The 72089-nt window shown below is 39.8% G+C and overlaps 3 protein-coding genes across 3 annotated transcripts; 2 read left to right on the top strand and 1 right to left on the bottom strand.

Annotated features, from left to right (window-relative positions):
• Positions 1-37270: 37270 nt before the first annotated feature.
• nme9 (NME/NM23 family member 9) lies at positions 37271-45543 on the top strand. The gene is made up of 16 exons (XM_061054294.1): positions 37271-37444; positions 37566-37623; positions 37942-38045; positions 38152-38223; positions 38727-38843; positions 39349-39436; positions 39613-39695; positions 39769-39861; positions 40358-40512; positions 40850-41046; positions 41403-41547; positions 41630-41737; positions 42155-42306; positions 42414-42558; positions 43678-43940; positions 45406-45543. Exons 1-16 carry the CDS (start codon positions 37412-37414, stop codon positions 45474-45476), a joined length of 1884 nt encoding a protein of 627 aa, XP_060910277.1. The 5' UTR covers positions 37271-37411; the 3' UTR covers positions 45477-45543.
• smarcal1 (SWI/SNF related, matrix associated, actin dependent regulator of chromatin, subfamily a-like 1) lies at positions 45259-57047 on the bottom strand. The gene is made up of 17 exons (XM_061054293.1): positions 56173-57047; positions 55728-56079; positions 54351-54401; positions 53957-54217; positions 53823-53873; positions 53535-53718; positions 53147-53297; positions 51789-51950; positions 51602-51667; positions 50803-50943; positions 49898-50116; positions 49070-49140; positions 48752-48854; positions 48204-48386; positions 46999-47099; positions 46705-46801; positions 45259-46585 (listed from the first exon to the last, which is right to left on the bottom strand). Exons 1-17 carry the CDS (start codon positions 56617-56619, stop codon positions 46391-46393), a joined length of 2835 nt encoding a protein of 944 aa, XP_060910276.1. The 5' UTR covers positions 56620-57047; the 3' UTR covers positions 45259-46390.
• Positions 57048-61104: 4057 nt separating this feature from the next.
• Positions 61105-71691, top strand: marchf4b (membrane associated ring-CH-type finger 4b). The gene is made up of 5 exons (XM_061054285.1): positions 61105-61452; positions 61821-62542; positions 68318-68473; positions 69344-69536; positions 71088-71691. The coding sequence occupies exons 2-5, from the start codon at positions 62051-62053 to the stop codon at positions 71510-71512; spliced, it is 1266 nt and encodes a 421-aa protein (XP_060910268.1). The 5' UTR covers positions 61105-61452; positions 61821-62050; the 3' UTR covers positions 71513-71691.
• Positions 71692-72089: the final 398 nt, after the last annotated feature.

Genomic DNA, 72089 nt, shown 5'->3' with positions numbered 1-72089 from the left:
GAAAGTATTCCCTTTTGTTCCTTAAAGCTACTTGATGATTCATCCTTTCACTACTTATGTGAAAAGCCTCTGAGTGCTTTTTGGGGACGGCAGAACGACTCACATGGTACATTAATGTGATTAGTTGGCTTTGTTGCTGTGGATTAGTCTGCATTAGGTGATGATTCAGTATCTGGAAAGACAGGATGGATGATCACATTTACACATTACATTTGCAACACCTGCAAGTAAGCAAGGGGCTTTCCATTTAAACACCCATCGACACAAACTCTGAATCTATCTTAATCACATCAAAGAGTGAGAGAATGTCTGGGATGCCCATGCTCTCCTCACGTTCAACTTTAAAACCGGGGAAGTCAATATGGCCGCCTTCTCGAGTGCCTGCTTTTCAGTTTGATAAATCTTTTCTGCCCCAGCTTGCTCCTTTTGATTTTATGAAGTATGAAACAGGGAAAATTAACTACTTCTGTAACAAGTGGGGAGACATACTCTCTTGGGTTTGTGGAAAAACAAAAGTAATGTGAATGCTTGTTTTGATTCTAACATGTCAAAAATCCTGTTTTGAAGCTGTACATAAGAAGAAGCGATTTATTTTGAAAGGAATGCATCAAACACATTTTGTTCGACATCAAAGGGCCATGATCTTCTGTGTCTACTTCAGATTTTGCACATTTTTATTCAAATATCAAACAGGATGAAAAGAGAATAATTTCTGTGCGGACACAAGGCCACTGTGGAGGGACTGTGTTCGCAATTTAAAAGGTTGGTAAAGCTAAAACCACTCGAGGGATTCATCAAAAAGGTGGCCTGAGTTTCCTGTGGGGACCAGCAATCATTTGAACTCTGATGACACGCATACCGCTGCCTTCAATCCAGTCAACTGGAGGTCCTGAACCCATACGCAAGCAAAGAAACTACATTCAGGAAATTACAGATTTAAAGAAATAGAAGCGATATAAAATGCTGTAATAGCTCTCTATCAGTCGAGGGCTGATTAGTATGACAGTCTACATTCCCATGAACAATGTCACTCTCTAGTCCTCTACCATCATGGTTTAGACAGATGTGGATCTCATCTGTGAGAGTATTTCATGAGGCTGCCACTCACAAATTGCATTGTCCTCCTCTGTTTAATACTTTCTAAAGGGTTGTCCAAAATAGAGGAAGATAACTAGGACAGCACTGGCCCAGATTGCTCCTAGCAGAAATGACTGAAAAATATGGGACGTAAGCTTTCAAACCTGAATGCCCACTGCCCGTCATATATGGTTTCAGGGGAATTATTGCATTATGAGATTTTAGCCATCATTGTGCCCCGGGACGAGCTTTGTAGATCCATTAATTCGTGGAGATCTTAAAGGGAAATGTCCTCAAGAACACATCGTACTTAAACTCAAGCATGAAAGGGGAAAATGAAAGTTAACAAAATTGCACGAACTCCTGTAAAGAGTTGTGATGTGAAAAAATCTGGCTGCGCACACGCTGTAAATGGTCATTCTCAAGGTGATTGGCACTATTATTATACTTCAATCATAGCTGTTTAAAGCTATTCTTGGACTCTTTATGGTTTTTTTTGTCTGTTACTTTACAGTTTACCTCCAAACTAGGGCACACACAAGATTTCCCTGCTGGCTTTACTTTTTACACTGTTTAAGGTATGTTTAATAAATGTAAGTGAAGGGGGAAAATAACTAAATAAATGAATGCTTGCTTCATTAACTAAAAGATAGAAGATAATAAATGACAAGCATTTCTGTTTTTACTGATACCAGCAGCCTGTTAGCTTAGCTTTGTAAAAAAAAATCCTGAATAAGGCTATAGTTAGGGTGAGTCAGATTAAGATAATCTGTTTTATATTAGCCTACCTCTTAAACCAACTATGTACATGTTCACATCAGAATAGTAGCTTCAGGCGCCCCGGTAGCCTAGAGGTTAGTGTTTGCGCCCCATGAATGGAGGCCTGAGTCCTGCAGCAGGCGGGCAGCCCAGGCTCAAATCCACCCTTTGGCTCCTTTCCAGCACGTCCCACTTGTCTAAAAGGGGTATAGGCGTAACAAGGTGTGTCAGTGCAGTTGCACTGTGGCGCCCACCAAACCAAATTCCTACATATTGTTGCTTTAAGATCATTGATTAACATATAATTGCAACCCACTTGTTTAATCCTGACAAACAAAAGGAAATTAAGTAAGTTACAATGATCTTTTTACTGTATATGCTGCGTGATGTCATGCTAAGCTAAGCTAATACAAACAACTACTTGCTGTAGCTTCTTATTCAGCATTCAGACACAAAAGGTTATTAATGAGGTCACCAGTATATTTGAATCATGACTCTTTGGGGCCACTCTTGTGCTTTTTGATATTTTTCTGTGGATGGCTAAAGTTACAGTATGCCCCCACACCAACTTCTGAATTGCATCTAAATAGAGGATATCACACCTCCGCCACACAGTGAGAGTGTTTGGTGTAGGTGTGATAAAAGTTTCTTATGTTCTAGCCTTGAATCGTGCGCTTAGTAACACAACATGAAAAAACAACACTGTGATCTGCCTGCTTTCAACATAGATTATGTGAATGTCTCATCTGAAAGCAAAAATAACCGTCCCCAACATTGACTTCAGTTAAACTTGATGCTGAAAAACCAAAAAAAGATAAGGCTAATCTTCAAACAGCGAGACATGCTCAACCAAAAACCAGGTGCACAACACCAACAGCTGAGCTGAAGGAGAAAGACACACTGGATTGTGTCTGCAAAGTGTTCTGGCTGAGCCATGTGTCTCAGAGTGGAGGACGAGGAAGAAGAGCTTCAAACAGACATGTCTGATTAAGCTCTGAGTTAATGGACCTGCTAGCCTGACCAGATGAGGACCAGCAGATGGTTTTCACACTGTAGAGTTGTATATGTGCGGTGATGCAATGTGCCACGCTGCAGCCCCTCAAAAACCATCTCAACTGGCAACACGGCGTGGCCCCCTGCCCCGGCCCCATTCTCACCGCCTTCACTAACACTATTAGCATGTAAATGACAGCTGAGCCCCTTGGCTTCCCTGTGGGTGCTGATAGGCCAAACCAGACCTCCAGCTTCTCGGTGCGTTAATGTCATTTTCCTTATTGTTGTGAGATTATGTGGGGGTTGGAAGCTGGATGTGGAGGGGTCAGAGTTGGCTTGATACTTGGTATGAATATTAAAGGCTGTTGTGTTGTGGATAAAGGCTAAAGAGGAGCCGATAAAGAGGAGCTCCCTGAAGGACAATAATTCTGAGATGTATGGTCCAGAACTTCACACAGGGGCGATACAGTGACATTTAGGAACCAACAGAGATACAATAATTTAATGTTACAAGGTCAACAACAGTTAAAATAGAGATGTGAGTTCCCACATGAATTCCTTTTGTTCAATCAATCTTTATATGTATAGCGCCAATTCATGACAAATGTTATCTCAAGACACTAAAAGGAGCAGGTTTAAGACCTTACTCTGTATCTCATTATTTACAAAGACCTGACATAAATCCAACATGAGCACAGCACTGAGCAACATTTAGCAAAGTTACACTAGCAGTGACAAACTGCTTTTTAGAGGCAGAAACCTCGAGCGACACCAGACTCATGTTGAACAGTCATCTGCAGAAACTGTGTTGGGCTGGGATAGAGGAAGATATGGAAAGACAGAGACAGATAGAGAAAACCAAAGTACAGTCACTATAGCAACAACAATGAATGAAATAGATTTCTCTACAATTCCAGTAATAATGGTGTTACAACAATTCACTGCTTTGGTATAGCAATTTTGCTTTCAGATATAATCAGTGAAAAGATCCCAAATCTCGACTAGTTCATCCTTGCTTTACATAAACATAGGTTTATGATTTAAAGATGTGTTATTTCAGTATAGCATTATGTTGTTTTGCATGCAGCTATTGTTGATTATTTTTCCACTTTTGACATTGAAAGTATGTATTTTTTTCCTCACTCCATTACCTGGTTCTGTTGATGTTCACTTCTGATTGTTGTACAGCACATTGAGTATTGTGTGTACAATTATAAAGAATTGAATTAACTGCTGACTTTTAGGCTGCCATGTTTTGCCAAAGGCGACAATGCTTACAAAATAATAGGCAGGGAACCACTGAGGCGTATGCAAAGACAAAAACAGGCACACAGAACAAACTCAATATGCACCTTCAAACCCGCACCTTCCCATTCCCTTACATAAAAAATATGTCGAGCTGGAGAGTAGTTATGTTGCATTTGCTTAGCTTTTTTTTGTAAAAGCTGAAATCTGCATTGAAATATGTTTTACCTCATTTCAAGTCATCTTCCTTTGATCAACCTCTTTCACTCTCCTGTGCTGACATCTGCAGCGGTCCAGTTGATGCACCCTGACTGCGTTGACCTCACCCGGTTTTCACCCAAGTTTCCTGTGTGCGCAATGCTCGCTGTCTTTAATCTTCAGGCTCTGAAGAGTCAGAGATAAACAAACCTTGATTTGATGTAAGATACTTGTTGACATCCTGATCAAAGTGTTGCAGTCTTAAAAGTTAAATCTCACCTGAGAGAACCTTCAGTTCAGTGTACTTTTATTTGTGTGCTGTCTGCAACCTTCAAGGTAGTGTCTGAAGTTCTGCAAAGTAGCACTGTGCACACAAAACACTGACACACACAGGCACACAGATTTATAAGATGTCTGTTCTTTGCAGTTAACTATTCAGAACTGTGAAGGGAAACAGAAGGTCAGTGGGTTTAGATAGCCTGTAGATACAGCACCATAGCTTTACTCATTGAGTGCCTCTATCCTTTTTCTGCTTTGAGCTTTCTGTGGCTGCACTAAATTATTTAACAGACAGCAGTCATCTGTGAGGAAACCCAACAGACTCTCCTCGTGTCCCAGGAGCCCAGAGAGAGGCAGACGGGTAGCTGGGGCAGCGCTGACGGAAATAACATGGCAGAGAAAATTTGGCTGCGGTGGCCTTATAGCACATTGCTGCTGTGTGGTTCAGAGATTCTCGCTGAAAGTGAAGCTGGTGATTGCAGCGAGAGAAGGAATCAAGGTTTCCACGCAGATGTGCTGATGCCAAGCATGGGAAAAAAATAAACTCCTCTCTTGAATGGTGCAGGATCATGTTGGAGAGGACGGAAGTGTGTCCAAAGAGCATTTCAGATTGGTGGGTCCACACAAAAGAGGCTCAGTACTTGGCTGCCTCTTGGCTCACCGCCAGCACTTCTACTTTCCCAACACAGAGACGCCTCTCCTCTGTTTAATGTGACAGTCCGCCTTTTCCTCATCCTCAGGCATGACCAATCAACCCTGAGAAGGCTGATGGATGATCTCTGAGTCCTCTCACTCCAGCTCAAAGCAACTGGACGTGTTTTGTTATACACCTCTCACAAAGAAAATCATGTGTGCAGAACTGTACAGTTTGTTTTTCTGCACTTAAAGGAAATACTGCAGCACATATATTTGCACTTTAAATTCAGGAAGCTTTTGATTTGACTTTCTTTAGCCCTCAGCCGAAACCCTCCAAGGTGGAAAAACTACACGGGGCTCTGTATGTATCAGAAAGACTGACTCAGTATGTCAAAGTTGAAAAAAGTTTAACCTTCAGAAGTGCGTCTGTAAAGGCAGGCAAACTAGCAAATCGCTTGATTTAATGTGTTCTAATTAGATGTAAATTCAAGATGACGGGACACAAAGTTTTACTCACCATCACACCTCTATGTGCACACACACGCAGACACACACACACACACACACACACACACAGTGTTGGCAGTGTGTCATTTCAAACGCCAAGCCAGGAGACGTCTGGTGAGCGTCTGGGGCCTGCTGTCATCTTTCTCACTCCAGATAATCATCACTTATCATTTGGATCCATTCTGTCAAACCACCCGTCTGTATTTCCACCACGCTCACCGTCTCAGGCTGCATGAATACACGATGCAACGGTTGCTGTGGAGCATTAATGTAAAGCAGCAGATATTGACTCTGAATTGCCGCTGGCTGAACGAGAGACACACTAGATGAAGACTAAACTGTTTCAGTTGGCGCCTCACGCTCCTCCAGAATGCAAAGAGGGATTTCTTATCCCTTTCTGCTTCCTCACATGGCCCATAACACATCTGCTTGGGGAACCTGTTAGACACAGAAAAGAAAAAACAACTCTCCCATTTCTATGTCTTTCTAATCAGTCTGTTTTAATTAAAACAACAGGAAGTTGCAGGCGGATTAATTTCTTAAATTAAGGCTTGAAGATTCGCTCCAAGTGATGTGTGTTTTTTTTTTCTCATCATATTTCCCAAGGCTGGCAGTGAGGCTATTTTTTCTTCTGAGATGCCAGGCTCATTTTGTTCTGTGGATGACATCATGCGTTACCGCTGCTCGTTGTAGAGAACAGACTCATGGGACCATTGTTAGAGGCTGTCTCATTTTCTCGCTGAAATCAAGTGAAACCAGGATTGGGAAGCCAGACAGAAGTGTGAAATGTTTAAAATCTGAAAGATTTCACACACAGGAAAAAGGAACACACAACATCTTATTTATACTGTATAAGATTTTTTTTTAAATTTGGCTTTAAGGGTTCAATTTCAGGTGATGTATTAGGAAGTTAGAAGCTAAATCATGAATCAAAACTATATAAAAGCTTGATCTAATATCAAGCTAATAAGCTGAATTCCTTTATGATCAAAAGACGTGGCGGCAGTCTCAGAGAGGAACGCTTCAGCCCCACAGCAGGACCTCTGTTGTTATGTCAACAGTGCATGGTGAAATTTGATGCAAGCTTTTTCCCCCACTTTATTCCCACACTCCATTACCCAATTTAATTTCCCTTTGTCTTAAGCTGGATGTCTCTTTGATTTATGCTCCATTGTTTTACATCATGGATCATTACAGATGTTGTAATAAACCCTCTAGCATCTATGTGGCTTTCATTTATTTTCTCAGCAGGGGCTTGTGAAAATAGGTGTTTTAATGTTGTGCAGCTGACTTTTTAAAGCACCGACAGAAGCTGGAGTAAAACAAAAATACTACTGTTTAAGAAAAGGATTAGACTCCAGCTTGTTGTTTCTGCTTACCACAAAGGTGCACTTCAAAGGAAAAAGTTCTATAGTTAAAGGAAAGTTCTTCAAAAATACAATAGTTTAGTCTTTGTAATATTGACTGTGAAAAAATACTTTGATTTGACTTAAATTAAAGCAAAACCCGATCAACAGTATGTTCTTTTTCAGTTGTAGTATTTTTTTCTCTATCTGGTAAAAGCAGTCATATGATCAGGCAGCTTGTTAAAGAGCCACCAGTTCAGCCAGATATCTAAAGCACTGTATTTGAAAGGAAAATGAAAGGGAACAAAATGCCCATAAGGTCGGGTTTATTCCCTCCTCGCATGGGGAAAATGATGTCGTTGCATAGAAGGTCAAGGTTGAAAAGTCTTTCCTGACAATCGTTTTAGACAAATCATTGGTTTCTAAATGTAATGTTTATCAGAAATGGTCGTATTTGGGGTTTGTTTAAGATCCAATGTTTATGTGACAATATTTCTTCACCTGCCTGATTTCTTGAGTGATGAAATATGGTATTCAATTTGCAGGTATGATGTAAATATAAAATGGAAACAATGGCCAAAACCAGGAAACAAGATAGCTGTTATATGATTATTATTCTTTAAATAACTTTGTATCAGTGTTTATTTTATGGCTACCAAAGGAATAGTATATTAGTAGCCATCAAGGTATATTTTTTTAAGAACTTCAAACGCGCTGTTTAAAATTCTGTCACCATGCTGCAATAAATTGAACCTAAAATCCTTGAAAAAGCAATACTGCCAAATGTTTGATGGACCCATATCTCTGTTTTAAGGATGCAGAGCACTCTAACGGCTACACTTGCATGCAGGAGTCTTACTAATTCCTCTCTTGGTGAGTTTCAAATTGGCATGTCATCATAGCTTAGATGTCAGCACAGGAGTTCCTCTCTCTTGCTGTAGGGGATCCAGGTGCAAAAGGCGACACACAAAAGGCAAATGAAACTGTCCTTGGGCTGGGGAATGACACTTTTTCTTTTTGCTGAGGCTCTGCAACCTGCCTCTTTGAAAGTTGCAGGTGACTAATCTTCCCTTGTCAAGCAGACAGGTTGACTTTTTTTTTTTTTCTCTTAACTGACACTTTGAAGGTCTCAGCTCATTCCCTTGACTCTTTTCCTGCAGAGTTCAGAAGTTGCTGATTCATCCTGTCCCCTGTAGAGAAAATAACTACAGTATGATACTTGCACTTTAAAAGCATGGTTCTGCCTGGAGGAACAGCGTCTCTGAGTCATGGCTTAGTCAAAGTCTTTGAAGGATATCATTAGCTGCTGCTGTAAATGCCAGGTAAGAAATGATGGAGTGAAAAAAGGCGGGAGCTGGTTGCATAATGTTATGATACCGCATCATGTTAAAACAGTATGCAGCACTTTATGTTGATGCAAAAGAATCAAACTCTTGTAGCTTGGCAAGAATTCCACTTTGCCTTTTTGCATTTTTGATGTTCAGCAAGATGCGCAAAAGTCTTGCACTCAAGTGTATCCCACTAACCTCTTCACCCCGCTCCTTTCTGTAATTATATCACCAAACAGTACAAACACAAGGCTGACACTTTGGGGTGAAAGTGGAAGGTGTGCATACAAGAACAGAAACATGTAGATGAACTGGCGTCAGAACTAAAGGCAGAGGGGAACAGCAGGTCCCCACACGGCCCAGCCCCCTCAGCTGGCTTTGTTCCTGCATCTCCTTTGCAACAATTCAAAAGCAGCTTGCACAAATTAGACCCATGGGAAGGGGGGACAGACCAGCGTGCAGCAAACTACTGTCACTCAGAGAGCCTGCTGCTGAGGAGAGAGAGAAGGGGGGGACACTCGATACGCCCAAGATGAATTGGCCATGTGGGACCAGATGTTCCTCTATGGAGTCACTTCATCTCACTAATAAACTATCTTTGCATTGAACTGTAGGACCAGCTATGTATACCTAAAACTTATAAAACGTATTTTCTTTAATATTTTTTCATTTCAAGTCTTTATGGTCTGATTTTTTGGGCAACAGAGGACACATTTTTAAGCATAGAGTCAAAGGGTTGTTTTTCTGCTCGTTGCAGGCCTTTACGGAAAGTACAATTGTTACTTTCAGTGTCATAATTTGCACACACACCTGGCACACATAAGAGATATGTTAAAAAAAAAAAATAAAAAAAAAAAAATGACACAAAAAAAATTCAAAGAGGGAGCACCGGATAGCCTAGCGGTTATTTTGTGCGTCACATGTACAGAGGGTATTATCCTTGTTGCAGCGGCTGTGGGTTCGAATCCGACCTTGGCCCTTTGCTGCATGTCATCCCCCCCTCTCTCCCCCCAACATTTCCTGTCTCTCTTCAGCTGGCCTATCCAATAAAATCAAAAAGATCCAATAAATAACTTTTTAAAAAATCAAAGAGAGAAACCCTTGGGAGGAAGTTTGGCAGCCTCTTAACTTGTGTGTGGACTGCAGGTGTTGTGTTCGTGACCATGATGGAGTAAGGAGTTCCACAAATCACTGCAGGCTTGCAGGAAAAGCTGGCAGGTGTTTTTCTAGGGAGAGATGCACTGGCAAGCATGAGGTGTCATATGTGGAGGGGATTGGAGAAAACAGAACAAACCCTCATTCTGTCAAAGACGGCCTTGTGATATTTATCATGGTTAGATCTAGTAAACTCATGCAAACCAAAATCTTCTTATAAAGCGACACAGAGCACTGACTGTGCATTCAGTGTGTCTGTGTGTGTGTGTGTGTGTGTGTGTGTGTGTGTGTGTGTGTGTGTGTGTGTGTGTGTGTCCGTGTGTGTGTGTGTGTGTGTGTGTGTGTGTGTACCTCTGTATAAAACCGTGCAGTGGAGCACTTTCACATGTCACTGCTTAAATTGGATTTCAACACTAATTAGTTACACATTCTATTTTATCCAATAAAAGGAATTACGTGGGTAATAATGGCCAACATAATGGACCTGAAAGTACATGAATCGTCAACATAAAATAAAGTCCTTTAAAAGGGTTTTGTGGGTGACATTTTTACTGCAAAATTAAGTGCAAATGAAAACCGTTCCACAGCAGATCAAGATAATAGTAATACGACTCTAACAGTGCAATTGAAAAGCACAGTGAACCAATTAAACATTTAATTAACACACATAATTCCTATTTAAACAATTAAAGCTTGATCTGTAGCTCTTTGGAATTCAGAAAGTAAAGAAGGAAACATTATTTTCACTGCCACTTTAAATCTGTGCATCTTGCAATTACCTGAGTTTGGAATATTACGGTCTTGTTCTCAATTCTATGTTTCCTGCTCCACGCTTATTCTTATGTTTATCATCCACCCAAATTAGACATGGTTTTCTGGAATAATTTGGTGAGTTTCTATCAAAAATCATAACTGATTTTGACAGCAATATCATTTTCTGATGATTTCAACATTCATGTTGAAACATCTCATTTTAAACATGTCACTGGGTCCGCCCACATCAAAGGTCATACACTTGACCTTTTCTGAGGGTCTTGAAATCACTATAACAGATATTGTAGATGTTGCAATTTCTGATAGCATTTACTACCTGTCCTGTCATCCTGTGATGCCAAGGTGGATAATTTAACACTTTGTCTAAAATCATGCTCCCCAAAACAACAGGAAAAATACATGGATCACCTAAAGCACCTTGGATAAATTGTGAAAAAAGTAAAGATGGCGAAGAGAATCTGCCTGAGAGCTGAATGGAAATGGAGAAAGAATAAGCTAAAAATCAACTGAGATCTATAAAAGTTAACTTTACTGCTTCAGCAAAGAAATCTAATGTGCAAGACAATCTCAGTTGGTAAACGATAATAAGAATACTTAATTTATCTTTTATTGAAATGACAAACTGCTTAATCTAATATTACTCATGAACCGCTGATGTCAAATGTGAAGAATTTTCAGTTTTCTATCAGGAAGAAGTTTCCCATCTTAGAAATGATATATTCATTTTTAATGATATATCAATTTCTCACACAAACACATCTGGTCCTTTCTCACCTTTACCACACCTTACTCCCATGAGCTCGAAGCCCACTTTCTCCTCAACTAACTCAAAAAATCTGGACCAATCTGTTTAAAGCTGTCTCTCATTGCCTCATCAATAACATTGTAAACATTGTCATTACCTCTCTACAGACCGGCATTTTCTATTCTTCTTTGAAGTGTGCCGTAATTAAACCCTTGCTTCTGTATCTTATACATGACTGGAAACCATTTTTAATTACTTTATTCCTATGTTTTTAACCGCAGTGTAGAGCTCATTGAGCTTACCTTTGTGCTTTATAAATAAAATTGCCATTGTCAAGGATGGCATGCAGTTTGTAATGGCAGCCAATTACTGAGGCTTTTCATCCAGGGTTCAGCATCAAACAGACAGAGTGTCAGCTTTTGTTGCCAGGGGCAGACAGGCAGGCCAGCTTGGGGAGAGGCTGCTGCACACGAGCACTTTCTCCTCTCCGAACGCCCATTCTTATGTGATAAATGGCCTTCAAAGTGATTCGTGAAACTCTGCAACAATAACAAGCTCTTACAGGTGAAAGAGTTGGAGGCACTGTAGGAAAGAAAGACATGTTATTTTTCAATGTTTCAAACTAGATCCATGTACGTCAGAGCAAAAAGTAAGCATGAGCAGACACAAGTGTTTTTTATTCAAGAGGTCCTTACTTAACCTAACCTGTTTGTCAGTCTGCTGTGTCACCCCGTTGCCACCCGAGGGATGTTCCTAAGCACCGGTGCTGGCCCCCTCCTGGGATCTGACAGATATAACAGTTCAGCATGAGAGGAATGAAGAATCCCTCATCTCACACATATACAATGCATGCGTACACAGAGCACAGACGAGAAGGCAGCGAGGGACAAGCGTTCCTGCCTGGGAGGGGGTATATTTAGAGTCTTGCGTAATGTGCTTTTAACACAACACAGAGTGGATGAATTTTTAATGCCAGGCAAGAGAGAGGGTGGGGAGAGAAAAAATGAATAAAGTTAAGTATTTAATCTGTGCTGTTGCTCAGGGGGGAGAGACAGAAATCTGAGAGCAGCCCATAACATCAGACATGGCACAACAGGATAGCCACAGATTCAGAAGCTATATGGATGAATGAGTCTGCACGAGAGGGGATAGAAAGCAGGAGAGGGAGCGCGAGCCAGGGAGGCGGGGAGAGGAATATTGCAAGATACGTAAGGCAAGAGGAGTGAGGAGGAGACAGTTTGCATGAATGAGCGAGCAGGAATAACAACGAGCCATGTCAGCGCTGTGCTGGATAACCTCAGGGAGACATAGAAGTGCACAATACCACAGCTTCTCTGGCAAAGGTTTTCATGTAAACTGTAAATGTTTACAGTGTCAAGACATTTTTAGACATGTCCACCACACAGGTTAGGAAGATATTTCTGTTGATAACTGAAAGTGAGAGAAATCTGTAGTTAATACAAAGGCTTTTCCCTCAGCTATGGACCTCTTATGTCAAATTCATCAGGGGGTTTCCATTGAATGAAACCTGAAGATTAAAAATAAATCTTTATCGTAATTAAACAAAAGAGAATGCGAAACGACTGCAGAGACTGGTGGTGGTCACTGTTTCCAATATAACAAAGATGCAATAGAAGACTAAAGGTGACATTTCCGTGACCTATGCCATAAACTAAAGGGCAGCGATAAGGTGGTGTAGAGTGTAGTCCACAGTGGGAACATGAGAGATAATGCTTTCATGGATGTTATCACTAATTTGCCAAAAGGAATAATGAATTACTGAATAACTGTACATGGTGAAGACAAGCAGTTAGCTAAACATGAACTCCCTTTTATATTATATAGAAAGTGCTTTAGAAATAAATGTCAACATAAATGTTGTTACATTGTAAACCAAAATGAGTAAATTATATCGGTCCAGCCACGCCTGGAGATACAGAATCCTTTGAGTGTGGAACAAAATTATCAACTGTCCTGCATATTTTCTCAGATAGTTTGTTTCGTTGTGGAGCGACTGTGGATCAATGGTAGAGTCGGTTGTCTCTCAACCAGAAGGGTTCGATCCCTAGCTCCTACAGTCACATGACGAAGTGTCCATGGGCAAGATACAGAACCCCAGCGTCAGCGGCGTGTCAATGTGTATGAATGGGATTAGTTAAAGAGCCCATATTATGCCCTTTTTGGGGTTCATATATTTAATCTATGTACCTACTAAAGTATGTTCACAATAGATAAAGTTATAAAAAAGTGTCTGTTTTCATGTACTGCTGCTCCATGCACCGGCTCGCTTCTGACTCTCTCTCTAAGGCTCTGAAATGCCCACGTTCAGAGTCCCCACGTGTGCCAAGTCTGATCTGATTGGTCGGCCTGTCGGCTCTGCCGTAATTGGTCAGTTGCTCAGCCACTCTGGCTCCGAGGGCCGGGGAGCATAAACATTAGCACCTTAACACTACTGTGCTACCATAGGCTACGGCATATCGTGGGTGTGCTACAGAAGTTAACGGGCGTGCAACATGAGCTGCTGGGCTTGCCACATCGAGCTAATGGGCTTAGATCAGTGATCTCACACTGACAAGACGTCACACTGGCAAAACATTTTCGAGGGGGGCTAGAACCGAGCGTTACATGCAGCTAATGCTGCAGCTAACAGGAGGACGTAGGAGAAGCTGCGTTTCCGCGGACTTTACATTTTTGCACATAGATGTGCCTAAACATGCACAGGACACTTGGAAAACACACTAAAGAGCATATAAAACCAGAAAAAGCATAATATGACCCCTTTAATACTGATGGACACTTTACATGGCAGCCTGTGCCATCAGTGTGTGAATATGGTGTGAACTGGTGTAAAAAGCACTTTGAGTAGTCAGAAGACTAGAAAAGCATTATGCAAGCTAACGTCAATTTACCAAGTCCATTCATTTGGCTATTTTGAAGCTGAGGTAGGTATGTTGGAGAAAGTACCAAGGCCAGGCTACGTTTGTAAATATCCAACTTTAAAAAGAAACCAAAGCCAATCCCCTCAAATCATGATTAATCATGATTATGTGTGCACTGCCTCCTCATTTCTTCTGAAGGATGGAGTATTGAGCGAAGGAGTGAAGTGCACCATTGTCAAAGATAATGTTGCAACGATGAATGGTTTAAGTGATCAATGCCTTTAAAATAAATACATGCGAAATACCACATCTCTTAGTGGCTCAATTTAAAACCAACTTTCTAAATAAGAAGTTTACATTTCAACAAATTATTATTTGTGCCGCAGAGAAGGCAGCACAAATAATAATCCATAAATAGAGCTTTCAATCACACATTGGGCTGCCAGCAGAAGCGTGGGCGACACTACATCAGGGTGAAGGAACTGACATATAGTATTTCAGTCTGTTAAAACGACGACCAAAATAGACCACAGTGTCATGTGTAAATTAACAACACGCCTGAAGCTGGCTTAAAAAGAAAAGAAAAATAACAGAAGAAAAACAGGAAGAAAATGAAGCGTTCTTGTTATATCTTGAGATGCGTTTAAAACCAGCTGGCTGAGCAAATCCCACCGGGAGCTTCATCACCCACTGTATGATTCACAACATGGTTTTTCTCACAGCATTACATCTTTCTTCAGCAGGATAACACCTAAGAGAGAACAAGATGACAGAAGACATGGCACAAAAGCTCTTTTGGAATTTCCCCATGTTTGTCATAGTCACTGCCACTAAAATGTATGTGAATAGGTTCTGTAGTTACTCCACAGTCTTTAGGGCTGATGGGGACTGTAAATAACAGATGGGTGATAACTTCCTATCTATCTTCACATATGGCTTTACTGTATAGGAGAATCTTTAGGAGCAAAGGATTGAGAAGTGATCAGGATCACTGATCAGCAGATGTATAAGCTCAAGGCTGCTAATCCTGCCTGTATGCTCAAATCTCCCAAAAGAGGAACTATAATGACATAACAGGTCAGATTACATCACTTGTGGGTGACAAGGCAATAACCTCTCCGTAGGCAGTGGCAATGAAATAAAGGAGGTCAAATGAAGAGCCAAAAATTCAATAGCAGATATTCAGTTTGATTGTGAAAGCACTGTATTTGCCTTCCTTTCACCTCTTATTTAATCCAGTTTGGCATATTTTCTCTCTCAAAAGCATTGTTTATCTGAATCTCCAAAGCTTACTAATCATCCCTTTTTCCAGCTCCTTTTTACGTCATGGGCTTCATCTTTTGAACATAGGGTCGGCATTTAATTGAATGTTTGTTGTCCTGATTACAGATTCCTTCAACACTCTGTGTAATAATACACTGAAAAGAAATCACTGCCCACCAAAGGTAAGTTAATAAAGTGTTATCAAATTTTTATTTTTTAAATTCTTACTGCAGTTTTTGCAAGCAAGCCAACAGTAATAACCTCAATAACTCACTGCCACATGTCTTATCACTAACTGTGGATCACTGCATGCAGATAAAGCTAATTCACTCTCTGGGGATGATGAATCCTTTTCAAAATATTTAAGTCTGTTACAGTATGTTAGCCCATAAGCCAGTAAGCTAGCTAGCTAGCTAGCTTGTCAAGCTAACATTATTGAATGAAACACGACAAACACATGAAAACAATTCCACACATACACTGCTCAGTGCAGTGAAGAACCCAACAGGTCCCCATTGTGAGGCGAGGAGCTAACGTTAGCTTGTGAGCAGCAGGGATGTTCAGTTCTGTTTCTTGACAGCTGACACACCATATTGCACATACACATGACCTTCATTTGACAGTTATTTATGCAGTATTTATTTTATTTAATATTTAATTTATGCAAGACCAGAAGAGAATTAAGACCTCCAGACTTTTAAAACTAAAGTCAAAACATTTAAAGTCTTTATGACAATATTGATTTTAAGACTTTTTAAAGCGACACCACTGGTACCGTATATGTACTGTATATGGATCACCTGTTCTACCACCAAAGTGTCTCCCTATTGTGTCTGTTGTCACAACTTAAAGAAATACTTGCAAAACAGGGATGTAAAAAAAAATCACATATTTGTTTGGTTTATAAATCAAAGGATCATTTCCGATGTGTCTAAATTCCCATACGCCAAGTTGTTCCGGTAGACTGTTATTATCCTTATTGCTTCATCAATTAAAAATGATTAATATTTCCATAATCTTTTCATATAAGTTACCATGAAAAAGATAAACAGCCAATTTGCGAATATTTTGATTTACTTAACATATTCAATATGGAGTGGTTAATTGAAGAAAAATGTTCAGTCATGGGATCAGAACATAGTTGGCATGTTTTTTCTTAATAAACAATAAAAAAATATAAAATATTGATTCATTACAATAAAGTACAACGATAAAGTTTTGTTTATTGAAAAAAAAGAAGCAACTTCCACCATTTCTCTTGTGCTTTCTATTCAGCTGCACAGTGTCAGCGCTATGCTGGAGCATCAAACATGTTTGTGTACACACTCAGGGGGCATCTCTTCATGCTGACTTTGCTGATAGCAGAAATAAATTCAGAGGCCCATCAGTCAGAGATGTAGGAGTGATCTTTCTTCCTCCACAGTTTCACACTGAGGCTATAAACTGATCTCTGTCAGAGGGGGAACAAAGCAGCCTTCCTAGACAGTACATCTGCAGCTGCAGCATACAGGAGCAGCATTATTGCCCCAGTGGGTCTTTCTATTTGGATATTTTATTGTCTGTACTCCAAACTGAAGCACCAGATGTGCTGGTATGATTTCCTGTTGGGGTTGTGAAGCCTCATAAGACAGAAAACAATGTAGAAGAGGTTGTCTAGGTATATTTCTGTGAACTTGATGTGTGAAAAATCACAACTTTCAATCTGCTATCAACATAGAAATAAGTTGTCTAATACTGTACAGCTCATTGAGTCCTATATTTTTCTGTCACATGGTCAAATTGACCTACAGCATTGATTAGAGGAAAATCAAAGTCACCCTCACACACACTGGCAGCCCCTTAACTTTGTCCCTTTTCCTCTCTCACAGACGAGTCGTGACTGATGGAGCCCAGAGGTGTGAGAGCTTCCATCCAGGGCTCATCTGGCCCATGATGAGCCTGGGGTGGTGATTGTCACCAGCAGAGCAGACCTCCTGCCCCTGGCTGTGGATTCTGTTGAGCTGAGGCCGGCTAATGAGGTCGTTATCAGATCAGTGTCTTCAGTCTGACACAAGCTTAGCCGCCAGCAAAACAGATTCGACCTTTTCCCACCTGCTCGCAAGATGAACGACTAGGAGCTTCACACAATCTAGTCACAGGAGGAAGGAGGCTGTGGATATTGTATATTATTCCAAAGATATGAATAACTTCAGGTATGAATAAGAAAAGCAATATGATTTATATAACACTATTCAATTTCAGAAGTCTGTGGGTTGTGTTAATTTTTTCATTTTAGTTGACTAACGGCTGGATTGTTAATCAAGATTACTAAATCAAAAGATAATTATGCTGTTGTTTGTATTATATTGACATTTTTGATGTTGTAAGCATATTTAGTATTTTCTAGAGGTTCAACGGCTCACAGTTGATCCTTGAGCCGTTCAAATTTTCATTTGTAATGCTGTTAAAATACACAGTTTGAGTCATGGCGGGCTGAAGTGTAGAAAAGTTACATTATAAATATTTTTTAAATGTCGAAATTTGATTGATTTGATCCATGACAAAAATGTGTGAAGTGATCAGACTTCTCACCATTACATGTGAAATTGAACCGTTCACACACACAATCATACACTGATGGCAGAAGGTTGCCATTCAAGGTGCCAACCTGCCCATCAGAATAAGAATAAGACATTCACATTGATGACTGTGCCTGTGGGAACAATTTGGGTTGACAGCATGTGCTTGTGGTTAGTGTATGCAGATGTTATACAGTTGTGTTTTAAGCTAATCTGCATAACACAATCATTCTCTCATAGACAATGGCATTAGAGTAGTTGATAGATATTTGGATTTGTAATTATATGCGTCCTGTTTGAGAGTTAGAGGAGATCATCCCTCTATAATATGTCAGTATATAGTCATCGAGCAGCCAATAAACTCAGTCCAACATTTATAAATATCCTCCAAGCATCACCACTAAAGGTCACTATAAGTTGTACAAAGAACATTAATTGAGGGTATTTCACAGATTTGTATGACTCATGTTCATGTCCCTCGGGCATTCAGTTTATCACACTCACCATTTTGGTTAATCTGATGATAAAATGCGGCTAATTAGCACTAAACACAAACCTTAAGCAGAGAAAACAAAATCAACAGTTTTGCTGGGACTTGTTCCTTAATGAAAGTGTTGGAAAAATCAAATAATTGGCCTTACACGGCACTTGAAGAAAAGTAAGAGGGCCACTAAAGTTCTTACTATTCATCTCAAGAGGGATAGAAATACCTGTACAAAAGTTTTATTTGTAATTTAAAAAAAAAAAAAAGTCTGAGGTATTTTGTCAAATCAATAATGTCAACACCAGGGGAATGCGGAGAAAAAGATCCCCAAAGTCAAGAGGATTAATTGTCTGGATAGAAACATGAATGTTTGAACAAAATACCACGGCAGTAGCTCCAACAATGTGAGCTACTTCTATCTTGATCAAAGCAGTTAGTTGGCCAAACAACAGACGATGAATGGCCCTAAAACCATCCAACTGCTGTGTCTCTTTTCAATAAAGGCTTCAAAACAGTCATTTTAGAGACTGAAGCCTTTGATGAAAGCTTTGTCAGACATTCATGAACTCTTCCTCCCATTAAAAAAATGTAAAGCTGACAAGAGTGTGAGGTGATTGAACAAGAGCGGCTGTTATTTAAAAACTGCTCTCCATCAGAGTCAGAGCCACAGAGCACTGCCCTCTTCACACCTCCGTGGTCATGTGTAATTGGTGTGTTGAAAATATGTGAAAGAAAAGAGGTGTGCAACAGCAGCCAGCTATCACATTGTCATACACCCTTTTTCAAACAACACTCTGAAGCTGAAAACAGTGTTGTGGTTGCCTTAAGAAGTCTTTAAGGGGGCGCAAACCAAGCGTAATTTTTTTTTGCTGTGATTGCCGTGCATGCACTGCTGAACATCTGCTTGGCAGAGCAAAGTAACATTGTGTGAGGACTGAGCATCAGCAGAGAGCCATCTGTTTTACCTTAAGTCCTACAATCACAGCAAACACATCGCTGTGATTTAGATTATGAGGAAATAAATAGCGCCATTTTCCTTTTCAGAGCAAAAACCTTTGCAGAAAAAGGAAACCATCGACCTCCAGCTCTGCAGCCAGAGAAGTATGATTTCCCCACCCGAGAGACCCAGAGGCAAAAAAAAGCTATGTTTACTGTTTTGTACTAATACATCTACATAATTATCACCACTATGATGGAAGAGAGGTGTCTATAAGCTGAAACCAATTTTAACTTTAAGTTGTCATCTCCAAAACAGAGCCATTCTATCATTTTGAAAGCCTTATGTGAGCCATTAGTATGCACAGTGAGGTGCACTTCATCTGCGCACCCAGGGAGCAAATTAATTTCAAGCACTGGGACTGTAGTGGTGTTGTATAATGGTGGACAATGAGGTAGGTGTTGTTAATCAGCTGTTGGAGCATTGCCACCGAGGCATAGTATAGAGCTGTTTAAGTATCACTAAAAAATATTGTTTATGTATAAATGTATCCATTCAGTCATTTTTTGAGCAGAGTAACAAGCAACAAGCCTTTATACAGCCAGACATTCATAGAGCATCTATATTCTGGAAACACGTTTGAAAGGAACCTCCAAAATGACAGCTTAATGTCCTCAGTGACAGCTAATTTGGTTGTGTGGGAGGGAGAGGGAGCTGCCACAGTGTTTATTTCCCTCAGACAAAAATCAACATATCTGATCTCTGGTGGGAGGGAGCGTTTTTTTTCCAGAGTGATTTTTTTTCTACCTTGAAGAGAGTAACAGCTGTTAAGAGTCTGCCTCCTATTTTCACAGGATAACATTCTAAATTGAGATTAGTCACAGAGGTCATGCTGCTACTAAATGCATGCATTTGACACCTTCTTGCAGGCAACTTAATGAACCGAGCAGCAGCCTCCAATGAATTTGCCAGAAACAAAGGCACAGTAAGAAATGTAGAGAAACACAGAGCTGAAAAACAGCGGGTCTCACAACAACAAAAAAAAATGTTGGTAGCCTAGTGTCATCTATTCTTTCAATTTTGGCACCAGAAGTTGCATGTAATGTACGGCAGAATATGTCTTTCACTCAAGCTGCAAACCTCCAGTTTTGTAAAATAAAGCCAATGCGGAAGTGCAAAATCTTGCAGTTCGTCGACGGACCTTTTGAGGCAGGCTCCAAGAGCACCGAGAGTCACATACACACAACATTCAAAAAAGCAAGTTTTTATAGCAAATACTAACATGTTTACAGCCTGGTACACAAAATGAAATAGGTCTGATTAGTTATTGTCATCATGGGCACACACTGTACGGGGGGTGAATTTTTTTTACAACACATCTGTTTGATTTATGAACGATACGTGTTATCCATATTTAGGCGCAAGGCTGACTTGATTGACAGGTGGGCATGATGTAATGGTTTGTCAGGAGGTTTAAAACCCGCCTCAGCTCCAGCTCTCAGCCTGTTGTTAGGTTGACTGAAAGTTAGGGTGGATATCCAGCATGGTGACAGCTGCCGATGAGCCTCTGCAGCGCCCTGCCGTAAGAAGATGGGTGACGTCACTCAGGCTGCATCCATAAATATTTAAAGTCTATGCTTTCGCTACAGCCATTTTGCAGGGAAGTTGTTTTAGAAAACTTAAAGTTTATGGGCATTATGTTTTTGAAGAGCCCCTACAGCTCAGCTTGAGAATATCAACTAGCTAAAACCAGGAATTATGACTCATCAAATGTATGCCAAATGTACGATTATTGTCAATAACCAATGATTTTTTAAAGAAACATTTCTTGTTTATTCAATCCTACTTACGTAATATAATTAATACTTTTAATTTGTGGCTCTTTTTATGCTTAACAGAAGGATTTGAATAGTGCTGCCTTTATTTCTGAAGATATGCCAGTCATCATTGGATAATTCACAAAGTAAATATGTAAAGTAAGGTGAGGGACTTTAAATTCTTCTCCAACTAAACAATGTATGACGTGATGGTTGTAAATGAGAAACGTCCTTTTGATTGTCTTTGTCAAGTGCAGCATAAATAAAAGTGTAGCTAACTTTGTATGCAAACATGTTTGAGTGAACATACAGTGAAATAGTTTGAAGTTTCAATTATTGCAATATTATCATTGTCATCCCTGTGCCCGGAGGTAATAAAAAAGGTGAACAGCCACATTATTGTGCCTGTTTGGGTCACGCTCAAGAGCCCTCAGGAGTCTGAGTGGCTGTGTTTCTTCCTTTATTTCAGAAACACTAAGTCCAGGAACATGATTAATATTTTTTTTTTTATAAAAGAAGTTAATTTGATATTGAATATGTGGTGTGCTTAAAGCTGTAACAAACCATAATACTACTTTTTTGACCCACAGGACTCAAAATCAGCCATATTGTTGACCATATATTACTGAGAGCCTCAACTTGCCACTCATCAGCACCATATTCAAGAGCAGAAGCAAGCTTTTAAAACCTACCATCATTCTCACAATGCAGCACACAGCATACTGTAAAGCACACAAAGATAGTAACATGATCATGAAGCAGACCATTTAGCTGTAAAAAGACAGACGTTGCCGTTTGAACTTGTCGGGGACCAAAACAATTCTAAATGAATTTGCTTGATGTGTAAATAAACAACTGTTTACTTTCACACTTACCATATTGACTTCATGGTGTTATAATATGCCAAAGTTGGTGTATTGAATAAAGATTGTTGCACTGCCCCAAGTGGAAATAATGTGTAAAACTTGTTTAATGAAAAAGTATGAAGTTCAGATTCAGTGTGCTTCAAAAGAAATACGTTATTCCCCCCCCCCCCCCCCTCTATTTCATAGTCATTGCCCAAAGCTGATGAAAGTAAAAGATAATCACCTCTGTGCTTCTCTGACTGTCACAGTTGTTAGATCAGTGGTTCAGACCTCTTCACCTCCAGACTGAAAAAGGCTGGGGACATCGCGAAGGTGATGAGAGAACAGTGTCTGATTCATGCCCCCGTCTATCAGCAGATTGGAGGGTTGCGTCAGTGCCTTTAGATTGGCTGCTATCGTCTCATCTGTGCTTTGTCTGTCCCTGACCATACAGCTGCCTCTGAGGCAGTAAATGTATTGATTAGAAGTGGCACTGATCTCTTCACAGCCAAACTGTGGCATCTCAGTGACAGAATCAAGAGAATAAGCTGAAGCACACTGCTTTTTATACCAAACAGTAGAACAATAACATCAAGATTAATCACACATGCAGTGAATGGTTAATTGTCACTGAGGGAATTAATAACAGCAAAACCTTCAGCTTCTGGCCTTGCTTTCTTCTTGGGAAGGTGTGGAAATTATATCAATGCTGCAAGGCTAGCTAAATACAGAATACTAATTGGCAGGAAACCAAGTAACAAGTGTAATTAATGTCCACATATATGTCAGAAGCAGACATGCACCAACCCACACAAAGACACACTAACACACACCAATAAGTGACAGTGTACTTCCTGATGGATAAATGACACTGTGTGTGTGTGTGGGGGGGGGGGGGGGGGGGAACTGAATCTACAGGTCTTCTCTGTTAAATATCCGAAGCTGTGCAGAGGAGTCCCTCCCTTAACTGTCGTCAGAACTCTGATTACACTGGGTGGCCTCATTAGCTTCTCAGTGTCGAATTGGATTTACATTATCTTTGATTTCCTGATGCATAATTAACAGACAAGTGGTTCACACTAGATCATAATTATATTCAGACTGACTGCTATGATGAGGATGTCTAATCAATCAGTCAAAGCATTTGGGGAGATTTGACTGTCCTTCAAATGTATTTCAAACGTATACATATCTGTGGAGATATCTGACATACTTAGGCACAAAATGTCTCACACGTCAAAATAACTCGTGTTTCAAAGCAATGTCTTGATTTTACAGTTAGTTAAAAATGTTTTCAGTTTAGGGCTTGTTTTCCCTCTTTACCTGAAGCTAAGCTATAGGCCTTGCCCTGTCATAAATCATCAGTTTATTGGTCTGTAATTCATAACAGAATCTGTTAAACCATGGACTGTAACTAATAGGGTCAAAGCCAATTGGTTACTGAAGGGGCTTGAAATACTGTTCAACCTAACTTTCAGTCAACCTAACTACGGACAAAGAGCTGAAGCTGAGGTGGGTATTTAGCCTCCTGCAAACATGCGTGCCTGCCAGTCAGGTCCCCCGCCAAATACAGTGTGTGCTGTTAGAGACATGAACTGTAAACATGATCATTTCTGCTGTAGAAACAGACATTTTTAAATGGCCAGCCTCAAGTGAGCTCTTCATGAACTGCAGGTATTTGCACTTCTGCATTTAATTGGCTTCAATTTTCATCATCCCACACATGGCCAATACTTGCTCTGGTTCACAAGGTCAGATTCAGATCCAATACTGATTGAGTGGATAACTAGTAGCTTTGTTTTCATTCTATAATGGCACATATTATATAAAGGAATGGCACTTCCACTTCTAACCTTGGGAACTGCTGGATCTATGTTTTTTTTTTTTTTTTCTGTGACTGTGTGTGAGTGTATGAATTATGAAATCCAGGACACAGACAAATGCAGCCTTGCCCCTGGACAACACAGTCAACATGTTTTGAATAGCAACTATGTCAGCATCATGTGAGGTTCACTGAGTACAAGTCAGCAGGAAGACACGTAGCACCCTGGAGCTTAAGTGAACAAAGCTGCTATGGAAGAAGCAAGGGGAAGCTAGCCTAATAAGGATGACTTTTAGCTTTTAAAATGTCACCGTGTACACTGATGTGGAATTTATTCAGACCCCTAACTAAAATAAGCTTTCTTACCCACTAACATTGAGGAGTGCTTAAGTACATCTGAAGGTATTTCTCCAAGGCCGTATTAATAAGGTTAAGGCCTGGTGGAGCATTTTTTAATTACTTAGTCATGGCCGGAGTCCCGCAGGAAGCATTTTACCTCTTACCTCAAACTTCCCTGCAGAGGAAGCAAGGTCAAACTCTTAAAGAAATGAACAGACTTAAGACAGTAAAATCAAATAGTCCCTACAGGTCCTTTTTCTTAATAAGCAAAGTTTTACTTAATAGGTTCAACTTTGATACAGTTGGTAAGGACAAAGAGAAGGGGGTAAACAAGATAAATAAATAAATGTGACACTGACTAATCCTCCACACCTTAACCTCATTGAAACAACGTGTCACAGCATCCTTATGAGCCTGATATTGTTGCTTGATGTCATGGTAACAACCTTGCCGCGCGGGGTAGCCGGCTCCCTCTGACACAAGCCTCCTTCCTGACTTTCATCATTAAACTGCACACGCGGGCAAGGGGCTTTGAAAAATCGTGCTACTATTGAGTGCTCTTGAAAGGACGGCTCTTTTTCATTTAGTGGTCTACTGAAGATGATTTGCATTCATGGGTTTTAATTGTGCCCTATGATGTTCAACAGGCTAAGCTGCTCCAGAGAGCTCGTCCCTCTCATCTGCTTCGGTGATTGATGGTGGATGATTTTCCCTTGAACTTTCAGGGCTGTAGAGTTCAGAGCGCTCAGGGTGGGGGTGATGGCAATGATGGAGGAGGAGGAGGATGCAGGAAGCAGTGTGGGCTCAATGAGAACAAGCTCTTTAGCTTAAGTCCATACTCATGGATAATCAGACAATCAGCCAGAGATGCTTTTAGAAAAGGCTTGATTGCATTGCTGTTAAAGTAAAAAGTCATTCAGTAATCGTTATAAAAGATCTTTTTGCTTTTAGCCCATGAGCACAAAAACAAATTAGTTACTATCAATTTCCAGGTGGAGGAGATCTTTCAGAGATTTCTATCATACTACACATTATTCTGTATTTGTTGAGGAGATGAAGGCGAGTTTAAGAAGCATGGATACCCTTTCTTCTCGAGATTGCTTTTATACACTTATTTATAACAGAGACACATAATGAGAGATGTCTTGAAGGTATCCTGTGTTCTTTTTTTAACACAAGAAGTAGAGCAGGAGGATAAATCTATTTCCTCTAAATGATGGTTTAATTTATTTATCCACACGTTATTTATGCAATTTTTACAGATTAAAATCGTTTTTTTTAAACATCCCATAGTTTAAAGTGTTAAAACAGACCAATTGTCTCAATCCCCAGTGAGGCATTAGGACCCCTGAGAAAGTCTTGTAGATGTGGTGACATTTTAGTTGCTAAAAACAATAGTAACATGGAACTAAGAACAATAGAACTATAGAAGACATGGCATACAGTACACTTAAGGACTTGTTTTTAAAGCCCTGAATGACCCGGACCCCTCTTTTATCATCGACCCTCTAAACCCATACACCACAGGCTCCTGAGATCATCTGACATGTTCCTCCTGGCCATCCGTTGCTCTGGACTAAAACTCAGAGGACTACGTGCTGGCACAGTCTCAGCCCTTAGCCCGTGGAACAGACTGCTCTCTTGGATCAGATCAGCCCCCTCTTATTCTCCCTGAAGTCAGTGCTCAGAATCTTCTCGTGCCTCAGCCATGAAAAGGCTGTTTGTGCACTTTGTTTTTTTTCAGCTTTTCTGTGGTTTATTTATTTTGTGTCCCATGTTGGAAATCTTGGGGTTTATCATTTTTGTTTATTGTTTTGTGACCCTGTGAAGAACTTCTTTGTCAGCTGCCATCCAAATATTGTCTTAAAGATCCCATATTATGCCCTTTTTGGGGTTCATATATTTAATCTATGTACCTACTTTTGTACGTTCACAATAGCTAAAGTCCGAAAAAAGTGTCTGTTTTCATGCACTGCTCCTCCTTGCTCCCTCTACGCTCTGAGTCCATCAGCTACACTCTGTTGAGCCCCCACTGAAGTCTGCTCTGATTGGTCTGCCGATCCGCTCTGTCGTTATTGGTCAGTTGCTCAGCACGCGTCTCTGAAATTTCAGCATGAGCTGCTGGGCTTGCCACAACGAGCCAATGGGCTTAGATCAGTGATCTCACACTGACAATGACGTCGGACTGACACATTTTTATCGAGGGGGGCTAGAACCGAGCTTTACATGCAGCTAATGCTGCAGCTAACAGGAGGAGGTAGGAGAAGCCGCGTTTCCGCAGACTTTGAATTTTTGCACATAGATGTGCCTAAACATGCACAGGACACTTGGAAAACACACTAAAGAGCATATAAAACCAGAAAAAGCAGAATATGGGACCTTTAATAAATGAATGTGATTGTAAAACATTTTGACTTAAAGGCTCATTGATTATGTTCAAGGGAAGATCATTGACTTTCAGACTTAAAGTGAGTGACTTAAAAAGAGTATTGTGAAGTACATAAATGTCCAAATGAAAAATGTTGCCTGAGAACATGGCAGGAATCCCAAGTCCCTTAAAACATAGATACAAGCAGTAATAAACATGAAGCTGCTGAAAAGGGAAGTTTAGTGAGACAAAAAAAATCTTTAAAACATAACCTCCTTTCAGATGCTGACAAGGTGAAATTATGGGTGCACTGATATATTGTCAGTCAATAAAATTTGAAAAAAACAACTCATATCCACATGGTGGCAGTGTATCAGTCTTCATCAGCAGGTGATTCAAATGACGTGTAACTATTCTTTAAAACATATTGCAATACAATCTAACCTAGTGATTGCCAATCACTAGGTTAGATTGTATTGTAAAATGTGTCTTCATACATATACAGTAAAGACACATATTTGTAATGTACATATACTGTACATTCAGTATTGAAGAGAATAGATATAACAGAACAAATCTGCACAGATTTCATCCCTGGATGCCCAACTTCCTGTTCTCTGGTATCTACCTCACTTGACTGCTTTAAATCTCAGTTTTAACACTTAGTCGCCATTCTTGACTCACAGTACAATGTCCTGGGCCCTGTGTGATGTGTCACAGTTTTATATCATGAAGATTGAACACCTACACCTAAAACTGTCCATTATACATTCAGCAGGCTAATAAAAGTTTTAAATTAAACATCTGGAGTCATAAACAAGGGAGTCATTCTTTAGGGTGCAGTTTGATGTAGTTCTGTGTTTAGTAGTGATGTTGACTTATTACCAGTGTATATGCCCAATAAAAGATGTGGATTTAAAGCAGACTAAAAAAACAGTAAATATTTGACTTTTTCTGTCAGATAGGCAGAAAACAAGACTCCACATGAGTAGAAAAGTTTTATTTCCCTGCTGGAGTTACAAACGCTTTGGCTAAATCAGATTTCTGAGGTGATAATAAAGTCAACTACTTAGTCCAGCTTGTTGCTCTGCCATTACCTGCAGAAATTATATTTGTTATATTCATCCTATGTTTGCACATTCCTGTCACTTTATTATCTACACCTGTGCTCATTGATCAGTCACCCCTGTTATAGTCATTTGTCAACCCTGTATATATACTCCCCCCTGACAGATTGCCTTTGCTTACTCTTACACGTTTATCTCTTTCCAGCAGTGCCCTGATGTTTGTTTTCATGTTCGACTTGACTTTGACTTGTCTCTTGGATTTTCAGATTTCTGTCTTTCCCCTGCATGTCAGACTGACTTCCTACATTTAGATTTGCAATTAAAAGCAAAGCTGTTCTGTAATTCACAGTGTGTCCTGTTACTATGTTTTTGAATGACACTCCGATCTACCCAGTGTGGTTACATTTATGACACTTTAACTTATATGTCCCATTTTTACCTGCAAATTGTCAATCAGTGTTAACTGGGTCGGTCCTCTCATGTCTACTTATCTCACGGTTGTGTTTTTTCTCTCTACCAACACGTTCACAATAAAACGCCATACAGAGGCAGGCTGGCAGGCATGCAATACATTTTGTACTTAACATTAGCAGCACCTGTCAGGCAGCTATAGTTCGCCTTAAGTATAGGCTCAACGGCTTAAGAGACGGATCTAGCTTTATGAGCTTATTCAGATAGAATCTGCAGTAACACATCCTATATTAGAAGCTGTTTGCTGACTGATTCTTTAAAGGCAAACAGGGAAGTGATGAGGGATTTTTGGATATAAATTTTAATTCTTACCAAGCTAAATCCACCATTTTGGGATATCACCATTTATACTTTCATGCAATAAGAGTGTTAACACCATGGAGCAGGGGATACCTTTGAAAGGCAAAGACGATTAGCTGTGACTACAAGTGTGCTGCTAACACTATTTGGGGATAAATGCATAGCCAGCAGAATGAGAGTGAATGTGACAATCAATTCCAATTCACTTTACTAACAAGGCTAATTCAATCAACCTTCATTTTCTGCACATACACCCTAAATGGCAGGGAACATCTACAGCTGAGAGTGTGTATAGATCTTTTCCATTGTAAAGTAAACAAAAGTCAGGCTGCATCACTATTGCAGCAAGAAATAATAACATCACAAAGATGGTTTTCTTTTGTGTTTGATTGTTTGAGAGGTTTTCGTAGATGCCTTTTCAGGGAATACATTGTTAAAGGTTCTGGTTGGATTTAGTTACCAGAATATTTTAAATGTCTGAAATGGAGGCTTTTCCTGTGCTGATTAAAAAGAAAGCAGAGCCGTGTTGAGGGAAACAGCAAACTGTCAGAGGACATGGTGGCTGTCCATCTTCCAGTGTGAGTCAGGCACATCATCTCTTCTGCATTCAATCTTTGAATAATGCATTCTAGCTGCATGCATCAAAAGCAGATGCACAAGCCTCTTTGGCATTTCCGCTCCTCACAGCTAGACTGTAGGCACCCCATCTGCACCCTTCAACACTGAATAAAGCAGAAGCAGTAATGCTAGCATCCCAAAGTTTAGCCCTGAACAGCCCCACTTGTCTAAAGTGAACATTGGTCTCCAAAAACTTCTGTTTTTATTCATTTATTTTGTCAGCAGTGCTTGTCATGGAAGGATGGAGATTTTTTTTTCCTGCTGCTATACACTTTTACTTCACTGTTACAGAATGAGAAGTCAAACCGACATTTGTGGATGTAAGAGATGAAAGACTGAGGCAGAGCTGGTAGTTCAGCACCTCAGCTCTCTGCATTTAGATGCCGAAGATCACAGCTCCATATTCCATTTTCACAGCTCATTTAAAGCTATCTGCAACACGCTGAGGACACTCTGCTCATATCAGAAGCTTTACCATGAAGTATACTTCACCTCAAACATATAGGCACCCTTTGCCTGTATACCTCAGACTGTATAGAGTTTTATTTTTGAACATCAGGGAGCTTTTTTTCTGTGACTTGACAATGCAGTAGCTCTTGCAGCCTATACACAAAAGGTTTTGCTTGTGTCACAACTCACACAGACAGCTTTGTCTGGTCTGAGATTTTAGGATTATGTACTTAGAGTTTCAGAAAGATTCATTTGTCATCCTATTTTCACTTGCACTGGTTTGGCCAGAAATGTCTGGCAGTGGTAAATCAACTGCTGCCATGTTAGACTGATAACGCCAAAACTCTAACAACCTGGCAGCCTCATTACAATGTCTGGAGTCTGTAATCTTTGTATACATGTTCAGTCATTTTTCAAACGACATTCAGTACTAAAAGTAAAAAAACATAGCATTTCTCTAACAATGCTTTGTAATATATTGGTGGGATTGCAGTATTTGCTTGTTTTGCTTCATAGTGTCCTGACTCAGACACATTGCTTTTGTGAAGAACACCAGAATGCAGCTATTGTAAGTGAAATAAAAAAAAGAACTGAAGAGTGTGACACTACAAATAAAATCCTAACTTCAGAATGAAACGTATTATTAGCACTACATTGAGTTCCATTCTCCCGAGACTGCCGGCGAAGGAGGATGAAATCAGCAGAAAAACTGCCAGGGGACTAACATCTGAGAGAACCACAAACACCAGTAGAAGCAGTCTATTATCTATAATCATTTGGGAGGCTATCTGAAACAAGACCTTTAAACCACAACCCAACCCTCCAAAGACTGTCTCCCCACTAATAATCTGTCTTTTCAATTAGCACCTATCCGACGTTACAGTGATAACACAAAACCAATTACACGCTGTGCTGCAGATAACTCCCAATCGACTTAATAGCTCTGATTCGACTTCTTCTTTTTTCTTTTCCCCTTCCACCTCTGCTGCCTGGGGGCGTTTTGTTCTCCAGCTAGGACAAGGTATCACTTTGAATTATCAGTATTGAAGGCCAATCAGAGATAGCAGGGCGGCCAATCTCCTGGAGGTCCTGGTGGTGTTTTTGTGTGTGTGAGTGGGGTGTTGATGACAGCTTCGGGGGTGAGAAGAGCAAAGCTAACTTTACATCCCAGGCTTCTGTCGCTTACACTTGGGTTCACAGCTCAGCATCACGCCTTCACTGTGCCCCACTTTGTTTTCCTTGGATAATGTTGTTAATTAGCTGTAACCTCTACTACATGTCTACAGGAATTAAATGTACCCCTTCTCTGCCGCTTCTCTTCTCATCAGAGACAGAGGGTTTAATGCAAAGTGGGTTTAAGCGTGCAAGCAATGAATCTGTTTTTAAAACCTATAACTAAAGCAGAAAGACAGAAATAAAATAGAATACAAAGCCAGCATACAACAGAACTCCTCCAACAAGAAAAAAATAAATGAAATAAAAATAAGGAATAAAAATATAAAGAGAATACAGTAATTTAAAATGTGTAAAATATATCTATTTTTTACGTTTAATGAAATAAAGATGTTTGTACAGGAAGGTGGAAGATATTGCCTTGAGGGGGTGCAAGAGTTCACAGCATAAAACACAGAGAGAATGAACAATGTAGAGAGAATAATCCAGTGTGTGCATGATGGCTTTATAAAATAATGTAGGAAAATTTTGATTTGAACCTTTTTGTTGCTCTAAATAAAGTGTAATAAAGATGCATTTAACATTTACAGTACATTACCTATAGATTGTTGTGGACTATTAACCTTTAAAATGTGAAAATTGCCAATCACAATACTCCCAATTCCAAAACGATGTCCTCAATGTTTTATCTTATCTGACTTTTATCCCTTTTGCTGATCCTGTCCTGTACATCTTGTTTGGTATTCACACACATTATAAGCATCTTGTTTACCACTCCTGGTTCAATTCTGGGTAGAAAATGTACATAATGACAAAACTAATGACTGCTGGTATGCAATGAGTCTTCTTACCAATTGTTTGCCTTGTCAAATACATCCCTCTTAATGTATAAAGAGGGTATAGGTTAAAACGTATTCTATGGAAAGGAAACTGAAGTTTTAGAACGCCTGATAGACATAAATGATTGAGGATTCTGCTTTTCAGTCTTCAGTAGTTGAGAGTTATTTGTGAATAAAGAGAGCAAGTGAGCAGCAGATCTGGGAAATGAGTCTCTCTAGAAGCAGCAGGGCTGAATAAGTGGACTGAGCCAGTGCAGCTATTAACCTGGACCTGTTTCAGCTTTGACAGATAACAAAGGCCTGCCTCTAATGATGCCAGACAGTCACAGCACTTTAATTAAGAGGTGAAACGGTACAAAATTGGCTGCCTTGTTAAAACAAGACGGACATTCAAACTATGGTGTGAAGCTATAGGCTGCACTTTTGCTTATTATGAACCTCAAACAACAAATAATAATTAAAAAAGTTAGAAGATTAAAAGGACAAACAATCTTTGCGAAGGTCACGCATCTCCAAAATTCAATCAAACCAGGTCCATAAAGCCGTGAGTGGTTTTCCTTCACTGTGCACCTGATAGGAGGCGACCCGTCTCATGCATCATACAATGCACAAATCAGTCAAAAGCTTCATCTGAATGATAATTCAATGGAATCTTTTTTTTCACATCTCACTGCTAGTTCCTCCCGTTTAGAAAAGCAAACAAAAGGCACTATTGCTCTAGGCTGATGTGGAGAAGGGGAGGGAAAAAAACGGGGACTTGCTAGATGCATTTATCAAATATGGCAATTTGCTTAATGGACTCTGACAAAGCCATTGGCGGTCTTTATTTAGATGCAGATGACTTCCTCCACACTGGCTCCCTCTGTCACTGGCAGAGCTGCCTGTCTCAGAAAAAGAGAAGAAGGCTCCCTCCTGTTTTTACAGACTACAGTCAATCACCATCTCAGTCTGTCTGCATGTGAGACGGACAGACTGCCTGTCTACACTCCCTCTCAACCTTCTTTGGCTCACTCTATTTCCCCTCCCTCTGTATAAATTCTCCATCAATGAAGCCGAAAGAGAACAAACCATGTCCCTGTTGGAGTGCTCGTTTTTGCATTAAAGCACAGAGCTGCACATGGTCACGCTTGTCATGATACAAAGGGAAAATTGGAAGTTGGCTGAGAGCAATGCTAACAGTGTCTGTGGTTAATAACAGTGAGCACCTTATCAGTCAAAAACATAACTGTCATTCCTAAAAACAGCCCGATCAAATGGTAAGATTAAATAAAGTGCCTCTAATTCTTTCATTGTGAGTACTTGACATTATACACCATGACTTTATAAAAATGTGCCAGCATAAAATTAAGCCATTTCTGTATTCAATTGCTGTATTGCTTACGGAATAGGTTTTAGGCCTGGAAGTGCTGATAAGCATGCAACCAGCATACTAGAAGCACATGGCTTTCCAGCTATTAAAAAGCTTGCGGAGCAGTGTGTGTCTCTCTCTCTCTCACGGTGTGTGTGTGTGTGTGTGTGTGTGTGTGTGTGTGTGTGCGCAAGTGTTGGGAGGAGCAACTCACTCGGAGGGCTGGTTCAATGTTGAGGCAACAGTGCCCTCTTGGAAAACAAAGTTCTAAACCGTGATGCATCAATGATCCTCATACACAAATGATCTATAGAGTAGCATCACTTTTTACAGTACTCTGTGAAACCTTTTTAAAAATTCTATTGGAATACACTTTTAATGGGGGTTGAATTGGTTAGAGGTCTCTTATGGTATTAAACTGAAGGGTACATGTAGCCTACAACCAAGACATCAACGAGAGCATTTAACAAGAAGTGTCCAGAGAGCCCTGCTTATGTTATATCTTAGCCACAGTAGCTTTACTCCTTGCATACAAACACACAAATGGCATTTCATGAAAGAGGACCACATGCCTCTGTCACCACCTTCTTTATGATGCTCTTACATTAGTTTAGTGATATCAGTGTGTCTTATTTCAACTCTTTTTGATGATTATTCCATGTTGCATTATAAGAGGGGCATATTCCCCCAGATCTGTCGTGCGCTTGGACCTGGGAAGAGCAACAAATTGAAGTAACATAACCAGTACGACTGACATAATATAAAGAAGATTACAGAGGTAATCTGGAAGTTATGAATTGCTGTTGCCTGTGAATTGTATGGCCCTATGGCAATCACATTAGTCTGTTGTTTGTAAAAGTATGTGTCTCACAGTGAGGAGGAAGAAAGACAATGACGAGAAAACAAATGAAGATATTTGTTTGCTTTTTTAAAACTTCTCAAAGGCATGACGCTACAGATTGGGATTTCCACAACATTTGCTTTTGAACAATTAAACCAAGACCCTGTGGGCCTATGGTAGGATGAAGCCTCTTCCAAAAATAAACACAACAAATTGAGTTCTTCTTTAATGAGGCTTAACTATGACTTCTGTGCTTAAGATGTGCTAATGGAGATTAATCTTCAGAGCTGTCATAGCCTCAAATCCCCTGTTTCTTTCATCACTGAGTAGAGATTAACAGCAATCCACCAGGGAAGACGATAAGTGGTTTCTTCCAGTCAGTAAGGGGACTGGAGCCCTATTGAGGGACCAACAGAAGACCTACATAGAACCATGAAAACCTCTAACATTAATCAACTCAAAGCAAACAAATGGCCTGTGGCAAAGACTGATATTCTGCAGATTGATTTTTCTCTGAATTCAGTCAAGGGTCAGTTGTGAAAAACTGTTAGATTTACAAGTCTTCTTTTCAAAGTATGTTGTTTTTTTTAGGCCAAAACTCATAAATATTCTTTGTGTTGAGACATAATTCAAGTGTACAGGTCAGGGTCACAGAAGATTGTTACCACAGGAGGAGGCAATATGAGTCAGAGGATATTTTAGAATAAGAGCAAAAACAATGTGTTTCTCATTGTTGCTGATGCATCATCATTATGGAGAATATTTGTAACATGAAGTCGAACTCTGAAGGCATGATTACTCACCAGCCATCAAATTTATGTACTACAAAAGTTTTGATTTCAAGCCTGCACAGCCATTCTTTGTCAAGACACGGTAGTAGTGATCAATCGCACCTTGTTTTGAACGAAATAGTGACATGAGATAGAAACAGCCTCCAACAATCTTCTCTCGGTTCATTCCCCTGGGACAGAACAATCTCATTTTAACATTCGGGAGCATATCTGTTCAGCCTATAGTCAACTGAGCAGGCAGCAGCAGTCATTTCTGTTGACATTTGATGACACAAAGGTCAATATTCGAAATTGGCAAACAGGACAAAAGCCTCAAATCAATGTTTTTCATCGACTTGATGGAACAAAAGCAATCACTTCCCTTCATCTCACTGATGAAAATTAGCTTAAAATCACAGGCCTGCATATTACGCACAGTATGAATGTTGTTTCTGCCGGCCAGCACTGTGTCAGGACCTTGTGTCAGAGCTGCCATGATGGAGGGGAGGTGATTGCGGTTCCCATCTGGCTGCTCAGAGCGTGCCACAGGGTCACTAATAGAAACATGTCATACAGCCCAACGGCACAGTGGGAGTACAACAAATTGTGAGTCTGTTGATGGTGGTATAAAGGATCCTGTTATTTCTATTTTTAATGTCTCATTTTATAATTGTGTTTCACGCTTGTTGCCACAGTGCACTGTGATTTGTCCTTTTACTAAACAACTCTAATCTAACCGGTTTTTCTAGGCCCACTCTGTGATGGAAGGAGCTGTGGAGCTGAACCCCATGAGTGCAGCAGTTCATTGAAATTCATGTGGGAAGAGCATGCAAAAGTGGTCTGATCTCTACAGAGGACCTATTTCACCATTAAATAAAATGTTACAGTTGGATGGAAACCTCGTTGAGGTGTCACTGTCAGAAAGTTTTAGTTTTAAAACACCAAAGGAAAGACGTTTCCTTGTGAATGTTAACTAGCCCTGTGGTGTGGCGTCAGATTAAATCTAATTACTTACATAACTAAATGTAAACACCAGATACCAAACAAAGCTTTAATATTTTAAATTATAGAAAATTAAAGCAAACATAACACACATTGCTTTTCGTACTTCAGTACATCAAGAGGCACATGATTGTAATTATTTGTTTTGGTCTCCAACATGGAAACTGACACTGTTGCCTTGGTCTTCTTGGTCTTGAAAAAAAAAATGTAAAAGAAAATGCAATCATTTAACAAGTCTGGAAAGAGACTATAGGTGGGATGTTGTTGAGCAAATGTTATTGAAATAAGTAAAAATGAAATACCAGTGTGTACATCTCCAAAAAGTGTAAATACAAGGAGGAGAGGAGGGAAATGTGCTGTCTTTGTGAATGACTATTTCAAAAGCTAAACTATATCTTTTAACTTTTATATTGGGCCTGCAAGGGAACTCATAACCCAAGTGATTTATTGTTGCTATTTGGTAAAGTTTAAAGCCTGCAGAACGAGGTAAGAAGAGCTGAAACTGATGCACTAAGATAGCCTGATCGTAAGACTATAGTGTGGATAAATGCTGCGTACTTTAAATACAAAAGTACATCATTACAGCATATCTCCCTTTGATACTTACTCTCTTGAAATTAGACTTAGATAAGCCATATATGTGGTCAATAAATGGGCTGTAATTAAGAGTTATTTTCAGCAAGTTATTCTGGTGATATTCTTGGAACTATAGAATATCATTAAACAGTGGAAAAAAAGGCTTTTTCAGATTTAAGATGAAATCTTAAGACGTCCTGTTTGGCAGACCAGAAGTCCAAAACTCTAAGATACAGTATGCAGTTTTCTGTCATAGAAGGAAAAAGAAAAGCAGAAAATTAACATAACAGAGAGAATAAACCAGCAAAAGTTTGGTATTTTTGTTTGACAATTTGTATTCAGTTATCAAGTAATCATGTAGCAGTGAAATCTTTTTTCTTTGAGTCCATTCATGCTTTTATCAACTCAGTAGCTCTATAAATTTGTAGTTTATCCAATGAGTAAAATGATCATACACTCATTCATGCACAGAAAGAATCCTACGATATTAGTAGAACATTTTCATACTATGGCTGGCATTGTGCAACGCATTGTGAGTATGCAGCGGTAACAAGGTACAAACAAACTAACCCAAAAAGTGGATCGCAGAGCACGAGGCCCTCAGTCCTCTCTTTATCACATAGAAGATGTTGTTGCATTTATGGGTTAAAGGTCATCTTACAATCCTCCATATGCAGCAGTTGAATACATACTTCATGCATTGCGCTTGCACTCAGTGGTGAAAAGAAGCTCTCAGATCATTCAATTTGCTGAACTGAAATGTTTTCTCTCATTCAGCCACTAACAATGAGTCATGGGATTTTATGAATTTTCCTGCTAAAGTAGAAAAAAATGTCTGTTGTATTTTTGGTTGATGCTCATATAACTAGTTTAAAGTGAGCAGCAGTTACAGAAAGGTGAGTCGGTGTATTTCCATGAAAAAACATTTTTGAAAACACCCACAGTTGTGGGTTGTCTTCTCATGTTGTCTGGCCCTGTCAGTCGAAGTGATCCAAGCAAACTCAGATAGAGTTAATAGTTTTGAGCTCTTGATAAATAATAAGGTTTTTTAAATTAATACAGCCTATTTTACATTTACTAGGCTATCACTTAAACATGCTCAGATTTCTCATATAGCCAAGAAATAAGAACAAGATTTGGTGATTTTAGTTCAAACTCATCAACAACAAGACTTGTAGATTACATTTTGTTTGATCGCAGAAAAATTAGCAAAAGTGTGAAGTGGTCATTATGTTAATCAGTAACATTTCTTCTTACCTAAAAATTATTATTATAGGAAGTTACAGTTAAATAAATGTATATAATACTTAACATCTCGTGCTCGATGTGTACTCTAGTGGATAAGTAGTCCAAAATAAAATGTAACGTGTAAAAGAAACCTGCTTTAAACCTACTCCCGAGTAGTACTCCAATATTTCCGGAAGTCGGAAGGCTTCGTTGCTTAGCAACCAAAGGGCCAAACACACGCTACAATCACCTCAGAAGTTTGATAGCTTGGCATGTTAGCATTTCAAGTCGCATATTTAACTTATTTTTCTGGCACTTATTATCTCGCCAACTTTCTTAATTATAGTCTATATTTTCATTTGACGCAACAATCAAATGGCAGCGAAGAAGAAAGAAGCAAGTCTGCAGGTGGGAATCACAGCACGGCTACTGTTACGTTAATATATTGAAAAGAGTCTTGTTTTTAGCTTCTTATATGAACCTTTGATTTCAGTTTAAATGTTCAGCTAACTCTCTTTACCATGCTCAGGCGTCTGTCACAAACCAGGAGCTGTGGGAAGAGATGCTTGCCACCAAAGGTTTAACAGGTAGGTAGTCCTATTTCAGAATTATAATGACGGCTATTGTGTCCCGTTTAACGAGTAGACTACATTTATATTTATTATTACTAAACATCTTTCTATGAGCTGCACAGTTTAACAGTCTGTGTGAATTCAGTCATTGAGTTGTTATTTATTGAATGCTGCTGCCACCCTGTGTTTAATAGGATAACTGCATGCAGGATTTATTATTGTAACATATTTCTCTCTCTCTCTCTCTCTCTTTCTTTCTCTCTCTCTCTCTCTCTCTCTCTCACACACACACACACACACACACACACACGCACACACTATATCTCCTCCTAGTTGTGGATGTGTACCAACAGTGGTGTGGACCCTGTCGAGTTGTAGTTAGCCTACTAAGAAAAATAAAGAACGAGCTGGGTGATGATCTTCTACATTTTGCCACAGTAAGCGATAAAATGATTGTTGACTGTAAATAATTCAAAGTAAAACAAAAAGTGGGACAGAGGAGCCTCAAAACTGAATATATGTGTGTTTGTGTGTGTGCTGTAGGCAGAGGCAGACAGCATTGATGCACTGGAGAGGTATCGTGGGAAATGTGAGCCCACCTTCCTCTTCTATGGGGTGAGTGCAGCTGTGTGTGTGCGTGTGAGAGTGTGTGTGCGTGTGTGTGTGTGTGTGTGTGTGTGTGTGTGTGTGTGTGTGTGTGTGTGCGTGCGTGCGTGCGTGTGTGCAGTAATTTGTGTGTTCACTATCAGTTTACCTTAATGATCCTTTGTCTGCTATTTTCATTCTGTAATTATTTCTAGTTTTATCTGTTTTTTATTTTGTCTAATATATCACTTTAGTCTGCCTTAATGATGCACTAATGATGTTGGAAAAAGGGCTGTCGATGGTCATGATGTTCACGACAACAATGCAAAATTCTGCCCCTTATTCATTCTAATTTTTAATAATCTATTAATAGGAAGCAGAATATATTTTTTCTTTGTTTTCTTTGTGTTCATTTTTTTGCATTGTTATGTGCTTGCTCACATGGGCCTGCTTAAGTCAACATCTTTGTCGCTGCTTGTTAGGATGAATTTGACTTAAAGGGAAAGAAAAAGGCTCTTTTTTTTAATGGACAGGGTGGAGAGCTTGTGGCAGTGCTGCGAGGGGCAAATGCTCCTCTCCTTCAGAGGATGATAGTAGAGGAATTGAGCAAGGAGAAGTTGGTCCTGGAGCAAGGTGGTGAACGCAGAGCGGTGAGCTTTTAAGATACAAACACTCACCTACACACTTATACAATGTTGTTATCCATTAACAGTTATTTTAATGTGCTGAAACAATAGTGCTTTTTCAACAGCACAACTTTTGTCCGGTCACATTAGAGATAACACTGTTTTAAATAATTGCATTAACAATGACTGCATTCCAATCAAATGTCACAGTTAGCCATGACAATGTGAAAGTGAATCAGCATGCACATTACCATGAAACTGATGGAGCCTTAAAAATATTCTACCATCATTCATTTTATTATTTGCACATGAGCTTTTCTTTTTCGGCAAGCCAAAATGAATCCATTAGTCAGACAATAATCATGAACTATTTTCCCAACACACACACACACACACACACACACACACACACACACACACACACACACACACACACACACACACACACACACACACACACACACAGGTTTTATACTAACATAAAGCTAACATATAGTGTAACAGTGTTTGTATTTTTTGTGTCTTTCAGGTTAAAGATAATGGTCTGGTGGATGATGAGAAGGCTGAAGAAGAGGAGGAGACACTTAAACAGTCAGAAAATGATGAAAGCATAATCGGTGATGTGAAGGCAACATTATCATTAGTTCTTAATATTCTTTATTGGCATTAACGTAAATACTGGTACTGTTGTAACTGTGATTATTTCTATACCAGTGTTGTCATAATACTGTAGGACATTTTTTTCTGAATTACTACCCCTTACCAATCTTTGGGCTGCCCTTTTCTCCTGTAGTTCCTGCCAGTAAATCCTACACAGTTGCAATCATCAAACCAGATGCTGTTGCTCATGGCAAGGCAAATGAGATCATTATGAAGGTAAACTGCTCAAGATTGTCTAAAGCCTTCCTGCTGACATTAGTGAACTATCTGACACTACTCCCCTGGTTAGATTCAGGACGCTGGATTTGAGATCCTGGCCCATGAAGAGCGCACACTGACCGAGGTTGAAGCTCGAGACTTTTACCAGCACAAAGCAGCAGAGGTATGGTGACAAAGGAGAAGAATAAGAGCAACTATGCACATACAGGCACACTCATGTCTGTATCTCGTTGTTATTAAAATCACACAGCTCAATGATAAGGTGTATGCCCAGGTGGTTCGTCTAGGCCATTACACATTTTCTGTGAACACCCTGATGGGAGGAGAGTCAAGACCAGGGCAAAAATCATTTCAATTAGTTTACAATACATCACGCTTCCATCTGCATTTCTGCACAGGGCTCAAAATAGATCTGCTTTGCAAGCAGCTTTTGTGTTTTTGCTTATCACGCTGTTTGTGATGAGACTAAATCATTGGAGATTCTGAAAAACAAAACGTGCGAAAATTTGGCCAAGTGAAGCAATAATGATTTTAAAAAGACATATTGTCTGACTTTTAGTATTAATTCAGTTATCTGCATTAATTAATTTCTTACATTAACCTATGTTTATGCTCTTGTCTCTGTGTGTACCTGTGTGTATGTGATGGTGGTTTTGTAGGTTTACTTCCAGGACTTGGTGCAGTTTATGTCCAGTGGTCCGTCCCATATCCTGGTACTATCTCAGGTTGAGGACTCAGCCAATGTTGTAACAGCATGGCGTGAGTTCATTGGCCCTGCAGATAACGAGGAAGCCAGGAGAGAGAAGCCAGAAAGGTTAGTTATTGGAAAACATATTCTAAATTCACACAAGAGTTAAGAAAAAAAAATCAAACATGGCATTGAAAACGTAAGATACAGTTAGATTTGTTGTTTAAAAAATGATTGTTTCTGTGCCTTTGTGAAGCAGAACATTTGTTTACAGCAGAGACATTATTCATGCACTGTTGATTGTGTGAAAAAATGTCAGGCTTAAGTCTGCAAAAAAGCGATTGAACAGCACATTCTCGCCCGCTCTGTCAGACACACCCAAACATTATGCTTCTCTCTGGTTAAGCACCAGCCGAGCAACCATCTGCTCTCCTCTCCTTTCTCCCCCCCTGGCTTCCTGCAGCTTGCGGGCACAATACGGCACACAGGCACTGTTCAACGCAGTGCACGGTAGTGAGGACATTGACCAGGCCGGCAGGGAGCTCGCCTTCCTCTTCCCCAACTTTAGGACAGCGTCAGTGACGGGGCAGGATGGGGAGGAAGAGCGTGTGGAGAGGACACTGGCTCTTATCCGGCCTGACGTTGCCAGAGAGAACAGAGGTGGGGTCCGTGCCAAATACACAAGTACACTGGTGTGCTAGCACAGATACAAACACTTAGTTGTTTTTTTATTGATATCGTGGGACTGCTTCTTAAATTCTCTGAGCAAAGTGTTGAATAAATCAGGTGCAGCTTCAGTTTGCACTCTCAAACTAAAATATCACAACTAACTCAGTAAATCAAAATGATCTTACATTAAATTAGGCCCTTTTAAAAAAAAGTGTTCCCAAAAACTGAACATTATCAACTTCATGAAGGTGGGTTTTAAACCAGGATTGTTGCATCAGACTGAAATGAGAATTGCACACCTAAGAAATTGGTGTGTGAGTGTATGTCTTTCATCTATTGTTGTGCAGAAAAGATCCTGGCCAAAATCCACGAGTCAGGGTTCACCGTGGTTTTGAAAAGAGAGTTGAAGTTAACAGAGGAGCAGGTCAAACAGTTTTACTTCCAACATGTCGAGGAGGAACACTTCCCTGCACTGCTCAAAAGCATGACCAGGTGACTTACACTACTTAAAGTAGAATAAATCTAAAGAGTAGTTTGTGACTGCAGAGGTGCATTAAAATGTGTTTTTGAACAGTGGGCCCGTGCTAGCTTTGGCTCTTGCCAGAACGGGGGCCATTGAAGACTGGAGGAACATCCTTGGCCCTTCTGACATCAATCAAGCCAGAGAGGAGAGACCTGAATGGTGAGTGATGTGTGGTTCTTTCATGTATACAAATAAATGAGATGAAAGGACTTTTCACTGTTGACTACTCATTGAAAATACTTCTTTCTCTTTTGGCCATTTTTTTTTACCTGTTCAGGCTCTGCAGATACATATTATACACAAATGTGTGATTAAAGAGAGGAAAGCTTACAGTTCTGCACTGCGTTTTAAAATTAAGGAATTATTTGAGGAATTTCAGACACAAGGCACCAAAATGACTTAAGTCTCTTGAAAGGCAATCTCTTGTCCTGCAAAAAGTCAAAAAATACAATTGTACAGCTTCATCTACTGAGAATTCCTGTAAATAAACAGACATTAGCTGTGGAGTTAAGATGGTAGCCCACAGTCTAACCATGCCTGTAATTCTGACTTCATACTGTATATGTCTCCTCTCAGTCTGAGGGCCATGTTCGCTTTGGAGAGCGAGCCTATCAACCCCCTCCATGGCAGTGCAAACCTTGAAGACGCAGAAAGAGAGATCAACTTCTTCTTCCCTAAACAGCAAACGCTGGCAATGATCAAACCTGATGCCATGGAGGAACACAAAGGTTCTTTCTTGCCATTTAAAGAAACAAAGACAATGTTAACCACTGTTTATTACAAAGATCTGAAGAGAGGAGTATATCTTCTTCATTCATCATTTTCTCTCCAACAGAGAAGATTCTGGAGGAGATCTATGGCATTGGTTTCTCTGTTACGCAGCTGAAGGAGACGGTGCTGTCAAGGGAGACAGCTGAGGAGTTTTACAAAGAGCACAGAGAGAAGCCTTTCTTCAGTCAATTGGTTGAATACATGTGTAGGTTAGTCTATCCCTGAACACAGCCAGAGGAGAAGGGCAAAATGTCCCTAGCAGACCTGCCCTCATTCTCAGTGCTGCTGCAAGTTTAACAGCACTTTTAACTGTAATCTCAGTAGCTTAGAATCAAGGCAGCCTCAGGCAAGTGGCGAGTAGTCCATCTCAATTTCTTTCATTGTCCCACCACACATACATAGATTTTGGAGTTATCTTCCGCTCTGATTAGTCCCTTCACTCAGTTGTTACACAACTGCTCGGACAAAAAAATGCTGCAGCCTGAGAAACTACCTTTACTGTCACTCTCCTTTAATATCAGCTCAGGTTTAGCCTTAATAGTGTTTCTATACTCCAATCAGTGTGAAAGAGGCTCCATGTGTTTGTAAAGTTAAAGTAACACTTTTTCTTACAATGTAAGAAAGGTATGCACTGTTACACCTATCACAGTGTAACAGTGTGAAGTAAGCACTGTACCTCACACTGGTAGGTAATATCAGAATCAGATTTATTGGCCAGGTATGCTGACACAGACAAGGAATTTAACTTCAGTGAACTGTGCTCTCATATGTTCAGGTACAACATTAAATATCAACAATAAACATAAAAAGAAAAGACTAATATTTACATGACTAAATATGAAACAGTTCAGTGGTGAATAGTGCAAAAGATGCTGAAGTAACATGATAAGTAAAATGCAGTTATGTGACAAGTTTGGTCAATTAGGGTATTTACAGTATTTACATAAATAAGTGTGCGTATAATATGCACTGTTACACCTATCCCTGCACCACTCAGCAATGTCACATGGTACTGGACTACTTGTAAAGAAATAAATAAAATGACATTTCAAATGTTTCAAAAGATTTGAAAAACATAGTTTCAATATAAACAGGGTCATATTAAGCTGCGGAAATACTTTATTAAATGCCAATGGAACCAGTGTTACAATTACCTAGACATCTAAAAAACTTTATATATTTTAACCAGGTTCACTCATTTTAACTAAGAAGCCTACAAATCTGTTAACCTGAAAGTAAAGTATGAATGCTTACTGAGAGAATTCAATCGAAGGTTGCTCTTTTGAACAGAAAGTGACCCTCTGTGTTATTGTCATTATTTTCTTCAGCGGACCTTGCTTGATGCTTGTTCTGGCTAAGGAAAATGCAGTGGAAGATTTTAGGGTCATGATGGGTCCTACAGACCCTGACCAAGCTAAGGCTACATCCCCAAACTCTCTGAGGGCCCGCTTTGCCTCGGACATCCTTCGCAACTCAGTCCATGGATCCTCCAGTGAGACGCAAGCAGAAGAGGAGATACGACTTGTCTTTGGTGACATCAGCTCAGACACAGAGCTCATCAGTGGTGTAGAGACTGACACCACCCTTTTAGGTAATAATATGATGTGTGTGAGACAGTGATTCCATCTGTCACACCAACTGGTGTCACAGGAATAACTTTATTCAGCATTTAGTGTGATGTCTATGGCTGAAATAACAAATGCTTAAAGTATGTATCAATTTCTTTCAGCAAAAGATCGAGACAATTCTGATGATGAAAACTCAGAAATGTCAAGATCACCTAAATGAACATCTTGTAGCCAACAACCTAAAGGTATGGAATAAGTATGAATGAAAGGTTTCAACATCAACAGCTGTCAGAATTCAGAGGATTAACCCTGCAAAGTCTACTTTTCTATATGATAAATGATTTAACGGTCCAGCAAAGGCCTGTCCCATGCTAAAGAACTTTCAAGGAAAACACAACCAGTGTGCAGCCAATATTCTCATTGGTACATTTTCCCATTAACAGCGCCTAAATAAAAAGCTGTTCAGGTTGTAAACTCTACTTTTGGATATGCTGTTAATCACATGACAGTTCAGGATAAATTATCTTGGAATGCAAAGTTAACCCGGTCTACTTTTTGAATCAATAGATTTGGTAACCTGCCTCAAACCGCCATTAATATTTAAACTGGTTATATTTAAAATGTCATTTTTTTAATGTCCTATGACTGCAAACAAACCTGCCTTTAGTCTTGTCGAGGTTAGAATTTGATTTGGGGAGGAGACACAGGGTTCAATCAGGCCTTCTGTGTGTGCATGTGCTGTACCTTTCAGAGAATCCATCTCCTGAATTGCTGCACAGCAATCACTGCTTTTTGTCCTGGGAAATAAGACAAGCTAGCAAACAGATATGTCTCTTTATAATGACCGGATTCAGAAAGCTTCCACGAGCGAGAGGAGTTCTCTCTTCTGATTCTGAAAAACAACACCATTAATCTTCGTAACACACTAACGTCGGCTATCATGGGGATATAAACTGCTTTTGCTCTCTTTGTCAGGAAACTGAGTCTTGATTTGCTGCGTTATGGATGTTGAGGGCAATATGCATTCAAATAGGCAACACATTCACTTTCATTCCAATTTGTGGAGATAATAATAGGTTTAAGTGGAATGGTGGGCCTTTTTGGCCCTGTGGTTGATTAATTTAAACTGCTGTTTCCCAAACGGGGGTGTGTGAAGTGACTTAGTAGATACAGAGAAGTTACTTTACATTTTTAAGAAAAGTCAAACTGACCTATAAATGGACAGCAAATCTTAAAAACTCAGTACAGCCCAGTAACATTGCTAACACTACAGTTATGTATAACCTGACCTCAAGTTTTAGAGGGTTGCTGGCATGCAGTTTGAGCTAAAATAACTGAAAGTTGCTGGATAGTTAACTTTATTCATTCCCGGGGAGGGGAGCCTGGTGCATTGATTTATACAGAGAAACTTTACAATTTAATTTGTTTCAAGATATCACTGTATAGGGAATTAATATATGGTTTGTTGTTTCATCCATTGATTTTCAGGTGACACACATAGTTCAAATCCTGGCAGCCCACAGACCGGAGGAGGTGACGATCCAGAGCTCTCAAACTAAATCAAGTCCCACATTTAGTCATTTCTCTTGCAGTGAAGGTTTATTCTGTAATATATTGTGAAAAAAATGCAAATCTGTCAAGCTATGAATCATGAAATAACAAGGAAGATGTGTTGTCTGTTTACATGCATTGTATAATGTGTAGGTGGAGGGACATTACAATCTGCCATCATATTCCTTCAGAAGGGGTTGAGTGGTTTTTTTTTTATATATTCTGCTGACATGATTATCACTCTACATGCTGCCTTAGCTCCTCTTAGCAGCTGTAAAATACACGACCCTGACCAGGATTGTAGTCACGACAAAACAATTATTTCAGGGTTTATAAAAGCTTTTTTTTCTGTAACTAGACAACAATGTCTACATACGTACGTATGTACACTCTATTCAGTCAATCATGGGATTGCCTGCAAATGAATTGCCATTTCTAGGTCTAACTACCACGCTGTGACAATATGAATATGAGTGATTAGACACATTCTTTTCCTTTGAGCTTAATAACAGCAGGTTAGTTTTACAATTGTGGACAACTTACCTCAGCTTAATTAGCATCATCAGAACAAAGACCTATTAAACCAACATTAGCTTTATTGCTTTATGCTTGCTAGTGGAATTATTGAGACTAGGCCTTACACATTTAACTATGAAATTAAAACTGTTTTTCCCCCTAAATCAGCAACAGTACCCAAGATAATCAAAGATAAACACCCCACTGCATAAGTAACCAGCCAGGATACATTTTCAGAGAGATTCTAAAGAAAAACGTAAGAATCAAACATTTATTGATTTTCTCTCAGTCGCAAAAAAATATAGGTTTATTAAAGTATTAAAAAAAAGTTATGTTCACATACGTTCAGTCATGATAAGCTCAACAAAATCTGGTATGGGGCTTGTTGATTGTCAGCCATTAAAAGTCATCTGCTGAAATAGTCTTTGATGCTCCTTTTGCTGGGGTCTTGTCCGAACATGTCTTGTTGTTGACCACAGCTGTCTTCAGGTGGGGAGTCCTCCCAGTCGTTTGCGGCCTCCAGTAAGATGGCCTCGTCCATATCGTCATCCGCAGTGAAAGAGCTCTGGAACATTTCCATGATACTCCTCTGCTTAGGATCCTGAACAACAACAAATAATCACTTCATCTACAGGCTCACTAATGATGCTGCATTTATTTATGTTAATGTGTAAATGTTATTGAAAAACATGAAATGGTTTTAAATAATTGACTTCTTACCTTAGAGTGGAAGCTTGCGTTGACTGCCTTGTCAGAGAGGTTGGACTCAGATAGGCCTACCTGCTCCAAGACATTCATTTTGGCCTGGATCATTGGCCTGGATCAATACATAGTGAATGTATTATAATGGAGCAGAAGCAATTAAATACACGACTTGTCACATTATGTCTTTCAGGAAAAACAACATGAACTTGACCTCACAGAGTCAGCTTTGGTTCGTTGTTAAAAGACAAATGCTACAAACAGTGTGGTAACATCAGAATTTGTTAATTCAGCCCACCGACTGACACATACCACAGGTGATCATCAGCAGTTCCCTTGGCAACCAGGTAGTGAATGTTCACATTGCTGGTTTGTCCAATACGATGCACCCTATCCTCTGCCTGAATGAGAACCTGCAATGAGAAGAAAGCATTACAACAAAATGAGCAATTACATTTTTCATGAAATCATCAAATGTGTTCTGTCTGTATTCAGCTGTGGTGACCCCTGGAGGTCGACTGCTGCTTTAGAAACAAATCAATATAATTATAATCTATCATTTAAATGTATAATTTGGCAGCCAGGAGTTAAAGTGAAAGCACTAATAAAATGACTGTTGGAGCTTAAGCTGTGGTTAATGTGAAAGAGAACAGGTTAAGTACAGAGCTCTTAATGGGGCTTTCACAGAGAAGTAAGCTGTTCTCAGAATTATTTCTGACCTTTTCTTGTAAATTAAAGTAGCCTATTTAGACTGTAGTGTGATATTTGTCACATCTTTGTCACTGCTAACACCAGGGTTGGCATGAGGGTGGAAGTGTTGAGTAAAAAGCCACCTCTGATGTGTTTGGGCGGATGCTTTTTTCCATGTAAATGTGGAATGTTTGCTTTAAGGATCCGTCGTCAAATGAAGAAACTATCCCTGAATAACTCCTTAAAGAAAAAAGGCTGCCAAAAGTAAAATAAAATCTGATACATTTTATGCACATGAACAAGAATAGCTTTTATCCGTTTTTGTCGTCTCCTCTGCCCTCCAGCAGGAATATACTTTTTAAATCATTCTCTCTCATATATCACAAAGGGCAGATGTGCAGTGTTGATGAGGAGAGAAAGAAAATACATTGCAGTAGTGGGTTGTAAAGCTGTTATTGTTAACACATGAGATATTTTTTCCTCATTTGTATTTCAAGTTTCTTTTTGACTTTTGAGATAAAGTTTTGTTTATTAAGAAGCTACATGTTTCACTTTTTTCACTGGCAACTATTTGGTGTCAGCATGTAGTCTAAACAGGTTTCAGTCTGTTTTTCCTGAACAGCTGTCTACATGGTTGGACAAAGGAGTATCTAATAAAGTGATAACAGTAGCCACAAAACCAAAAGTGAGCTGACAGAGGATAAAAGACAAAGATTGGATTGAAACAAAATTAAAGGCCAAAGCACTAGTGAAGATGTTCCTTTAAAAAAAAAAAGTACTCACACGGAGTATGCAGTAATTTGTAGTGAAGACTTTCTCTGGCTTACCCCAGGGTTCCAAAAAAGCTCAGCAAAGACCACGAGGTCAGCAGCGTGCAGAGTCAGACCCATGTTAGCTGCAGTGATGGACAGGACAGCTATGCAGCTATTGGTCGAGACCTGGAACTTCTCACAGAGCTGCTGCCGTTCAGCCGATGGAGTGGTCCCGTCTATACGTATGTAAGCGGCATTCTGAAGAAGTCATTTGAAAACCTTGTTAATAGTGAGCATTTTTTTAAACACAAACTCCAAATGATCCTTTAACACAAACTCTTCACACTCAGAGTGGCTTTTTAGTCGTGGGCCAAAACAAATTAACTGAATTAACAACCCTTCCTTGTAAAACCACAAAAACGATAAGTCATAATAGTTCTAAGTGGAAATGTGCTCAGCACTGCCCACACTTATTCCCTAGATAGCGATGAAACTTGACCTATGAGTTGACTTCAACTCCCACGCAAGAGCCAGTCTAGTTTAAAAAGTCAAATGGACTCTTTTAAGCCAACATTAGATTTCAGTTCCTCTCAGGCTTCTGCGCAGTGTGCTAATGGACTCACCTTTTTTCCCAGTTCACTGGTGATATGATCCAGGACTAACTTATGATGGGCAAACACTAGAAACTTCTCCCTCCCACACTCCATCATATCTGTGATGTACTCCCTGGTAGTGACAGAAAGAATACATCTCTCAAAGGGAAGAGTCAAATATTCAGTTTACATGAGTATTTATCACAACGCTTCCAGTTATCACAAATCCAGTGCAATCACAACGCTCTGACAAAAGACTCCGATTCATTTTGCATTTTAATCTCAGTGCTCATCATATTTAATCTGATTTGACGTACTGATCCCCACCATTAGAGGGTCTGTACTTACATAATCGCTTGTAGCTTGGCTTCAGCTGTGTGGTTATAAAAGATGAGCAGGGCCTCCTTCTCTTCCCTTTTCTGAGAAAGGAGATAAGAAACAGTGCAAGATAAGAACTGACAAGAGATTCTTTTTGATGATTGGATGCGACTGCCACTACTCGGAGGAGCAGTGTGATTATGAACAATCAAGCTCAGCAGGTCACTACCATCTGAGGATATGAAAACTAGTAGAATAAGGTTCACTGGAGTCCTCTGGGTTGGCTTAAAAGCAAACCAACAGCCGATCATCTGAAGTCCACGGGTTAAACAAAGGTTTCATTATGCTTATTGAACTAAAATACTTTTTTAAATCACAGACAATCCATTCAAAAAAGACTGTTACTGTATACTGTTGTATTTTATCTTTAGGAAATAAGAGAATGCGTAATTTGAGGGACGGATCGGAAGAAGAAGTGTTTAATTATTAATAAAAACTATGAAAAGCTATCATTTATTTTTTAAACTCTGTTGTTTGGGAGTAACTTAACACATTCTTGTTTCCAGTTTATCAAAATAAATACGCCTTTTCAGCCAACATTGAAATTAAAAAATATAAACTTTAATTTATCTGTCTAACATGCTCTGAAATCTTAGGGTAGGGTAATTGTAATCACTGCCACCTGGGTAAAAAAAAGTTGTGCAACTTTGTTGTTTATATCTTTCAATTTAATTTTTCTGTTTCAATTGTGCATCAATCCCTAAAATGATAATATCTGTCGAGACTGATATCCTTGAAGTGTTCAAATCCTTTGTTGTGTGTGATTTTGTTACTTTTTCAAATTCACAAAGAACTTACATTGCTGTTTCCGTTGGCTAACTGCTTGGCGGCAGCAGACAGAGCAGCTTTGGTGCGGGTGCTGACACCATCTATAGTCACTGTGACCACCTTGCGTTGTTTAGAGGGAAGCTGAGAGAGGACTTCAGACTTGAGGCGACGCAGCATCAGACACTCCTCCAATAACAGCTTCAGCTCTCCAAGGTTAGAGGAGCCCGAGTAATCCCAGCCCCAAGTCATCTAGAGGGGGGGAGGAGATATACAGAAGAGACAATTACAAAACAACTGACTTGATGGAGGGAGGAATGAGGAGATGTAAGACATGAGGTAAAATGAACAGATCAGCCAACATCTTAAACTTTGAAATGAGACTAAACTTAAAGAATGAAAAACTCTGATTTCACACATGAACTGGAAAAGCTCCAGCTGGAGAACATCAGTATGTGAAGGCCTTTTTTTAGCGGATGGACTTCTATGGTGATAGACCCCATTTTTACAGGGCAGCTCATAATCTCCACATTCTTAGCTGGATATTAGTCATCAAGACCAAATTACGGTCGTAATTGGTCTTTAAATCATGCAGAGTGTTCCCTATTCAAAACCAAAGAAATTAATTAAGATGATTAATTGGCAAGAAGGAGAGTCACAGAAAATGGGATGAAATAAATGGAGAGGCCCCCCCCCCCCGAAATATATAAAATAACAATCTAAGTAATCACAGTAAAGGAATGTGTTGATGCCTAAAACACAACTGGTTTAATTCCTTAGACTGCTCACTTACCGGTATGTATACTTCCTTTACACTATGAATGTCATCAGTAATACATATTTGCTAATCAACCCACTTTAAATCCTCTGGTGTCTCCCTGACCTTCAGCCAATAGCTCAACAGTATTAAACGTCAATCTTGGAAAGACTTAAACTACCTGTTTGGCATTGCAGTAGCGCATCCCAAAATCATGGAAGCGGGGGAAGAGTGTAGGCCTGACAGCCAGGATCTGGGCGTAGAGCTCACAGGGTCTGGACATGGCGGGGGTCCCGGACAGAAGAATCACTCTCTTTGCTGCCTGAAGATGGAAAAACAACTGATCAGAGCACTGTTAAGGATCAAGGTATTAAACCTAACCATGAGCCAAGTCCTGCGCTATGCGGCTTTAGCTGGTTAGTGGATCCATGTCACCAGCAAACATTCCTGTACTATACAGATACATCAATGCAGTCTCTGTAATACAGTGATGTTGAGAATGAGGTTTAATTACTGGGATCTAAATAGAACTTGAGAAAAGACTAAACATGTGTGAAAGCTCAAATTAAATAATGTTGCTTGTGTAGTTTGTCAATCTAATAGACTGATGAAACTGGCTCATGGTCTGTTTGAGGACTATTCTTGGTGTAGATCTAAAAATAAGAATACATTTTTTAAATGTATTTTAAATATATATATATATAATATATATTTTAAAAGTTTTAATGAACATTTGGGACAATGTTACGTGCAAAACCTGGAACAGAAACTTAAATGTCTGATAGGTGACCTAGTGGAAAGGAAAATTGCTCCATGTTTTATGTGCAAGCTTATACCTGAATACTTAGATAAACCGTTTCTTTAAATGTGCTCTTGATCTTTCACTTTGGATATTTCTGTGATATCCTGCTGAGAGCCTTTTTTGTACTTTACAGGGTTATTAAACCGAATCAAATGTTAAATAGAAGAAGACGGAGTACCTTCAGGAGAGGTAAGGCTGCCCTACAACGAGCAGTCTTCATGTTCTTCAGAAAGTGAGACTCGTCCTGCATAGAATGACAAATTCACAGGTTTATTAATAACCTAGAGTTTAAGTTTTATAGTAATGGATACTGGAATCAAGAACAGTCATTGCTATATTCTGAACAGTTTAACCACACAGCTGACCATGATGAGAACGCTGAAGGGGTTTCCTGGCAGCTGCTTGTCCATCCTGCTCAGGAGGTCGTAGCTGATGATGTTGACCGTACCAGACCGCAGATTATCTTTGGCCTTCACCACCACGTTGATGCTGTCAGCACTCAGGGAGGGAAGCCAGCGTCTGAAGGCCTTCAGGCAGAGACACTTAGTCATGTAAGACATGCAGAATCAACACTCACCAGAATTTTAATTTCAGGGTGTACTTTTTCCTAACACCAGGAGTATGTCAGAACTCGGGAATTTCAGAGAAAAAACTTCAAGAAGACGTCTGTGACTGGTCGCTGGTTTACATGTTGCTAATCATCAGCAATTCAGCCTAACTGTTATTATAAAAGAGCTGACCCTCGTTCAGAAAACGGTGGCCCAAATGTTTCTGACAATTTACTTACTTGCTCTACATTCTCCTGTCAACCTGGCTTAAAGTCACAAAGTGATGTCTTTTTTTAACAGCAGATCAGTCTAAATGCAGAGCGCTAACAGTGCAGATAATATCTGAGCTAGACTGACTAAGTATCCTTTCAACTGGAAGACACTCTATAACTAAACTCTCCTCTGTGTTTTCTGACTTCTGATTGGTGGACTGTTTGATCGGAGCAATCTATTTCGAGAACAGCCTGTGTTGTCTTGTCAATAGACAGAAGGCAAAGTGAGGATCTTCAGAAAATGCACTGCTGCCAGAAAAGTAGAGTATAGATGCTACAGAAAATGAGAGACACTCAGAAATAAGCAAGAGCCAAGATGCACTCTGAAAGAAAAAAAATAACTGGGACATTTCATTTCAATAATGCCGAGCAAATGGCCGGATTGTTTTAGATGTGTGTCTACAAAGTCTCAAGTCGTAAATTAGCTGGAAAAACAGTTTCCAACATATGTCCAGTTTACCTTTCTACAGTATTATTAATCAGGTAAAGGAGATAATACAAAATGTTAAACTTTCAAAATCCCCAAAGAATAAATGATATTCATTTCTATCACAAATCAACAATTCACATTTCTAAATATCGGTTGAACCAATTAGACAAATAAAAGACGTCAATTCATTCTGCCAATTTACCCACTGAAGATAAAGTACAGACCAGAGAGTAACCAGTCCTTGGGGACCTTACTCGAATGCAGAAAGCTTTATACTGTGTGGGGCAAAGCAGAGGAGGAGACTCGAAGGATATGCTTATGAAGCCGCCCGCTGACTTAATGCAGCCTGATAATGACACCATTAAACAGAAACAAAGTGATAAACTCCAGCCTCCTCTAAGTAATGAGCTTTTTTCTCCGAGGCACAAAACTTTGATTAAGAAAAAAAAAAAAACACTGCTGATTCTTTTTACCTCGGCCCAGGTGAAGCGCACAGAGGAGGGAGCCACCACCAGCAAAGGCCACTCGTTCCTGTAGTAGTCGGCTATGCAGATGGCCTGCACCGTCTTTCCCAGGCCCATGTCATCAGCCAAGAGGAGGCGGCCTTGTTTTGACACTGCAAAACTAAAGAATCATGTGACATAATAATGTCAGAAATTACTGTTTCGCTGATAAAACTGTTTCAATCTAAAAACGTGCTGTACAATCACAGATGATTGGCATATAAATACTGAATCATTCTGATGAGTCTCTTCATTTGCGCAAGGCTGTCATCATTACATTTAAATAGCTGTCTCGAGGTATTGAGTTATTGGCTACACCATGCAGAGAGAGCACTAATGGCTTTCAAAAGGCACCTACTTGACTCCCACCCTCTGGAAGGGCATGAGGCTGCGGGTGAGCGAGGGGTCGATGCCGGAGAGGTCTGCCTCGGGGACGGCTAAAGACCTGGCTTCGGTCCCATCAAAGCTGGCAGAAAACGCCTGGACTATTGCCCTGGGCAGAGGCTCCACCTCCACTGCTGCTATCCCACTGAGAAGATCCACTGGGTGTGGAACAACGCATGGTCAGACAAGATGGCAAATGTTACAGAGACAAACAGAATCACAGAGATAAAAACAGCCAGATACAGCATATGTTGTTACTCACTGAGTCTCTTGTAGTCTTCAAGTGAAAAGCTCCACTTCCTTGTTTTCATATCTGCCACAGAACAAAAGAAACCGCATCAGAAGCTGAACAACTCCAATTAAAGCGTTCATAAATGTTCCAAAACACTTTGTTACCATAGCTCTTCGTTGGCATCTGCTTGAACGCCGCAATGACATCGCCATGATAACCGATATCAACCTCAAACTTTGTCCGAGACACCAGGATGCACTGGCCCTGCAGAGTAGCTCCAGGTTTCTGCCAGCCGTTACACAGCTTCAGCAGCGCCCCCAGTGCTGCACCGTCGCGAGCTCGGCTGGTGGCTACAGCAACATCCAGTGCTTCCATTCCCTCCAGAGGCCTCAAAGACACAGAAGGAATCGAAGCTGCTTCCTCCACTGCGACAAGGGGGGAAAGACAAGAGGTGATGCAGCAGCAGCCCAACAAGAATACTCGGTCACATCATCAATTCAAACTACTTCTTTGAAGATAAAAAAGGATGCTTTGTGAATATTACCCTAACATTCATACTTAGCTGTTGGTAGTCCTCCAGGCTGAAGTTCCACATCTTTGTGGCAGGGTCTAAAGCAGAACAGAATACTCAGTATTCCAAAAGGCTGTACAGAGATAGACATGTATAAGAGCAAACATATCAAATAACTTGGGAATTAAAGAAAGACGATACTGGTTAGGACTTGTCAACTGTTTCTTCAACAAATAAGAATGCTGAAGTTTTTGTCAGTGGTTACACAGTAGTTCAGTCATTTTATCGTCTTTTATTGCTTTTTCTTTTCTTCAGGGATGTGATCGGCAAAGGACAAAAAAGAAGCACCCCCCCACCCCCCTCACACCACTAACATAAAAAGACAATAAATACTTCTACAATATTTTAAATGCCCCATAACTGGACCCAAATGTTGCCTAAAATGTTTTTTTTGTCTTCAGCAACAATCTGTTTGTCAATGCCATTAGATGAATATTCATGGATTAATAGTAGGAACCATCAGGTAAGGGGGCTCTTCCGGTCCCCAAAGAACATTTTTAGAACCAAACCTTTATTTTCCTGCAACCCGACCAATTTTTAAGCGCCAATGTGTGCTTTGTGCAACATTTTATAGTTAAGTCGTCTTTTCAGTGTTTCAGTGTTTTCTTTTTGTATTAATTTAGTTTTTATATGGAACCTCTTCAAATCAGTGACAAATGAATTCATTGAAGTACTTTTACAAGTGTGTGGACTTTAATAGTTCTTGTGTTTCTGCACTGTTTTAGCCCTGCAGAATCTCTAAAGCTGTAGCTCTATGAAAGTATGTATAAGTCACAGGTAGTTCTGAGTGACATCACTGAGTGACTTGTTTTCTTTATGCACTTCTAATAATGGCAAACAATATGAAAATGTAAACAAACATTTTTGTGACACATGACCATGCAGTTATGAATTGACGTATCTTTAGTTTGACTTATATCTTGATTTGGATTAGAAGACGGTTCAGGACAATTATTTTTATTGCTTTGCTTTAGTCTGTCAAAGCACTTTGTAAACAACTGTTCATACAGTGCTATATACATGAAGTTTGTATTATTTATTTGTTTGCAAGTCAACTGCATGACATGATTGGGTTTATTTAAAAACTGCAGAAACTGTTGATACAGTAAAGTAAGTCTAATCAGTCACAAGATGATGCAGAACCTACTCTGACTATTTCCGACTGAGGGGTATACAGTTTGTGAAATAATTACATAAGTAAAAAAGTTGCTCATTTGTGTTTGCGTATGCTTATTATGTGTTTATCACTCTCTGTTTTTCATAGGTGTACAGCCGTCTTTACTGGGGATGTAAAAAGAAAAGACAAAAGATATGAGCATCAAGACTTAGCTGAAACATTAGACCTCCACTCCCAGGATACTTACCATAGTTCTTTGAAGAGATGGATTTAAAAACTGCAATAAGTTCGGCATGATAGCCAACTTCTATTCTGAAGCGTCCCTCTGTGTGAGATACACATTTTCCTCTTACGGAGATGGCAGGCTTCTTAGTAGGTGCACCATTAAGAGTTGAAGAGTTAGAGGGTAGCTGTGTAACAGGGCTTTGGGCAGGTTTACTAGTCTGCTTGTAGAATGAGCCAATTGCTCCACCAGAGGTATTTGAGGTGAGGTTAGGTTTGGGGTGAGCTGGCTTTGCACCAAAGCTTCCTCCGCTTGACAAGACAGTGCTGCTCACATGTTGACTTGTTGTCTGGGGTAGTGGGTCAATAACTTTCACCTACAAATAAGGACAGTGAGGGGATTAAGCAAACAGTATAAAAGTTATTATTTTCTCTAATAATTAAATTGAACATTACAGCACAAATCTCACCTGTCTCGAAGTAGCAGAGTTACACAGAGCACTCTGGTTGATCTGGTTGCCAGTGCCAGATAACTGCTGATGGTTTTGGCCATGATTTGGATTATAGAGGCTTTGTGAGTCCTTTTTGGGGGGTGGGACAAACCGTTTTGGTTCAGGGGCAAAACTGGGTGTTTCTCTGTGATGTGTGAGGCCATATGAGTCTTTTTTTAAGGGTGGAACAAACTGTTTCTGATCAGAGGTAAAGCTGGGTGTTTCTCTGTGGTGTGTGAGGGCAGCAGGATCCGAAGCAATGCCTCGTTTAGGAGGGTGAGTCTGTACTGAACTACTGGAGGAGAGTGCTGAGGTCTGCTTGTTGCTGCTAATATTCTGTCCCAGTCTTTGGGCTCTTCTCTCCAATGCCCTCTGTCTGTTTTCTTCTATCTTTCTCCACTGATCTGCAGTCAGTTGATTAGACATGATGATGAACTCTGCTGCACCTAACGCCAAGCAACGACGTTTGACTCATTAAATTCGCATGATTCACACTCAGATTTAGCAAAGATATCTAGTTTGCCAACAATCAAGTGATGCATGTACAGGTTTCTCCGTTAGCATACAGTACGTGCACTGTAAGCTTCCCTGCTAGCAGTGGAAGCTAACGTTGGCTAGCAAGGGCGGCAACAGTTAGCAGCGAAATAAACCGTGTTAGCGCCTTACAGTCTATGGTTAGTGTTAGTCATATGGCAGCATCTATTCACTGGAGAGTACATGACCAAGAGTGATATCTAGATACGTACAATGTTATTCAAAGTTGTACGAACGAAGCAGAGAGAAACCTCTAACGCTAGTTGACAACTTACTTGTTCAACAAAGTGGAGTCTCTACCGCGCAGGAAGTGACGTTACAAAACAACCAGCCACGTGTCGGTGGCGGTTGCCTGGTGATGTAGTCATAGCAACAAACATGAGCGTCGATATTAACTATAGGCTATATTATTATTAACCCTTAATATTTACAGTATTAACCTTAACCATTACACGTTTTTAGATGTTTGTATTTCACATTATTTCGTGAGTACCCGAATGGCAAAAGTGTTTAATGCGTCAGCTTTAAAGAGAAGGCATCACTACATTGAAGGTAAGGTTGAAGTTTAGCTGGAAGAGGTTGACTGAAATCCAAACTTTTTATGGTTGTACGCTACCCAGGAGCTCCGGCCCCGTGAAAAGATCTCACATTGAGCCCCTACCACGGCCCAAACTAAACCCAGAGAATTTCTATAACCATCACACAAATGAGCCATAAACACTTTCAACAACTATGCTTTGTTTTACACCCTGAAAATGGAAGATAAATAAAGATAAATAATCACTGTAATATTTCCTCATAGCTTAAAAATAATTTAAACTTTGTAATATATGCACCTTTCAGACAGTTGAAACATTTCCAGCAACATTATTTTACTTATTAACTTGCTATAGTTAATGTTGTAAAGGCTTTTATTGTCTAAAGTGATCTTATTGGTTATCTTATTGAATTAAAAATTCTACTGGCATTAATGATAAACTGTAAACAAACAATACATCTGAATTAGATTCTACCATGATTTTAAAATGAGGCTATAATAGTTCTTCTTTGTTCTGACTTCACTTTAATTCTTCTTACACTGCATTATCATTTGTCTCACCTGACGTTCAAAATATTGTTTTTTGAGCAAAGTTTTGCTGCTAGCGCGACAACATTGGTATCATATGAATTGACAGTTTACAAAGAATATGTTGATATCAAATATGTTACTGTAGCTCGCTGGGAAAGACGCTAAATATCGCTCCAAAATGGACTCCTTTTTTTACCGCGATGTAATATTTTTATAAAATAGGGTCGTATGAAATCGTATCTATGAAGGGGATTCATGAATTTATGCATAAAACACAAATTGAACAAAATGATATTCTTGGCGTAATCTGGTTTAATCTGCAGCCTGCCACATCTCTCACTCTTGACTCGACCATTATACGCATTCAGAAGGGGGGAGAGGGCCTTTGAGACAGACTCCACATTTTTTCCAGAAAGGAATTCTGAATGTTTGTTCATTTATTCAGACAATTTTAGTTATCTTATTGCGGTTATAACTTAGAGAAAAAAAGCTAAATAAGAAATAGATTTTTATTTCAGGCCCATGAAGGGCCCCCCTCCCCACTGGGGCCCTGGGTAGTCAGTCCCACTTTTCCCCCCACTATGACGCCCCTGACGCTTCCCTAAATGTAACGTAAACTTTACGCCTGGCCTGCCAACTAACAGGTAACATACCGTTCAACAAGGTAGGCTACAACAGTAAAATACTACAAAAATGCATTAGTTTTATTAATTTTATAACATAGGCTACATCATTTTACAGATAAACAAGGTCTTGCAAATTGAAGTGAAAAATTCTCTTGAACTAGCCTAGCCTATAAGAAAGTTTGCTGATTAGTTCTACACTTTTGTACTTTTACTCAAGCAGGAATTTTGATGGACTTCTACTTCTACTTTTACATTGTGATATTGCTTTACTTTAGGTTGCCTAATTTAAACATCTGAAAATATGACATCATCGCTGTTACCATGCAGTAGATGTGTGCAGTGTTCTTCTGTAAACAGTGTCTCTGAATAGAATCTGCTCTATTGGCTTGTTTATTCTGATTACCTATTTAATGGGGCACTTCTTTACCCCTGAGGTATTATGAAAGGACAATCAATGGAAATTACCTGCCGGAATGGAGAAGCAGCAGGAATGAGAGCTACAGGTTTAATGTGTTAGTTCACTGTTGGATACCTATTCAATGCTCATACCATAGACACTAACCTGACTAGCAGACATACATTTTGAGAAGAAATAAAAAAAACAGCCAAACACTTAATCAGTATTTTAATGAGGAGCAATTTTGAATTACTTGTACTTAAAGTTTTTTGTCATTACAGTTTTTATGTATGAAAAGATAAACAGACAGTAGGCTATAATCATTTTACAAAGTGTCCAAATTCACACAGATCCTCACAGTGTCCCAGCACACAAAGCGGTCCCACAAACTCTTAAAGTTCTCACTTTCAACATCTATTCTAGGTCAAATTTGTTCATTTGATACTATTTCTAACATAAATTATCCTTTTTAAATATACTGATCTACTTTTTAATTATCATGGATCACATGGGGACACACCTCTATACCTTCATCACTACTGAGTCAGATTTTGATAGCCTCTTGGGCAATATTTTATTGTCTGCAAGTAGGCATAATCTTGACAATACGGTGCACCTGACATTTCCAATATAGAGTACTGGTCATCAAGCCAATACATGTGGAGCTTAGAGGGAGAAAAATAAAATGTGTTTTAACTCATACTGACCACATTCCCCCAAGTCTCCTTTATTTATTTACTGGCATTTTGATTGGATTTTTAACCATTCCTCCTGTCAAGTCAAGTCAAGTTTATTTATATAGCACGTACATTTCATACGACAGGCATAGGCATAGACTCAATTTGCTTTTAAGACAGAAAAATAACCGGCAAAGATACACGACAAAAATATAACGTAAGAGCATATTAGATAAGAAGCTATTACATATAAAACAAAGCTTTAAGACAAAAGATACAAAGTTAATATTCTAAAACAATTAAAACCTAACTAAAAGCTTGCGAAAAATGTGTTTTTAGCTTGCTTTTGAAAGAAGACAATATTGATGAATGGGGCCATAGTGACTGCAGGCTGTTTTACAGTGGATTCTTGGTACAGTGAGGAGACCTTTATTTGATGATCTCAGGGATCTGTCCGGTGTGTATCGAGTGAGCATGTTGGTAAGGGGCGAAGCCATTCAAGGACTTGAAGACAGTTAAAAGTATTTTAAAATCAATTCTTTGCTTTATCGGAAGCCATGAGATGTAAAAGCAGTGTGTTCAAGCCTTTTGGTTTTTGTCAGTATTCTGACACACCACACCATATCCTTCAATGATCCTCAGATTTTAACTATTTTTTTGTGGCCCATTAACATTTTCATGATGCATAGATAGTTTGTGTAGGTAATTCAAAGAACTCCATCTCTGGGTTCTTACCCTAAATGAATTCAGCCTTAATTATATAGTCTAATTAATATTTGATTAAGTTACACCAACAGTAAGAAATTGTGTATACTATCACCAGCTACAATATTAAGATGCTGCTAATAATCAGCAGTTTATTTGATTAAATTGGCAGTCTATTTTTTACATTGTGGTGTTGCAACATTTTAGTGCTGATGTTATAACTTGACTAAAAACAAAACCAAAAATTATGCAAGATCTTAAAGTAACAAATGACTCATTCGTCCTTTTAATGGAAAACTCTCTACGTGTCTTTTTATCCAGCTGAATCTTTGAGTCTTCTTTTCTTTCGTGATAGTAGGTTACCTTGAATATTTCACATTTTGGTCTGTCAAAACAGCAAAATGATGAAGCCAAATAGAGCTGTGGGAAATTGTGATGGGCAGCAATACAGCATGATGAATTTATTAACCCACATAGTGTTGGGATGTAGATAGTGTGGACTGATGTGGTCAGCTTATGAAAATAAAAGTTCTCCGTCTTCCATCATTTCTTTAATTGTGTGTTAAATTAAGTGTTTTTCGGTGGCTGCTTAATTTGAGTCTAGCCTCCTTTCACTCTTTTAGACATTACAATTTTTAAGACTTAAGCCACTCTCAGCGTGATTGGTATTTGTGCCAAGCAAAATGACAATATTTAACTGAGCTGCTATCAATAATTTGTGTTTGCCTTGTGCTTGAATTATTTAATTATTGATTATTAACTTAATTTTCTGCTTTCGGTTTGCATGATTAAAGGAAAATACACATTAATGTCGCCTTTAACTTATCGACTTCTTCTATAATGATAAATTGCTTGCCTTAAACAAGTAATCAACCATCTCTCTGTGTATTTGTCTCAGTCCACACTTGTAGTAATGAGTGAGCTGCCTGCATCACCGTGCGCTGCGGTGACGTGTGGCGTCTGGGAGCTGTCCCAGGAATCATGGTGCTGAAGCTGCAGCACCGATTCAGCAGCCAATGATCACAGGAGAATCCGGGGCTACGGATGCTTTCACCCAGAGCAGGACAGTCCGGCAATCGTGTTGGATTATAACGGAGATTTAAACCCATCGGCTTTTCCCCCTGGACATTGGAAATTCGATAATTGGGGATGTAAGCTTCACACAGACTTGCCAGCGACCTGCAGTCTGGCTGGAGATCTATGAGAAAAATCCCGAAACTGTGAGTCGTAGACATCGGGGTAGCTCGCCAGGTAAGACAGATTTCGCTTCCTAACATGGCACGCCATCGATTGCCTTGAAAGCCTTTCAAGACGTCGACAGTAATATGAGCTCTGCTGATATCAAATGTGTATTATGCATTATGTGTTGTTAGAACATTGCATTTTAAGAGTGAGCGCTGACATTTTGTTTTGTAGTCTGTAACAGTCCATTGTACCGAAGACAGATTTGATTCTGGGGTTTCTGGGCTCGTCGTGAATCTGGAGGGAGAAGCCTGTCGAGATAGTTTATGTTGTACAGAGCTGCCAGACTATTAAGGCCATGAAATGACAGTGGGCACACAGCCTTATTACTTGAATGCATATTCCTATCAATCTAACATTTGACTTTCCTCTTTTAGCTGTTCCATTTATTGAACTTAATGGCTTCAGACACTTGTTTGCATCGATGGGATTTATTTGCCTTTTGGATTTACATTCTGGAGGGACGACAATAAAATACTTTCAATTATAACATTTTAACAAAGAAAAATAAAGTCTGCTTTAACCCAAAAAATCGCAGGAAAACAGACTTTCCCACCCGTCCACATATGAACAAGTGTTTTGCTCATGCCGGGGATACATACAGTACATGCTGATCTCGTCCAGCACCTTTGCACGGTGCTTTGAGTTTGTGGCCGGAGACAGCCTGATGCTGCGCAGCCAGGGCATGCTAAAGAGCCGCTGCTGCGTTCTGCTCGGTGACCTGAGGGTGCTCCTACTCGGGCCACCGGCACCACCAACACCGCTGCCTCCGCTGACCCCCATGAGCAGCCAAACTACGGAAAGCCATGAGACAGGCGTCACAGTACCCGACAACAACAACACGTTAACGCGGAGCCACCAGTACGCAGAGGACCGCTCTGCCCCACCTTCTGCGGGAGCCACCGGGCCACCGGGTGGAGAGCGACCGGTGTCGGGCTGGGTGGATGCTGCAGAGCTGTCAGCGGCCCTGCGTGGCTGCAGCAGCTCCTCTGATGACTGCTCAAAGGGCAAACTGGAGGAGAGGTTTTCCCTCACCAGCTACACTGAGAGTGGCTTCAGGACGCCTGTGTGTCGGATCTGCTTCCAAGGACCAGAACATGTAAGTTAAGGAGAAAATGTTTTTCTAAATCTTAGAAAAATATATTTCTTCTAATCAAAGAAGTTTACATTTGATACAGAAAAATATTTAATTATACTCTTACACCTCCTATAACTGAGAGGCATCAATATTTTTGGTACATTTTTAGTTAAAACAGAATCCATCAACTCATTGCACTCCAAGCAGCTTTTTGACCAAACTAGTAATTTGACTGTTACACCCTAATATTCAGAAAACTGGGCTTCCCTTGTGAAGCTGCCTTTCCAGTGAGGACAATAGCTTCTGGAGAGCCATCTGAAGAGGGATCTTACTGCATCCTGCAGTCAGTCCTTTGCCTGGCTTAAAAAGACAACTATAGCTCACAGTGGGAGGATAATGAAAGACCTTATCCCCATGGTTGACAAGTGTGGAGGATACACCAAGATGCAGTAACAACTCGTTATAGCCAAACACTGTGAATTCATATTGACGCATTACATGTGTGAAAAAAAAAAAGAAAATCAAATGATAACTCTCACTTGGTGCTCCCAACCAGCCGATAGAGGGAAAAAGTAATAATGATAATGTGCACAGAACAGAAGGGAAGAGCCGCAAAGCAAATCACACAGCGTGCCTCCGCCTTTGGGGCCATATCGATGATAATGTCACACTTCATCAATCAGAAGAGGAGAAATCTGAGAGAAGCTGGCTTAGGTGTGCCGCAATAAATAATATTAGACTTTAAAAGAGAAGCTGGCACTTGGCAATTTACAGACACATTAGTTACACTGTTTGACAGAGCCTTTGAAACCACATTGACGAATATGTCACACCTTGCCAATTAGTAATGGCGGTAGGGACGTTGGAAGAAATGTGAAGCAAGATAACTGAGTATGCAGAACATAACTTTGTATCTGGTAGTCCGTACTCATGGTTACTTTTTACAAAAGCAGCAGATAGATGATATCATTTCACGGTCATTGCACTGTGTATGGCCTGTAATCTCTCTATGTTTCATCAACTAATTACTCCAAGAGCAATTCTGTGCTTCAATCCACCTCTGAGCCCAGACTTTGTAATTATAACTGACATGGGGTCTACTTAGGAGATTGAAAACAAGGCCTGATCTTCTTTTTTTCCAGAAACTCCACAGATAGTCGGCACACCGCAGTGCATATGAATTACCGGCTTGAAAATTTGCAGTATTTCCCATGGCTTCCTCCTCCGACTCGTCTCATCGATGCCTCCTTGAGACATTGCAGCTAGTCAATAGCACTTGAATTGGGGCCGTCTTATCATTATTCAAGTTCTTATCTATCAGCGTTCTTCCTTTTCCTGTCATCTCTGCTGTTGGCTTGGGTGAAGTCCAGATATGGATCTGCTGAGGTGTAAATGGGTACAAGGAGAATGAGGCTCCATTTGAAAAGAGAGATGAGTGGACTGTGTCACTGTGTGATACAGGCAGCGAGGACATTAGTTATCCTCTGTTCTCTTTAAGCCTTCAGGATGTCACATAGACCAAGGCAGCCAGTATATCATTTGACAACCAACATCCAAAACATGTCCTTCTCCGAGTCTGAGATACTCGAGTAAGAGTAAAGAAGGGAGCAGAGACATTTCTTTCCTTGAGTATCCCACTAGAACAAGACACTAAGTCTCTGACAGAAGCAGCCAGTGAAAAACAAATGTACTCTGGTGATTAAATGTGAGGTAGTTTTTTCTTTGAGGTGCCCTTAGTATTTTGCAACCAAACTACTGTTGTTTTTCTGGATAGGCAATGCAGCTTTTTCTCATACAGTATATGAATCATACAAAACTGAATACAAATGTGTGCATCCAAAGGCCAGAAGTCTGTAAGACAAAGTCTTAGGTAAGATATTCCTCCTTATGTTAGCACAAACAAAAACTACAGATTTTCTCCTTTCCAATAACATTTAAAGGCCAGTTTGTACAGGACAGAATGCTGCAGCTAACAAGTTTATATGGACATTAGAGTTTTGTTTTCAGATAGATGAAAACAAGATGTAAATGTAGACTGCTTCTGTAATTATGCACACATTGTAAGCAGTATAAGTAAGAAAGCAATGTGTCTTTTAGAGCAGTACCCGGGGTTATTCATGTATCTTTTATAGACAGTTTGCTAGAGACGTATTTCAACCTGTTACTGTTTGCATTTAAGGTCAGCGAGATGCTTTGCAGGGGCATTTGCTTTATTCAAACTTGTGCTTTCAGACTAGAGCTTGACCTGGCCCCTCGAAGAATAAGCTATTTCTCTGAAACACTCAAGAGATTTTCAGGAAATAGTCACGTCGTGCACAAGCTTATGAAAAAGAGATTTAATACAGAAATATCCAAAGAAAAGTCATGAAGTATTACCCTGCATGTGGCATCCTCTCCTGAAGTGTCATGCACTATTACATCCAAGTGCCCTTTAGGGCTGATGCTTCTACTGTCCTGTCCTCACTTCAGTGGCATGTTGAGAATATGTGAGTCCCCGCTGCTTTGAAAAAATGTTGGCTTTCCCCTCCTAAATCACAACACAGATAATGCACTTGCACAGTTTGTTTGTCTGAAGCACAATGAGAAGCCTTGAGGGGTCAAGTTAGCATCATTCTTTCTATATGGCCCCACTGAGCAGAGGCACTTTGCTCTCCTTATCAATCATTGGACGCCTCCTCTGCCATTTGTTGGGAATAGATTACAAACAAGTTACATAAGCACACTACATTATTATTGGAAAAGTCATGTGAGGTGTTAATTCATCATTTTAATCTTTAAACTCTCGTAGCTCCTCTATTTTATTACTCTGAAAGAGCCTGTAACTGTCACTGTGCGCCTAATGGTTCCTGTAAAATAAGCAATGAATAGCACGCTCCTAGCAAAGGTTTTATTCACGCTCATTACAGGTAAATCAATTTAAAGTAATATGACTCAATGTAATTTTTCTGATGACTCAATATGGCAAGTTCTTATGAAAGGATTATATGAGGCTCTAATGTCAATGGCTATTAAAAGAGCTTTATTCAGTTTCATTGGGAGCTGGTTTATTTAACCACAATTTCCCTTCTCCTTGAGTTAATGGGGTCCACTTTCATTGATTGCAGATCCTTAATAAATGTGAGTAGCTATCTCTTATTTAGTTTCATGTCATTATATACATTGGGAGATGATCCAATAATTTAATAAGATGCACTGAGGTGTTTCAAGGAAAATGGAGATCAGAGAAATAGAATATCTCAGCCAAGCTTTCATACTTTTTTTTAAAGACAATCTTCTGTTGTGTTATTTTTTCAATGATATTTGCTGTTTGATCAACAAAAGGACATTTAGTTATCACTTTCTGTATGCGTGGGCTGTAATGCCACATTTGTTATCAGTCTCTCTTACTCTCTCTCCAGCCTCAGTTGTACTGGACTGATCTAGGTTTCAGCTCTTGGCTGCAATCAGCCCAGTCACAGTGAGCGGTCCGAGTCCCACTGGACACGGCAGAAGTGTTCTAGTGCTCCTGCCAATACACTCCCACCCTGGCCATCTGTGGATGGGCCTTTTCTCCTCCAGCTCCCTGCTTCTTCTTCCTTTCTCCTCTACTAGGGCGCTGCTCTGTCTGTCAGAGATGTCAGCATAATGACAGCGCGGACAAATAATTTGGAAACTCACTGCGTTTTGCATTTTCTTTCTACAATTTCTAAGCCATGTTCAGGGTGGATAGGGACACGGTTCATATTCAATATTGAATTAAAAATACTATGGCTTAGAGAGTGAATGCCTCAGATTATAGAAGAGAGCTCTCTTGCTGCAGAAGGGGTTGGCTAATTTATTTTTCTTTCTCTACAGGGCTTTTGTTCAATCTCATTAAGATTAAAGCTTATATACAAGAAGGTCAGGCTTTGAATTTTATAGATCCAGGTTTCTTTAACGGCGGGTCAAGACCTTAAAAGAGTGCTGGACTCTATCGTTTGGGTCATCATATCGGATCTGACATGAGTAGTAATATATTTTAATGAGTTCTGGGCCAGGGTTAGAGCTTATAAATCAAATTTGTTCCTCAGGCTGAATAGGGTGTAAGAATATTTGCTGGTCAAGGATTGAGCTGAGCACATATTGCTGTTAAGTAAAAAGCTATTGATGCCAATTTGATACATTTCTTAATGTCACTTTAGTTGATGTGTCTCTCTGTTAACTCTAAAACCTTGGAAGACATTTGTGTCACATTTAAAATCCTCTTTTTTTTGTTATTCTCCCTTTGGGCTGTATTTTCAAGTGGATGGCATTAGCACTTCTGCACATATTCTACACCTCTCTGGGCAGTTCCAACAGAAACAAATGGATCTCTTAAGCCAAAGAATAACTAACTTTTACGACTGTATCTCTGTCTTTGCATGTCCTTGTAAAGGGTCGATCAGACAACTGCTGCAGTCCTCACTAAGACAAAGGGAAGGTCCACATCCATCTAGTTCTCGGCTGCTTAACTTTGGTTTCTTAACACTGTTTTTTTAAATACTTATATAGGATTACAAAGCGCTTAATTAGCACTTGTTTTTAGGGCCAAATATAATATAATCTGTATTGTCTGCCTGTTGTCCCAAAAGTATTCTACACATTACAAAGCTGTGTTCTCTTTAAGGCACCTCAAATCTGGGGAGAGAAAAAAAACTGCCAAAAGAGCTAGAAGCAACATTCAGTTCTTTTGAAACAGGCTTTAAGACTTCTTATTCTTATTCTTGCCATCTTATTCAGATCTTGCACCACATTGCAACTCCACTGTGATTTTTTATTCAGTCCTTTTAAAATGTCATGTGTTTCTTTTCTTAATTACATTCATGTCTTATGTAAATTATTTTAAACGACCTTGTTGGTGAAAGGTGCAGGACCAGTACATTTACAAGGATTTTTATAAAGATCAGTTTGCAAATTAAAAAGGAAAGTAAGGAGAATGGATGTGAAAGAATGACTTAAAGGGGAAATTATGTGTTTCTTTTGAAGTAACATTTATTTAGAACTACAAAAAAATATTCATGCATATGTGACAGCCAAATTCCCTTCAGCAGGTGCAGTAACAGAATACCTTCAGCACAGTATTTTGCAGCTTTTTTTGCAGGTTTGCTCTCTGACAGAAGCTTCAGTGACTAATCCTCCCCTTTTCAAAGCTACTGGTAATCATGCATTGTGTCTGTCAACTAGGTGTGAGGCAAAGCTCCCATTTCACACCTGAACTGGTGTTCTGCTGTAATGTGACTGTGCAGTGCTGTGTGTATCCTGTGTGTGCGTGTGTTGTGTTAGATTGGCTAACTGTGCATGCAAAATCTCTCCGAAAAAAATCAATAAGTGAGCACAAAGAACTGCAAAGAAATAAAAACGTATGATATAACCTGCAGAATATTGCATGAAAAAAGGGGTTATTTGCAGGGGCCGCAGAAAAAGAATGTGTCAGCTGGTCGATGATGGCTGAAGGGATATACTTTTTTAAAAAAATCACAAATCACTATAAAGTCCACGCTTAAGCCGAAGTCAGAGCCAAACATTCTTGTTTTTGGTTTTTGTTTCATTGTATTCTAGGTGCCTCTAATGCAAAATGTAAGCCAGTGTGCATTAGTGCAGAACGTCTCTTTATTTTTATCACAGCACTGCATTGAAAGTAAATGTCCTATTCCCCAGCAGCAGCAGCACATATTCTTCAAAAAAGATTTGTAATCAATGTCTAAATGAAAAACATATATATGTATTGAACTGAACTTTACTGTGGGACACTCAGGTCTTGGTTTGCCTGTACTGACAGACTCTGCTTCTGTCCTACAGGGGGAGCTCCTGAGCCCATGTCGGTGCTGTGGGTCAGTACGCTGCACCCACCAGCCCTGCCTCATCAAGTGGATCAGCGAGAGAGGATCCTGGGCCTGTGAGCTCTGCTACTACAAATATCAGGTCATCGCCATTAGCACCAAGAACCCACTACAGGTGAGCTCTTGGTATAGGGGTCGGCATTTGAGATATTTAAAAGGAAAGGGACTTCATGAGTAACAGTGATTTGAAGTCCTTGGAGCTAGGAGGTTACAAGTTTGATGAAAGAAAAATCAGTACTGACATATCTGTTTTTTTCTGGACTTTTAGGAGTGTTTTGGCAAATAGGAAGATAGCTCCAGGCCTCCCTCCTCTGGGACTCATTTAGAACCACTTTTGGTTTTCATTTCAAATTTAATTTGGCACAAAACTACCAAACACCATTTTCCGGGATCACACACTGTGAATCGTGTCGTGCACTGATGATAAAGAGAAGAATTCAGCATAAAAGGAATGATGTTCTTGAATTAAACACGCCTTTTTCTGTCTGATCTGTAGAACAGAAAGATTACAGAAACATCTTTTCTCTCAGTTTTAGACACTGGTGACATGATAGGTTCCTTTGTGATTACACATGGATTTTTTGGGGGGGAAGTTATCATCAGGCAGCACTGATATATGAAATACTGTCTCCTCTATATACCTGGAGTCAGCTGTATCATCACCTAATCTATACGTTATGATGTTAAACAAAATACCAGATAAAGTAAATCAAGCGTTTTGTATTCACATGTATACTTTTTAATTTTGCTTTATTTTTATTTAACAGTTTGGTAATGTGATAATCAGCCTCATTAACTTAGAATATGGTTGTTTTAAAAGGTGCTTTTTTGCGATTGATAGTACCCATTGACAAGTTTCTCCTTAAACATTTGTTCTAAGCCTTGTCACACAATGTGTTTTTTCAACTGTCTTTAAAGTTAAGAGAAATGAAAAAAAAAAAAAAAAAAAGAGCTTACCCAGATGGTGGTCTGTGTCTCTCTGCAGTGGCAAGCCATCTCGCTGACAGTGATTGAAAAAGTTCAGATAGCAGCAGCCATCTTGGGCTCCCTTTTCCTCATGGCAAGTATCTCCTGGCTTGTGTGGTCGTCTTTCAGCCCGTCCGCCCGTTGGCAGCGACAAGATCTGCTCTTCCAGATCTGTTACGGCATGTACGGCTTCATGGATGTCGTCTGCATCGGTGAGGAGCTAGAGTTCACGTTGGTTTAATATGTGTAGTGTTTTTTTTAACTACACTTGGAAAGAGTGTGGGTACTAGAAAAAAAAGATTTAAAATGAGTGTATCCAGTCTGGTCACATAAGTCTGGGGTTCATTGTGCATTCAACAAGCAAAACAAATAAAATGCCAAAGGTGTTCAGCAGAATCAATGAGTATACCCACTGGCTGAGCACAAATTATTGTGACTGCCCTGAACTATTGATGATCAATACAACAAATCTATAAACTAAACCAAAACTAATTCATATCCATATTCACTGTGTGGAGTTTTCTCAAGACACTGGCTTTAAATTTGTATTGCACAAAACATTTTTGTAAAATTCACTAAACAACAGTAACTAAAATAAAGGTGATGACATTCTGAAAGCTGTCTTTATCAATAAAACATGAATTCAGTTTACTAGAGTGGTTTCTGTAGCAAAGATTAAAGTATGTTTCTCTCTTTAATAAAATAACTACAGCACAAAGTTCAGGAGCACTTTGAACACCATGGTAGACTTAAGGTCCAGTAACTTGAAGAATCTGCTTTAGCCTGCTGTCCTCTGCAGCCCAGGGGGCCGCATGTTTGGAAAGGCAGTGTGATGGCATCTGACATTAGGAAAAGTCTAAGTGACACAGCAGCAGACAGGGGGATGAGAGGAAAAGCAGATTGATTGTCTCCAGTTTGGTGGCAATGAATGACTGCCGAGTCATTAACTCTGCTCTTTACAGAGATTAACTTGTCACCTGGCAGACGGTAAAGAGCAAAGCCCCGGCTTTCCCTCATGCACAAAGTCGGAGTGGGAGAGAAACAGAGTTGAAGAGGAGAGACCGGGCTTTTTCAATGAACTATGTAAATATAGAAGATGGTGGGAATGATTAGATTTCCATATTTAGAAGTCAGCTTCCTATGTCGAGTTCACAATATTCCAGCCATATGTAAGCTCTTAGATTTAGAGCACAACTTTGTACCTTTACATGAATAAAAGGCATAACCAATTTAAATCCAAAGGCTCTATGTATATGTTGTAGCAGTGAAGATGGTAAGATCATCATCAATATGTAATAGAAAAGAATAGATGAGAAACTATCTCATTCTTACAGGACGTCCCTCTACATGAAAAGGAGTAAAATGTTGGTGTCAGAGCCTCTATTGTCACAGATTGATTTCAATTTTCCAGATACTAAGTTCAATGAAACCAAATCAATAAGCAATTTTAAACTTTGATAAGATGTTATCGAACAACCCCAGGGACTGGATCCATCGTTTAAACCTAAAACAAAAGTGGTGAGTGTTGCTGCATCAGAAGTTTTTCCATGTCTACCATTTTTCAAAGAAATAGAGATCTTATCTTAGGCTTATGGTGCAGTACTTGAGATGAGTTGTTTTGTTCTGCTGCTCCCCAAACTATAACTTCCTGCAGGCTTTAACGCAGTGAATCTACCACTGCAGAGGCATAAATCACTTTGTAGTGTCATAAAAGTCTGCTGCCAGACACTGACATCGTCTAATTGATGCTCTGATCTCCACAGCACTAATCATCCACGAGGGACCCTCTGTGTTTCGAATCTTCCACCGCTGGCAGGCCGTGAACCAGCAGTGGAAAGTCTTGAACTATGATAAGTCGATGGACAGCGGCGACCTGAAGGACACCGCTGTTGAAAGAACTGTGTCTCAGCCCAGCCCGGGCTTTCAGACTGGCCTAGGTGTGTCCACCTCCACCTCTTCGCTGATGGTGGTCGCCTCTACAGCTGCTGGCTCCACTTCTACAACCGTGGTAACCGCAGTACCAGGGGGACTGGAAACACATGTGGACCCAAACAGCGGCAGCACGGTGCCAGACCAACACTGTCCCTACAACATCCTCCACCTCCTCAGTCAGCTGAGGCAGCCGGAGGTCCGCAGCCAACCCAGCAATAGCACAAGAGAGCTGGTCATGAGAGTCACTACAGTCTGAGGAGTCAGTTGAGGCCTTATCTCACACGGAGGTGAACGTTTTATCAACCAGCTGACAGTTAAAAAAAAAAAAAAAAAGTCTTATCTTGACTGCACTGGATTAATACCATGTTTGTTGTTTGTTTCAAAATGCATCTCTGCTGTCCTTACATGGATTGAATAAAAGTCAAAGTTGTTTAATTTGCAGATTGGTTTGAAAATATTTCTGTCTGGTTTTAAAGTTACAGAACATGTGCAGAAATGTTCCTCCCTGACCTTTAAAAACACTCAACAGTGAAGTTCAAAGGTATGCTTATGAGAGCTTTCAACCACTTCTGAGGAGCCACCTCAGCCAGCTTTATTCAACAACTGAACATATACTGTTGAAAAGAGCTCTGGTTTCCTTTTTACTATTAACTACTAGAATTGTGAACAGGAGGGCATCCGTCTGTATCACATAACAATGATACAAAAATAAGTATAGAAAGATCTGAGACGATCCTATATTTACCACAGAAACCCTTAGGATTCTTAAATCTGTATCTAAATGCACATTTACATCAAAGAAGAGATCATTTGTGAATATAATGAGATGGATT

Source organism: Labrus mixtus, chromosome 13 (genome assembly GCF_963584025.1).
Source record: "Labrus mixtus chromosome 13, fLabMix1.1, whole genome shotgun sequence".
NCBI classification, from domain to species: Eukaryota; Metazoa; Chordata; class Actinopteri; order Labriformes; family Labridae; genus Labrus; species Labrus mixtus.
Note: the sequence above shows the minus strand (reverse complement) of the source record. Positions and strands in the feature narration are given on the sequence as shown.

Coding starts and splice junctions, on each gene's coding strand:
- marchf4b (XM_061054285.1), top strand. CDS start 62,051: ATGCTGATCTCGTCCAGCACCTTTGCACGGTGCTTTGAGTTTGTGGCC. Junction 62,543..68,317: donor GCTTCCAAGGACCAGAACAT/GTAAGTTAAGGA, acceptor TCTGTCCTACAG/GGGGAGCTCCTGAGCCCATG. Junction 69,537..71,087: donor CATGGATGTCGTCTGCATCG/GTGAGGAGCTAG, acceptor TGATCTCCACAG/CACTAATCATCCACGAGGGA.
- smarcal1 (XM_061054293.1), bottom strand. CDS start 56,619: ATGTCTAATCAACTGACTGCAGATCAGTGGAGAAAGATAGAAGAAAAC. Junction 53,719..53,822: donor TGAAGACTACAAGAGACTCA/GTGAGTAACAAC, acceptor TTCCACACCCAG/TGGATCTTCTCAGTGGGATA. Junction 51,951..53,146: donor TGCGCTTCACCTGGGCCGAG/GTAAAAAGAATC, acceptor CTCTGCCTGAAG/GCCTTCAGACGCTGGCTTCC.
- nme9 (XM_061054294.1), top strand. CDS start 37,412: ATGGCAGCGAAGAAGAAAGAAGCAAGTCTGCAG. Junction 37,624..37,941: donor TGCCACCAAAGGTTTAACAG/GTAGGTAGTCCT, acceptor ATCTCCTCCTAG/TTGTGGATGTGTACCAACAG. Junction 40,513..40,849: donor AGGAGAGAGAAGCCAGAAAG/GTTAGTTATTGG, acceptor GGCTTCCTGCAG/CTTGCGGGCACAATACGGCA.